The 68,467-nt window shown below is 35.3% G+C and overlaps 7 protein-coding genes and 1 pseudogene across 8 annotated transcripts; 5 read left to right on the plus strand and 3 right to left on the minus strand.

The window, feature by feature from the left end:
• Positions 1 to 8,273: 8,273 nt before the first annotated feature.
• On the plus strand, positions 8,274 to 9,665 carry LOC132188250 (acidic endochitinase-like). Its single transcript, XM_088517767.1, has 2 exons — positions 8,274 to 8,670; positions 8,859 to 9,665. The coding sequence occupies exons 1-2, from the start codon at positions 8,300 to 8,302 to the stop codon at positions 9,409 to 9,411; spliced, it is 924 nt and encodes a 307-aa protein (XP_088373893.1). The 5' UTR covers positions 8,274 to 8,299; the 3' UTR covers positions 9,412 to 9,665.
• A 10,012-nt stretch (positions 9,666 to 19,677) lies between these two features.
• LOC132188170 (acidic endochitinase-like) lies at positions 19,678 to 20,939 on the plus strand. The gene is made up of 2 exons (XM_088517756.1): positions 19,678 to 20,070; positions 20,259 to 20,939. Exons 1-2 carry the CDS (start codon positions 19,700 to 19,702, stop codon positions 20,809 to 20,811), a joined length of 924 nt encoding a protein of 307 aa, XP_088373882.1. The 5' UTR covers positions 19,678 to 19,699; the 3' UTR covers positions 20,812 to 20,939.
• Positions 20,940 to 24,586: 3,647 nt separating this feature from the next.
• Positions 24,587 to 25,365, plus strand: LOC132186998 (acidic endochitinase-like; annotated as a pseudogene).
• Positions 25,366 to 27,764: 2,399 nt separating this feature from the next.
• Positions 27,765 to 28,741, minus strand: LOC148584799 (acidic endochitinase-like). Its single transcript, XM_088517278.1, has one exon. The coding sequence runs from the start codon at positions 28,739 to 28,741 to the stop codon at positions 27,851 to 27,853; it is 891 nt and encodes a 296-aa protein (XP_088373404.1). The 3' UTR covers positions 27,765 to 27,850.
• Positions 28,742 to 34,395: 5,654 nt separating this feature from the next.
• On the minus strand, positions 34,396 to 36,263 carry LOC132188555 (acidic endochitinase). Its single transcript, XM_059603047.2, has 2 exons — positions 35,875 to 36,263; positions 34,396 to 35,065 (listed from the first exon to the last, which is right to left on the minus strand). Exons 1-2 carry the CDS (start codon positions 36,228 to 36,230, stop codon positions 34,537 to 34,539), a joined length of 885 nt encoding a protein of 294 aa, XP_059459030.2. The 5' UTR covers positions 36,231 to 36,263; the 3' UTR covers positions 34,396 to 34,536.
• A 1,790-nt stretch (positions 36,264 to 38,053) lies between these two features.
• On the plus strand, positions 38,054 to 43,424 carry BAG6 (BCL-2-associated athanogene 6). The gene is made up of 3 exons (XM_059600238.2): positions 38,054 to 38,264; positions 39,326 to 41,376; positions 41,619 to 43,424. The coding sequence occupies exons 2-3, from the start codon at positions 39,442 to 39,444 to the stop codon at positions 43,311 to 43,313; spliced, it is 3,630 nt and encodes a 1,209-aa protein (XP_059456221.2). The 5' UTR covers positions 38,054 to 38,264; positions 39,326 to 39,441; the 3' UTR covers positions 43,314 to 43,424.
• Positions 43,425 to 47,192: 3,768 nt separating this feature from the next.
• Positions 47,193 to 48,258, plus strand: LOC132188694 (Calcium-dependent lipid-binding (CaLB domain) family protein). Its single transcript, XM_059603222.2, has one exon. It carries the CDS (start codon positions 47,302 to 47,304, stop codon positions 48,139 to 48,141), a length of 840 nt encoding a protein of 279 aa, XP_059459205.1. The 5' UTR covers positions 47,193 to 47,301; the 3' UTR covers positions 48,142 to 48,258.
• Positions 48,259 to 51,986: 3,728 nt separating this feature from the next.
• On the minus strand, positions 51,987 to 55,105 carry HWS (Galactose oxidase/kelch repeat superfamily protein). Of its 2 annotated transcripts, none has more exons than XM_059603067.2 (2): positions 54,703 to 55,105; positions 51,987 to 53,419 (listed from the first exon to the last, which is right to left on the minus strand). In XM_059603067.2, exon 2 carries the CDS (start codon positions 53,391 to 53,393, stop codon positions 52,176 to 52,178), a length of 1,218 nt encoding a protein of 405 aa, XP_059459050.2. In that variant the 5' UTR covers positions 53,394 to 53,419; positions 54,703 to 55,105; the 3' UTR covers positions 51,987 to 52,175. The 2 variants fall into 2 exon arrangements, with proteins under 2 accessions (XP_059459050.2, XP_059459051.2); XM_059603068.2 differs by lacking the exon at positions 54,703 to 55,105 and adding an exon at positions 54,377 to 54,640.
• Between the last annotated feature and the right edge of the window lie 13,362 nt (positions 55,106 to 68,467).

The following is a 68,467-nucleotide window of genomic DNA, read 5'->3' on the forward strand; positions in this document are numbered from 1 at the left end:
ATTTCTGTCCTGTATACTCCCTAATTTTGTATCCACAATAGTACGCAATGATCAATCACCATGAAGTATCTTCGTGTAAAATGATTCAGCTAGGTTTGTTGAAAAAGTAGATACAACTTCTAGGTTGTTGGTTCAAGGAATTGAACTAAGGAAGATCAGACAAGAACAAAAAAGAAATATCATAAACTCATTAACAGCTGCAAATATCTCAAAAACATAATTAAAAGAGAGCAGGTTTTCATTTTATCATATTATATATGGCAACTTAATATATATAGTTGGAGATTCAAACACTGCTTTTGATTTTGGATTTGTAATTACCACTGCGGTCATCTTTCTACTTCCATTTTTTTTTTTAATTGAGTAAGGAAAAAGAGTTATAAGGAATAATTTTTCTCATTCTTATCCAAAAGTAAAAAAGAGTGGACGATCCTTATAAAACCAAAAAAGAGGTGTGCTCCCTTGTATCTCTCGACATGATTCAGATGAAAGAAACGAATATAAAAATGTAGACCCATCCACAATTGCAAGGAAGTAGACCCATCCACAATACAAAACAAAACTGGTCCTGATTACTTAAAGCCTTAAAGGCAAAAAAAGGCAAAAAAAAAAAAAAAAAAAAAAAAAAAAGGTCCTGATAATACTTCCGAAAAACATAACGTGGCCCATGATATGATACTTAAAAAAGAAAAAAAAAGAAACCGTGGTTGTGAATTGTGATAAAGAAAGGAAGTCGATCCTTCGCTGTCCATCATGTGGGTCTGTCGATCCTATTGGAAAAGAGATTGTTTAGTAGCATTTTTCTACACGTTTTTTTTTTTTTTTTTGTCAAATCTTTTCTAAATTCATTATTGAATATGTAAGGACCAAATTCAATGATAGGATAAGAGATGAGAAAAATATACAACTAATTAAAAACATTTCTCACTCAGAAATTGGGATTTGACGTTTTTTGTAAATTGGACAATTTAGTGCCCAGTGGGACTATGCTCGGGCAAGTAGCTAGCTAGGAGGATTTCTTTTAGCTAGAAGAGTATTTAGGATCCCTTTTCTCTCTCTCCCGCTTTTAATTAAAAAAAATAGAAGAGGATTTAGGATTTATATTATTAATATTATATTTTTTTTGGTTTTTTCTTATCCCGTGACTCAATGAGTAAGGTTAGGGACCAATTTTTTTATTTATTGGTGTAACTTTTAAAATTACCATTAAATTTTAAATAAATTATTATTAAATTTTGATCCAATATTAATTTTAAGAGTCTTATCAATTTAAATAATAATAATATTTTCTAACATTACTCAAGATCTGATCCCGCCATGTGATACCATGTCTCATGTGTCAATTGATTCATATATATATATATATGAATCAATTGACACATGTATATATATGTGTGTGTGTAATGTCATTATAAATTCTCCTAAAGCGACTCATCACGTTGTGCGAGTTGGCGATTTAGTTCGAGAAACAAATCTAGTGGTCAAAAACTTGCCGTGCCATTAAAAAAAAAAAATAGACAAAGTCACAAAGTATGTCTTCACATTTTTAACATGGAGCCAGAGGAAAAGATAGTGTTTTAAAAATAGGAGAAAATACAAAAAACTAAAATGCTCCTAATTAAGGCGTGTTATAACGTCACTTTTCTTAAGAAAATATTTGCTTCCCCCAGAATTAGTATGCAATAGGCAACATATAGTCCATAATCGAGGCCCGGCCAATTTCCTATTTGTCAATTGTCAAGCTGCCATAGCGTCCTATGTTTGATGGCACAATAATTAGTAATGATACTAACAAGAAAAAAGAAAAGAAAAAGGAAATAAATAACTAAATAATGGTGCAAAGGACGTGATATTCATGCCCTTCCGTTTGGTGATTATCATTCATTTCATTTGAAATTGAGAATATTCATCTCGAGGATATTATAATGTACGTTCACAGGACTACAGGCACATGGCATTTATGATCTTGAAAACGTCAAATAATTATGTATAAGAAAACTAAAATATATCCTTAAGCAGCATATATATCAAGTTCGTAAAGTAACACCATGTTAGAGCATTCCCAATGGAAGAGCTAAATGTTACTTTTATCTAAAATGACTCTTCAAATGTTTAAAAAACCCTCTACATTGGATTAGCCAAAAGAAAATGTAAAATAGATATTTGATTGGAAGAGCTAAAAAAAAGCTAAATGTAGCAGCATTTTTCAAGGGAGTTATTTTATTTTTCATTGTTTCTCTCACCTATTTTCTCTTTTTCCAAAATCTTTTCCTACTTTTCTCTGCATGTTCTCTTTTTTCCAAAACTTTTCCCATTTTTCCTTTCACATGTTCTATTTTTTCCAAAACTTTTATTGCTTTTAATAATATTTTAATAGAATAGATAGAAATATAGCTAATCGGATGTAGAGACATATAAAAATGGCTTAGCTAAACTAGATAAAAGTGAGTTTTAAGAAGCCATCTTACATAAAAATATGGCTCATCCATTGAGAATGCTCTTAAACACAACACACAGTAGTGCCCACGTTGGCAAATGTAGGCAACCCTTGCATCTTCTTATCAACAAAATTCATAGAATTACTATGAAGTTGAATTCATTTGTTTGGAATAGACATAAATTGACAAGGACTTCATTTGATAGAATGTGAATAAAGTAGGTAAATTTTTGCGATTAAGTGGTAAAATGGATTGCTCAAGTGGATAAAGTATGGGCTTTCGAAACCCAATAAGTTAATAACAACTTGTTTCAGCCAAACAGTAAATCATTGTTAGACAGATAAAAGATATTGGCTCTCTGGATGGGTGTATACCTGTGCTTTTGTGCGGATATTGTCTACTATTATATATTATATTAGCCCTTCGTATGCTAATATAATATAAAATAATCAAGAGTATTTACATTTCACTATTCCGTTTAAATATATATTTTTTAAGATTCTTTATTTTTATTTTTACTTTCTCCAAATTACATATATTTAATTAATAGTCATATTTTAAAAACTTGTTACTTTTCTAACTGTGATATTTTTCAAATTTTATCTTTCTTAACTTCTTTGTGGGTTTGGGGAGAGAGGAGAGAAAAGAAGATAACGAAAACAAATTGGAACTGGAGAGAATGATTGTTGTTGTTGTTTTTTTTTTTTTTTTTTTTTTTTTATTAAAAAGGAGTGGAAAACAAATATATCGATCATTTTAGCTCTTTAAAATATATTTTCAAATAACAAGCCGAATGAATCCCTAATTTGTTGAGTCCAATATAAATGCTTAAAAAAAAAAGAGAGAGAGAGAGAGAGAGATAACTAAAAGAAGAAAATATGATTTAATTAAAATAGAAAAGAAATTTAAAGAACATGAAGGAAACATGCTGCAAATTAAGATGATAAGATGATTCTTGAGCAAGACCCCACACGATGGAGAGCAAGGACTTCCTTTCTTTATCAATTATCACCACCACGTTTTCTGTTTTTTGTTTTTAATAACTCATTAACAGCTGCAAATTTCTCAACAACATAATTCAAACACTGCTTTTGATTTTGGATCTGTAATTACCACTGCGGTCATCTTCTTCATTACTTCTATATATGCTTAGAAGACTTATTCTTAGTAAAAGGCAAAACTTGTACGTGTAGATACCCATTAATGCCTGCAGGCTGCAGCTGCATGAGAAGAACTGGCGCGGCCTGGATAGACGAGGTTCAATATTGGTTCCATGCATCCACGTGTCGACGTACGTGTTCATAAAATTTGAGTTGATAAGGTTTTTGGCAAAAATGTTGACAGGAACGCTATGTGGAACACGTTTCTTTTTAGCGTGCCCTCTTTTTCATCATCTTATTGGTCCCCCAATGCAATTTTGGATGCCCTCACTAATTAAATTTTTGGCAACCATTTGATGCTCTGACGTGGGTCACACTCTCACTCTGACCTGCTCATTAATTAAGTTGAGTTAAGGTTTTTGGCCGCTGCCTAAATTTAGACAGCAATGCGATGTTGACAATTCATATTTTTCGATCACACAGATTTCTATTGCGATTTGGATTTCTTCAAACTATCACTTCAATGTGATTTAAATTTGAGCGTTTCTCGAGGCCAGCTGGATGGTTAGAATACTAGCAGCAGTACTATTCCTACATTCTCATCCATTTCCCAAAGTTTGAAAAGGCTCTTAACAAACATGCAACAATCTCCCTATTGTAACACTATATTAATATAAAAATACTTTTTCTTTCCTCTATTTTCTTTAGCATTTATTTGAGAGAATATTTAAATGACTTTATTTGTTCTCTGTGCTAGTGCACTTACACCAACAGATTAAGAAATGTTTTTTTTTTTTTTTTATTAATCTCTCATTCATTTCCATCCATATATATATATTTTCAAATCCACCATTGCATATATAAGATCTACATGCAAATTTATCTAATGATGAATTTGAAAAGTTGATTGATGGAAGATGGATGAGAGATGGAAGAATAGCATGTCTCTACACCACGTAAGCCATTGACTAAGGCTCCTAATTTAATTATAAAAGGAGGGACCGGTTTGTAATTTAAGACAACTATAAGAATTAGTTTTGCATTTATTCTTTTTCTTTAAAAGAAATTATTTACTGTTTCAACCAAACAGTAAATCATTATTAGACAGATCGATAAAAGATATTGGTTCTTCGGATGGGTGTATACATGTGCTTTTGTGCGGATATTGTCTCCCCTCTCGCATACTCTCCCCAAACCCACAAAGAATTAAGGAGCGCCTCACCGTTAAGAAAAAGATAAAATTTGAAAAATATTAGAGTTAGAAAAATGACAAGTTTTTAAAACATGACTATTAAGAAAAGTTAAATTTTTTAAATATATGTAATTTGGGGAAAATAAAAATAAAAATAAAGAATCTTTAAAAAAATATATATTTAAACGGAATAATGAAAAATGAATCCCTAATTTGTTGGGTCCAATATAAATACTTAAAAAAAAAAAGAAAAGAGATAACTAAAATAAGAAAATATATATGTTTTAATTAAAATAGAAAATAAATTTAAAGAACGTGAGGGAAACATGCTGCAAAGATGATAAGATGGTTCTTGAGCAAGACCCCACACCCCACATGCATGATGGAGTGCAAGGACTTCCTTTCTTTATAACGACCACGATTATTATTATTATTATTATTATGGTTTTGTTTTGTAAGTATTACTTCCTTGCAATTGTGGATGCACAGGATGGGTCTACCTAGATAGAGTAGTAGACTGTATTTGTTATTGCGATTTCGTAGATTAAAAATATAATTTTAAATCAAAATGTCGAGAGTGTATTGTTTAGAGATACATTTTTTAAAAAAATTGTGATTTGAAAGCATAGAAATATCAACATTTTCAAATCGTAGGCAAATAGATGTATTATTAAAAATATATATATATACAATTTGAAACGCTAAACAGGGATTTTATTAAACGTTTATCAGTATTTTTACAAATTGCAGTTTCAAATTACGAGTTCTGAAATCATAAATCCAAAGAGAAGCGATAAATTTGAGACCCAACGCCAGTGGAGTACTATTGGATTATGGCCATGCACGTGTACGTGTAACGTGACAGAGAAAGTTAATAAAAGATGGTGGTAGAACGTAGCATGATAGTGATATATAGAGGTGGAAAATATGGTGCACGAGAGAATATTAGCTAGCTAGCTACTAGCACTTGAGGGAATATTCTTCCACAAAACGTTTTTTGGTCTTATTTTACCATGGGCTTATTATATTGGGGCCTTAAGTTTTTATGAAAAAAAGAAATTAGGCCTAATTAAAAACAAAATGGGCCTTAAATTACAAATATATTAGGCGAGTGCCTCACTCGCCTAGTGGTTTAGTTGGCCCTGTAAGTATCACTTACTTCCAAATTATAGATGGGTTTACTTAGAGTGTGGTTGGCATTGCGATTTTTAAATTAAAAATATAATTTTAAATTAAATTGTAGAGAATATATTATTTAAAAATACTTTTTTTAAAAAAATTGTGATTCAAAAACATAGAAATATTGGCATTTTCAAATCGTTGGCAAATGAATGTATTTTTAAAACACATACGATTTTAAAAGCTAAACATCAATTTTACCAAATGTTTATATAAAATTTTAAAAATCACATTTTTAAAATTGAATGTTTTGAAATCATAAACCTAAACGGGAGCTATAAATGTAAGATCCAACTAGTGTACAATTAGATTAGACGTCCCATGTGACCGAGAAAGTTGATAAAAGAAGGTGTTAGTAGAATGATAGAGGTGGAAAATATGGTGCACGTACGAGAGATTTATTAGGACGAACTCATAAACCAATCGGCTTCAAAATAAAGGATTTATGCCTCGTTTGGTTCGTGGAATGTTTAGTTCATTGAAAAATAATTAGCTGCTACTGAGAATAGAAAAGTGTGAAATAGATTAGCTATTCATATTCCTTTGTTTGGTTGTAATGATGGAATAGACTAGCTAATCATATTCTTTCGTTTGGTATAATGCAATATGTTGGTGAATTGAATCATATTGTGATCAAATTTCTTAAAATACCCCTATAATACAAATACAATTTATATTATTAAGGACTTTCATTTTTTTTTTTTTAAACAACTTTACTATAATTTCTTTTTCTTTTTTGTTTTTAATTATGTCAGGTATGTGGCCTTTTTTTTTTTTTTGCAATTATGCTACAAAATTATTTATATAAAAAAAATATAGTTGGAGAAAACAGAATCAAACTCAATCTTGAAATAAAAAAAAATATATAGTTGGAGAATGTACAAAGAATCAAAAGAAATCAAAAAGCAAATTATACATTTGTATTTTATAAAAACCTTGCAAATTTTGTTTCTCCGTCAAAGAATAAAAAAAAAACAGAGAAAAAAGAGAAACGGAGAAACATAATAATAGTAAAAAAAAGGTACATAAAAAAAAAAAAAAAAAACAGAGAAAAGAAAATCAGAGAGAAACGGTACAGTGAATCAAAAGAAATCAAAAAACAGAATTAAAAATAAATAAATAAATAAAATTGAGAAACGGTACAGAGAAGGGAGACGACATAGAGAAAAAAAAAAAAAAAATTCGTTTGCACTTGCAGAAAAACTGTACCAGAAGAATCTGAGAGAAAATAGAAGTAGAGATAAAAAAAGAAAGAGAACGAAATATAGAGACGGAGAAAAGAGAAAATGAGATATATATATATATATATATATAGAGAGAGAGAGAGAGAGAGAGAGAGAGAGAGAACGAAATTCAATCTTACAAGTGGAGTTTTTTGTGGCAATTTACACAATTAATTTAATTCCACAGAAAATGATTAGCTAAGCTACTCACTCATTTTTGAGTGGCTTAGCTAACCCTCTGTGTATGAGGTTAGTAGTCCAATGAGAATAGACCATTCCCAAGAATAGAGTGTTACCAAACAAAGGACTAGCTATACCTAATATTAGCTAGTCTAATCTATAGGTCTATTTTGCAAACCAAACAGGGCCTTAGGCTATGTACAAGTTTTGTTCTTCATGATATGGATCGAGGATGAACTATAGGATGGGCCAAATTTCATTCTTGTTTTGGATTTTTTAAGAAACCGATGCAGATGTGTTGTTTGGTTTTCAAAGATAAACGTGATTTTTAGAACATTGGGCAAAAATTTTGAGTTTGTGAATTTGTACCAAATCTGTTTACAAAATCAAAAAATATGAATTTGAAAACAAAACAAAAAACGTGCCAAGCCAAAGAAGGTCTTAATTTGTTTCCTTTTTCTCTCTCTCTAACCGGATCAATATAATTTGTTTCAACGCAGGGAGAAAAGATCTGTGCATGGCATTTGGTCTAATGGGCATATTTAGGGTACTTGATCAAGAAAGCGAATAGTTAAAAATAGAGACCAAAAAATAGATAATTAATATATATATATAAAATGGAGAGTAAATTATTACGATAATTAAGTTGCATGTGAATAGGATTTTTTTTTTTTATTGTATTTATTTCCTTTTAAGTTGACTAGCATATTCATTTTTATTGTTGGGTACATAATGGGATTCTGGGATAGACCATTCTGTAATTAAGCACTTGAGGAAATTAAACATGTATTTTCACTAGAAATATAAATGAAGTTAGCCTATTAAACTTTATTAAGTCATTTGTCAAATTTTAGGGTTGAGATAGTAATTTCCTCTACACACAAAAAAGAATCTGATACTCTCTCCTTTTATGCCTATAAATAGATATTCCTTCACCATCGATTCTCAAGCAAAGCACCAAGTAAGCAAATTATCACACTACTAGTAATGGCTCGGCAATTACTCACCCCCCCATTAGCCTTGTTCTACGTTTTACTCATGATTGTCCTGATCAATGGCTCACAAGCCGCTGGCATAATCTCGGTGTACTGGGGCCAAAATGCAAGTGAGGGCACTTTAGCTGATGCTTGCGGTACTAGTAGCAATTATAGTATTGTGAACATAGCTTTCCTATCCAAATTTGGCGATGGCACCGCCACGCTCAACCTATCCGGCCATTGTGACGCAACCACTAATGGGTGCACCAGTTTAGGCAACGACATCAAAGCTTGTCAAAAACAAAATATCAAAGTCATGCTTTCTATTGGAGGCCACAACAGAAGTGGTAGCTACCACCTTTCCTCAGCTGCTGACGCCAGGCAAGCATTGTTAGCTAATTTTCATTATATTCTTATAGAGACATTATATTTCAAATAGGAAAATAGAAAAGTTAATTTGGGTTTTTCTGTATTTCCTTTCCTCTTTCCCTTTCCTCTTTCTTCAAGTATATATATAGGGATCGAATGAATAGTGCACGTTCATTGATATTTGGTGCATGTGCATGCAGTAGTTTTGCAACCTATTTGTGGGACCATTATCTTGGGGGCGAATCTTACTGTGACCGTCCGTTTGGTGATGCGGTCCTTGATGGCGTTGACTTCGCTATTGAAAAAGAGAGCGAGTACTGGGACGAGGTGGCAAGGAAGCTCTCAAGTTTTTACACGCAGCAGACGAAGAAGGCCTACTTATTAACTGCGGCTCCACAATGTCCTTTTCCAGACCCTCATCTAAAAGATGCAATAGACACTCGCCTGTTTGACTACATTTCGGTCCAATTTTACAACAATGAGGAGTGCGAGTTTAAGTACAATTTCGATAAAGTTAAGGCTTCTATTGAAAAATTGGTTACTCACATCAAAGATTTTAAGAGTTTATTACTTTTGGGGTTCCCTGCAGCCAAAGAAGCAGCTGATAGTGGCTACGTTGAGCCCCATGCTCTTGTAGAGCAGGAGTTAAAAGTGATTGATCATGATAATCCAAAATACGGGGGTGTTACGCTTTGGAATAGGTATTATGACAAATTGAGTAACTTTAGCTCAATTATTAAGCCCTATGTTTGAACTTTGAACTACTCCTCAGATCGATCGTGTTAACGTAAAACTACCTGCGCGCATTTGGGTGTCTACTCTGCAGCCTTTGTAATCTTTCATCATTTCCTTTGTCATCGATCTTTTTAAGTTTGTCGTTATCTTCAATAAGCAGGTAGCTAGCTAGTGAATTATAATTTGATATGTATTCTACCAAACTTGTGAGATGAGACTACTTATATCTCATTAATCAATAAAAAGATGCACCAGCTGGTGTTTCTTGTCAATGATCTTAACATGACATGTTACTTCAAAAAGTCTAATTGCATGCCCTAACCCTCGATCCCAAACTTGCAATCTCCTTTAGGTAATTATAATATTTTTGCTACTCAAAAACTATTTTTAACTTTTAAAATTGTAATATCATGGGGTTGCCCCTAAGTTGTTGAGATCCTTTACAATACTTACGATTGCAAGAGGTGCAATCTGCCAAATCATGGCTATTCATCACAACGAATTGCCCGGCCAACAGCTTCTACGTCATCAATTTAGATTAAGAGCATATTTAAGATTGTATTTGAGAAATAGAGTTTTTAAGTCAAAAAAGCCTTCTAAAAACGTTTCATTTTTAAACTTATGCCAAAAATGCGTTTTGTCATTTTTAAGAGTAAAAAAGTCAAACAAGTACTTTTAGAGTTTTTTACCAAATATGTCAGCTTTTTGTGTGACATAACTTTTTATGTTTTAAAAGTACTTTTTAAGCTCTCTAACGCAATTCGAAACAAATTTTAAATAGTGTTAAGTGCCTTTGGGGGTGTTTGGCAAATGGGATGGCCTAAACACTGTAGTTGATGTAGATTGATGTGGAAAAATGTAAGAATGTTTGGTATAAAAAAAATGAAAAAGTGGTATGAAAAAGTGAAAAAGTTTTGTTTTGTAGTGATTTTTTTATTTGAATAATAATAAAAAGTGAATGATTTGATATTAAAAGTGAAAAAGTTAGAATGTTTTGATGTTGATTTTTTTGGGAAATGGTGATAAACAGTGTTTGGGCCAACCCCATCCCCATTACCAAACAAAGCCTTTGAGTTACTTGTAATATGCCTTTTTTTTTTTTTTTTTCTAATTGAATAAGGAAAGGGCTACAGGGAAGGATCTTTTCCACTTTTGATCCGAACGGAAGAAAAAGTGAGAGATCCTGAAAACGAAAAAGGGGTGGGCTCCCCAACAATAAACCCAAAATAAACTAAAACAATACAGAAATAAAAATAAGAGGGAAGGCCACCCCAACAACAAAGCCCAAATGGTAAAATACAGTGCAAATACAAGAACAAGTACTGGATCCAGTCCAAAAGGACCAAACAGCAGGCAATGGTAATTGCCAATGATCCCAAAAGAATCATAAGCAAGCCGGGCCTATTCCAGAACCGCACAAGGCGGTGCAAATTGCAAAGAAACTCCGTGAAGAGATCTTTGCGGGCAAACCAACAACCACTGTTAAATGGCTGTTGAAAAGTAGGCACTGCAGAAAACCAAAAATGAGCCGGCATAGGACGACCACCAACATCAATCTCCTCCTCAAAATCAAACCAAGTCATGGCAGGGAGATAAAAACCCACAAAAAACAATACAAACAGCAAACTAAAACTAAATTTACAGTAAAACAGAAATAAAATTACAACAAAAACATGCACAAAGAACACCAAAAAACAAGGGCAGGGGCAGTGGTAGCCTGCCGAAGAACAGATCGGCCACCGGCAAGCAGTGGACTGATCGAGGATCGGCTGGCGGAAGAGGGAAGCTAAGAGGCCAGGGAAGATGGTGGAAGGCCTCGATTGGTGGATGGGTCGGCGAGGAAGAGTAGATCGGATTTTGAAAAAACCCGATCTAAACCCCCAAAAACCAGATCCACAACCAGGAACTTCCTCGAGGCAGTGGACGGCGACAGGGATGGACTGAACGGCGAGAGGCTGGGCGGCGAGAGGCTGGACGGCGACAGGCTGGGCAACGACAGGCTGGGCAACGACAGGCTGGGCGACGGGCGGAGCGGCGAGGACCAAAAACGAGGGACTGGACGGCACAAAGGGCTGGACAGTGGATGAACGACGACGGGAGAGAAGAGCAACGGCGGTCTTCGAATCTACACAAGAAAAAGAGAACAAAACACAAGAAATCCAAACAAAAAATACAGCAAAGAGGGAACAAAGAAGGGGAGGGGAGTGGAGGAAAAACCTTTTCCTCCACCCCGGAAAGCCCGCACAAGGCGGAGAGAAAGACCTCACTAGGAGGCGGCTGAGGAAAAAACCCTAAGGGTTTCCAGAGGTTCTCTCTCTAAACAAGAGAGAGAAAGTTTAAGACAAGACCTGGAGTACTTGTAATATGCCTTAATATCAAATGATCATCTCGATTTTGAAAAGTGCTGTAAATTGTACCTATCTTAAGCTTAAATATCAAGATGGTACTTCTATCTATAGTTTTAATGGGGAAACACATCAAACTAGTCATAAACTGTCATATGGCCCATATGGGACATGTCACGTTTTGATAGGACTATATAGGAGTTGATGACGTGGATCATTGTTAATTTTATGAACGGAATATAGATGAACGTACTATCAACGTACATTTATTGAATGTATGTGTACAAGTACCATGCATCTGTGATAATTTTGTAGAGGATTATATTTGATTTTGGGTTAAACCATATGTACCAAAAAAGTCAATTACCCCTAAAAATTAACTTGAACCCAAACATATATATTCAAAACCGTAGTTAAATATCCACATTTTTTAGGTACTTGTCTGGGAATGGACATTGTGGGTGGTGACGAGGTTAGCCACACCTTCCTCCCTCCTCAAAAACAATGGCAATATTCTCTTGGCAACAGCACCTGCACCATAATTCCAAATTCCAATATAGTAAGTTACGAAAATTACTTAACAGGGCGGTACGTATCTCCGAGTCTGCTGGGTTCTGGGCCTCTTTCGGTAGGTTTAAGACTCAAGTGACCAAGTCCCTTGCTGGGTTCGGACATAGAGATTGAGGGCTCCTGGGCTTGAGGGCTTGGGCCATGTTTCCTAAATCCGGTTGGGTCTTCTCTCGGGTATGGGCCTTATTGTTACTTAGGTGATTCATGGGCGGGCTGCCGGTCATACTTATAAGAGTTCCCCAAATCTCTTGGATATATGGTTAGTAAAACTGTAAAATCCATCTATGGGAATTTAGAGGTGTGTTTTCCTAGGCTTCAAGGTGGGCTTTAGCTCGAGCTTCATGGATATAAGGTTAGTAAAACTGTAAAATCCATCTATAACATAAGAGTTTGAAGTATTTCTCAGATCCTACAAAGAGTCTCGAATTCCCTTGACCATAAGTGAATTTGACAAATTAAGGGGTGGAATGACCTTTATATTCCCTAAACTCTTAAGTAATTATGATATTTCAAATATTTAAATGACATGACAATATATTCACCACATGATATTATGTATACAGTTAGATACATCTTATTTAAAATCTTGACCATAAAATAACTTGAAATGGAGAAGATGTTTAGGTAAAATGATACATCTTATTTTTTAATTTAATAAGTTTGCAATGTCATACTTCTCATTAAGTTTGGGGTCAAATCAGACGAAAAATGGGCAGAAGACTAGAACCACATGTCTCATTGATGATAATTATTGATTGGACTTTCTTCCTTCTTTTCCACTTGGGCTACTAATTAAGTTAGATATGGGGAAAAGAAATATCACAAACTCATTAACAGCTGCAAATTTCTCAACAACATAATTCAAACAGTACTGCTTTTGATTTTGGAATATCTGTAATATTACCACTGCGGTCATCTTCTTAATTAATTACTTCTATATATGCTTAGAAGACTAATTCTTAGTAAAAGGCAAAACTTATACGTGTAGATACCCATTAATGCCTGCGCGCAGGCTGCAGCTGCACGAGAAGAACTGGCGCGGCCTGGATCGACGAGGTTCAATATTGGTTCCATGCATCCACGTGTCGACGTACGTGTTCATAAAATTTGAGTTGATAAGGTTTTTGGCAAAAATGTTGACAAGAATGCTATGTGGAACACGTTTCTTTTTATCGCGCCCTCTTTTTCATCATCTTATTGGTCCCCCAATGCAATTTTAGATGCCCTTGTTAAATTTTTGGCAACCATTTGATGCTTCGACATGGGTCACACTCTCACTCTGACCTACTCATTAAGTTGAGTTAAGGTTTTTGGCCCCGCTTAAATTTTGACAACAATGCGATGTTGACAATTCATATTTTTGGGTCACACATGTTTCTATTGCGATTTGGATTTCTTCAAATTAAACTACCACTTCATTGCGATTTAAATTTGAGCATTTATCGAGACCAGCTGGATGGTTAGAACACTCGCAACAGTACTATTCCTACATTCTTATCCATTTCCCAAATGTTGAAAAGGCTCTTAAAGAACATGCAACAATCTCCCTATGGTAATATTATATTAATATAAAAAATACTTTTTTTTCCTCTATTTTCTATGGCATTTATTTGAGAATATTTAAATGAGTTAGCGGTCGGGAAGAAAACAAATAGGAGCAAAACAAGTTAATGAATATGAATGCTTCTCAGTTAGCCAACGAGGAAATTAAATATAAATAATTAGAAGCATGCATGATTGCATGTATACGGTGTCTTGGAATCAATGGAAGTATGGAACACCATTAAAGCTGGTCAAGTATCAGAATGAAGCATGCATGATAATTATTGATTGGACTTTCTTTCTTCTTTTCCGCTTGGGGCTACTATGCTATGGAGAGCAGAAATATCATTAACTCGCTGCAAATTTCTCAGAAACATAATTAAAAGAGAGCAAAACTTGTGTACGTGCGTAGGCACCGCACATAGCCATTGCCTGCAGTTGCATGCATGAGAAGACAGAAGACCAAGTCCATTGGTTCCATGCACGAGTTCTCAAAAATTGAGTTGATAAGGTTTTTGGAACGCGACATTGACAATCTATTTCATACTTTCTCGTGGAACTTTTTTTTTTGTTTTTTGTTTTTAATCTTGGCCCCCACCCCAGTGCAATTTTGTCGATGCTCCATTAGTCACACTGCGATCTGCTCATTAATTAAGTTGAGTTGAGGTTTTTGGCCACCGCCTAAATTTTGACAGCAACGAGATGTTGATGATCCATATTTTCCCGTTGCACATGTTTCTTGATTTCTTCAAACTACCACTTCAATGCGATTTGGATTCCTTCGGGCCAGCTGAATAGTTAGAATACTAGTAGCTAGCAGTATACATTCTTATCCATTCATGTTTTTTGATTTCTTCAAACTACCACTTCAGTGCGATTTGAATTCCTTCGGGCCAACAAGATAGTTAGAATACTAGCAGCAGTATTCCTACATTCTTATCCATTTCCTAAATGTTGAAAAGGCTCTTAAAAAACATGCAACAAACTCCATGATATTTTTTTTTTCAAATTCACCATTGCATATGTAGGATCTACATGCAAATTTAATGATAAATTTGAAAAAGAGGTTGATGGAAGATGGATGAGAGACAAAAGATTAATAGCCGTTCTCTACACCACTTAAGCCACTGACTAATTAAGGCTTCTAATTTAGTAATTGAGGACAACCATAAGAACTGATTTTTTATGTATTCATTTTTTAAAAGAAATTAAATACTTTCCATTGATTTCCGTCCTGAGAATACTCCCAAATTTTGTACCCACAATAGTACGCAATGATTGATCACCACGCCATGAAGTATCTTTGGGTAAAATGATTCAGCTAGCAGGTTCGTTGAAAAAGTAGGTACAACTTCTAGGATGTTGGTTCAAGGAATTGAGAACAAAAGAAGAAATATCATAAACTCATTAACAGCTGCAAATATCTCAAAAACATAATTAAAAGAGAGCAGGTTTTCATTTTATCATATTATATATGGCAACTTAATATATATAGTTGGAGATTCAAACACTGCTTTTGATTTTGGATTTGTAATTACCACTGCGGTCATCTTTCTACTTCCATTTTTTTTTTTAATTGAGTAAGGAAAAAGAGTTATAAGGAATAATTTTTCTCATTCTTATCCAAAAGTAAAAAAGAGTGGACGATCCTTATAAAACCAAAAAAGAGGTGTGCTCCCTTGTATCTCTCGACATGATTCAGATGAAAGAAACGAATATAAAAATGTAGACCCATCCACAATTGCAAGGAAGTAGACCCATCCACAATACAAAACAAAACTGGTCCTGATTACTTAAAGCCTTAAAGGCAAAAAAAGGCAAAAAAAAAAAAAAAAAAAAAAAAAAAAGGTCCTGATAATACTTCCGAAAAAATAACGTGGCCCATGATATGATACTTAAAAAAGAAAAAAAAAGAAACCGTGGTTGTGAATTGTGATAAAGAAAGGAAGTCGATCCTTCGCTGTCCATCATGTGGGTCTGTCGATCCTATTGGAAAAGAGATTGTTTAGTAGCATTTTTCTACACGTTTTTTTTTTTTTTTTTGTCAAATCTTTTCTAAATTCATTATTGAATATGTAAGGACCAAATTCAATGATAGGATAAGAGATGAGAAAAATATACAACTAATTAAAAACATTTCTCACTCAGAAATTGGGATTTGACGTTTTTTGTAAATTGGACAATTTAGTGCCCAGTGGGACTATGCTCGGGCAAGTAGCTAGCTAGGAGGATTTCTTTTAGCTAGAAGAGTATTTAGGATCCCTTTTCTCTCTCTCCCGCTTTTAATTAAAAAAAATAGAAGAGGATTTAGGATTTATATTATTATTATTATTATTATTATTATATATATATATATATATATATATATATATATATATATATAATTAAAATATTAATAATGTAGTCATATAGTGTATAACTATTTATAGTTAACTAGTGTATTGTGTGTATTAAACTAAGTTAACTAATTAGTTAATTGGTTTAGTTATTCTATATAGAGAGCTAATTGGTTAATATAAAAAAAATTAAAAAATTAAAAATTAAATTAAAATAAAATAAAATAAAATTGTTAGATAATTTGTATATATAATAAACGGTTTTTTTTTATCAAAGTCAATTTCATATATTAGTAATAGTAACCATGTATATTAAACATGTTTTTGCTACTATTAAGTGTTAAGAGTAAACTCTTTTTTATTTTCCTTGTATTTGTTTGCTTATAAGTGTCCCACACCAATAAAATAAAATCAAGTACACATCTCTTACAATAATAGTTAGCTTGTCTGTCTCACATGAAAAAGCAAAAAAACTTTCTCACCCAAGTAATATATAAAAATGATGCAAGCCTCTCTTACTGAGCCAAGGTTCTAGTTATCCCACATGGAATGTCTCAAAAGGAGAGGCTTGAATTACAAAGTTGCCCTCAATTTGTTGATTGGGAAGTAAAACATTTTTACTAATATATTATTATTATTATTAAATTTAATTTAATTTGTCTCATTGGTATGATGAGTCATTTAAGTTAAATTTTCATTAGCTGAACCGGCTCGGTTCGGCTCGCCCGCTTGACTTGCCTACTAGACAAGCTCGAGCTCGACTTGTACACAGAATTTTCCTTGGTGAGCCGAGCCAAGCTTAAATTTTTGAGCTCGGCATGAGCTCAGCTCGAGCTTGACCTTGTGAAATTTTTAAATGTTCCGAGCTTGGACGGCCCTGGCTCACCCAAGCTCGGCTCATTTACAGCACTACCGCCATGTGATACCATGTTTCATGTGTCAATTGATTCATATATATGTAATGTCATTGTAAATTCGCCTAAAGCGACTCATCACAACGTACAAGTTGGCAATTTAGTTCGAGGAACGAATCTAGTGGTCAAAAACTTGTCGTGCCATTGGAAAAAAAAAAAAAAAAAAAATAGACAAAGTCACAAAAGTATGTCTTCACATTTTTAACATGGATCTAGCTGTAGCGGGAGGAAAAGATAGTGTTAGAAAAATAGGAGAAAATATAGAAAACTAAAATGCTCCTAATGCATGTTACAACATCATTTTTCTTAAGAAAATATTTGCTCCCACCAGAACTGGTATGTAACAGGCAACATATAGTCCATAATCGAGGCCCGGGCAGTTTCCTATTTGTCAATTGTCAAGCTGCCATAGCGTCTTATATATGTTTGACGGGACAATAATTAGTAATGATACTAACAAGAAAAAAAAAAAAAAAGAGGAAATAAATAAATAAATAAATAATGGTGCAAAGGACGTGATATTCATGCCCGTCCGTTTGGTGATTATCATTCATTTTATTTGAAATTGAGAATATTCATCTCGAGAATATTATGATGTACGTCCACGGGACTACAGGCACATGGCATTTATGATCTTGAAAATGTCAAATCATTTGTATAAGAAAACTAAAATATATCCCTAAGCAGCATATACATCAAGTTCGTAAATTAACACCATGTTAAACACAACACACACAGTAGTGCCCACGTTGGCAAAAGTAGGCAACCCTTGCATCTTCTCTTATCAACAAAATTCATAGAATTACTATGCCAGTTGAATTCATTTGTTTGGGATAGACATAAATTGACAAGGAATTCATTTGATAGAATGTGAATAAAGTAGGTAAATTTTTGCGATTAAGTGGTAAAAGGGATTTTGCTCAATTAAGTGGAAAAAGTATGGGCTTTCGAAACCCAATAACAACTTGTTTCAGTCAAACAGTAAATCATTATTAGACAGATAAAAGATATTGGCTCTCTGGATGAGTGTATACATGAGCTTTTGTGCTGATATTGTCTTCTATTATATATTATATTAGCCGGTTGTATGCTAATATAATATAATATAATTTAAAGAAAATGAGGGAAACATGCTGCAAATTAAGATGATAAGATGATTCTTGAGCAAGACCCCACACGATGGAGAGCAAGGACTTCCTTTCTTTATCAATTATCTCCACCACGTTTTCTGTTTTTTGTTTTTAATAAGTATTATCAGGACCACTTTTATTTTTATTTTTATTTTTATTTTTATAAGCATTATATATCATGGACCACGCTCGTCCTTTTTTTTTTGGAAGTATTATCTGGACGACCAGAAGAGGTTTTTTTTTGTTTTTTTTTTTTTTGTTTTCAGGAACACGTTTTTGTTATCAGGACCACTTTTGTTTTGTAAGTATCACTTACTTCCAATTACGGATGGGTTTTCGATCTTAGAGTGTGATTGGTATTGCGATTTTTAAATTAAATTGTAGAGATTGTATTATTTAAAAATACTTTTTTTAAAAAAATTGTGATTTGAAAACATAAAAATATTGGCATTTTCAAATCGTTGGCAAATGAATGTATTTTTAAAATGCGTACGCTTTTAAAAGCTAAACAGCAATTTTACCAAATGTTTATATAAAATTTTAAAAATCATATTTTTAAATTGAATGTTTTGAAATCATAAACCTAAACGAGAGCTATAAATCTAAGACCCAACCAGTTTACAATTAGATTAGATGTCCCATGTGACCGAGAAAGTTGATAAAAGAAGGTGTTAGTAGAATAATAGAGGTGGAAAATATGGTGCACGTACGAGAGATTAATTCGGACGAACTGAACCAATCGGCTTCAAAATAAAGGATTTAGGCTATGTACAAGTTTTGTTCTTCATGATATGGATCGAGGATGAACTATAGGAGCGATATTTGTTTCCTTTTTCTCTCTCTGATCTCTCTCTAATTACCGGATCAATATAATTTGTTTCAACGCAGGGAGAAAATATCTGTGGATGGCATTTGGTCTAATGGGCATATATATCCAAATCAATACGCATTAGGGTACTTGATCATATTAGTTGATGCATCATACGCTCTTGCAATCATGAAAGTGGATAGTTAAAAATAGAGACCAAATGTAGTGGCTTTGAAAAAATAGATAATTAATATATATATATATATATATATATATATATATATATATATATAAAATGGAGAGTAAATTATTATGATAATTAAGCCGCATGTGAATAGGATTTTTTTTATTGTATTTATTCCCGTTTAAGTTGACTAGCATATTCAGTTTTATTGTTGGGTACATAATGGGATTCTGGGATAGACCATTCTGTAATTAAGCACTTGAGGAAATTAAACATGTATTTTCACTAGAAATATAAATGAAGTTAGCCTATTAAACTTTATTAAGTCATTTGTCAAATTTCAAGGTTGAGATAGTAATTTCCTCTACACACAAAAAAGAATCTGATACTCTCTCCTTGTATGCCTATAAATAGATATTCCTTCACCATCGATTGTCAAGCAAAGCACCAAGTAAGCAAATTATCACACTACTAGTAATGGCTCGGCAATTACTCACCCCCCCTTTAGCCTTGTTCTACGTTTTACTCATGATTGTCCTGATCAATGGCTCACAAGCCGCTGGCATAATCTCGGTGTACTGGGGCCAAAATGCAAGTGAGGGCACTTTAGCTGATGCTTGCGGTACTAGTAGCAATTATAGTATTGTGAACATAGCTTTCCTATCTAAATTTGGCGATGGCACCGCCACGCTCAACCTATCCGGCCATTGTGACGCAACCACTAATGGGTGCACCGGTTTAGGCAACGACATCAAAGCTTGTCAAAAACAAAATATCAAAGTCATGCTTTCTATTGGAGGCCACAACGGAAGTGGTAGCTACCACCTTTCCTCAGCTGCTGACGCCAGGCAAACATTGCTAGCTAATTTTCATTATATTCTTATTGAGACATTATATTTCAAATAGGAAAATAGAAAAGTTAATTTGGGCTTTTCTGTATTTCCTTTCCTCTTTCCCTTTCCTCTTTCTTCAAGTATATATATAGGGATTGAATGAATAGTGCACGTTCATTGATATTTGGTGCATGTGCATGCAGTAGTTTTGCAACCTATTTGTGGGACCATTATCTTGGGGGCGAATCTTACTGTGACCGTCCGTTTGGTGATGCGGTCCTTGATGGCGTTGACTTCGCTATTGAAAAAGAGAGCGAGTACTGGGACGAGGTGGCAAGGAAGCTCTCAAGTTTTTACACGCAGCAGACGAAGAAGGCCTATTTATTAACAGCGGCTCCACAATGTCCTTTTCCAGACCCTTATCTAAAAGATGCAATAGACACTCGCCTGTTTGACTACATTTCGGTCCAATTTTACAACAACGAGGAGTGCGAGTTTAAGTACAATTTCGATAAAGTTAAGGCTTCTATTGAAAAATGGGTTACTCACATCAAAGATTTTAAGAGTTTATTACTTTTGGGGTTCCCTGCAGCCAAAGAAGCAGCTGATAGTGGCTACGTGAAGCCCCATGATCTTGTAGAGCAGGAGTTAAAAGTGATTGATCATGATAATCCAAAATACGGGGGTGTTACGCTTTGGAATAGGTATTATGACAAATTGAGTAACTTTAGCTCAATTATTAAGCCCTATGTTTGAACTTTGAACTACTCCTCAGATCGATCGTGTTAACGTAAAACTACCTGCGCGCATTTGGGTGTCTACTCTGCAGCCTTTGTAATCTTTCATCATTTCCTTTGTCATCGATCTTTTTAAGTTTGTCGTTATGTTCAATAAGCAGGTAGCTAGCTAGTGAATTATAATTTGATATGTATTCTACCAAACTTGTGAGATGAGACGACTTATATATATCTCATTAATCAATAAAAAGACGCACCACCAGTAGGTGTTTCTTAATTGTCACTCTTAACATTACACATATGTTACTTCAAAAAGTCTATTTGCCCTAACCCGTACGTGTGATAGGGAAACCCTCGAGCCCAAACTTGCAATCTCCTTTAGGTAATTATTAAAATATTTTTGCTACTCAAAAGCTATTTTTAACTATTAAAATTGTAATATCATGGGGTTGCCCCTAAGTTATTGAGATCCTTTACAATACTTAGGATTGTAAGAGGTGCAATCTGCCAATAATCATGACTATTGATCACACAATGAATTGCCCGGCCAACAGCTTTTACGTCATCAATTTAGATTAATAGCATATTTGAGATTGTGTTTGAGAAATAGAACATTTAAGTTAAAAAGTGTTTTTTTTTTTTTTTTTTTTTTTTTTTTTTTTTTTGCAAAAACTTCATTTTTAAAATTCTGTCAAAAGTGCATTTTTGTTATTTTTAAGAGTAAAAAAGTCAAAGAAGTACTTTTAGAATTTTTTACCAAACATATTAGTTTTTTTTTTTTTTTTTGCACAACTTTAATTTTACGTTTTAAAAGTACTTTTTAATCTCTCTAACGCAATCTCAAACAGACTCTAAATAGAGTTAATTAAGTGCCTTTGAGTTACTTGTAATTCGCCTTAATATTAAATGATCATCTCAATTTCGAAACGTGTCATAAATTGTACCTGTCTTAAGCTTAAATATCAAGATGATACTTCTATCCATAATTTTAATGGGGGAAACACATCAAACTAGTCATAAACTGACACGCATTAATTGTGACTCATATGGGACATGTGTCATGTTTTGATAGGACTATAGGAGTTGACGTGGATCATTGTTAATTTTATGAACGGAATGTAGATGAACGTACTATCTACGTACATTTATTGGATGTAATGATGTATACAAGTACCATGCATCTGTGATAATTTTATAGAGGATTATATTTGATTTTGGGTTAAACCATATGTACCAAAAAAAGTCAATTACCCCTAAAATTAACTTGAACCCAAACATATATATATTCAAAACCGTAGTTAATTAAATATCCACATTTTTTAGGTACTTGTCTGGGAATGAACGTTGTGGGTGGTGACGAGGTTAGCCACACCTTCCTCCCTCAAAAACAATGGCAATCTACTCCTGGGAACAGCACCTGCACCGAGTCTGCTGGGTTCTGGGCCTCTTTCGGTAGGTTTAAGACTCAAGTCCCTTGCTGGGTTTGGACATAGAGATCGAGGGCCGCTGGGGTTTGAGGGCTTGGGCCATGTTTCCTAAATCCGGTTGGGTCTTCTCTCGGGTATGGGCCTTGTTGTTACTTAGGTGATTTATGGGCGGGCCGCGGGTCATATAAGAGTTCCCCAAATCTCTTGGATATATGGTTAGTAAAATCCATCTATGGGAATTTAGAGGTGTGTGTTCCTAGGCTTCAAGGTGGGCTTTAGCTCGAGCTTCATGTACTTGAAGAGTTTGAAGTATTTCTCGGATCCTACAAGAGTCTCGAATTCCCTTGACTATTAGTGAATTTGACAAATTAAGGGGTGGAATGACCTTTATATTCCCTAAACTCTGAAGTAATTATGATATTTATAATTTTTAAATGACATGGCAACATATATATATTCACTACATGATATGATGCATACAGTTAGATCTGTAAAATAAATTCTTTATTATAAAATAACTTGAAATGGAGATGATGTTTGGATAAAATGATGCATCTTATCCTCTAATTTAATAAGTTTGCAATGTCATGCTTCTTATTAGGTTTGTGGTTAAATCAGATGATAAATGGGTAAAAGACTAGAACCATGTCTCATGCATGATAATTATTGATTGGACTTTAATTTCTTCCTTCTTTTCCGCTTGGGGCTACTAATTAAGTTCGATATGGAGAAAAGAAATATCATAAACTCGTTAACAGCTGCAAATTTGTCAACAATATAATTCAAACACTGCTTTTGATTTTGGATCTGTAATTACCACTGCGGTCATCTTCTTAATTAATTACTTCTATATATGCTTAGAAGACTAATTCTTAGTAAAAGGCAAAACTTGTACGTGTAGATACCCATTAATGCCTGCAGGCTGCAGCTGCATGAGAAGAACTGGCGCGCCTGGATAGACGAGGTTCAATATTTGGTTCCATGCATCCACGTACGTGTTCTCAAAATTTGAGTTGATAAGGTTTTTGGCCAAAATGTTGACAGGAACGCTAGCTATGTGGAACACGTTTCTTTTGATGCTCAGACGTGGGTCACACTCTCACTCTGACCTGCTCATTAAGTTGAGTTAAGGGTTTTGGCCGCTGCCCTAAATTTTGACAGCAATACAATGTTGATAATTCATATTTTTTGATCGCACATGTTTCTAATGCGATTTAGATTTCTTCAAACTACCACTTCATTGCGATTTAAATTTGAGCATTTCTCGAGGTCAGCTAGATGGTTAGAACACTGGCCGCAATACTATTCCTACATTCTTATCCATTTCCCAAAGGTTGAAAAGGCTCTTAACAAACATGCAACAATCTCCCTATGGTAACATTATATTAATATAAAAAATACTTTTTCTCCCCCTCTATTTTCTATGGCATTTATTTGAGAATATTTAAATGACTTTATTTTTTCTCTCGGCTAGTGCACTTACACCAATTGATTAAGAAATGTTTTTTTTTTTTTAATCTCTCATTCATTTCCATCCATATATATATATTTTTTCAAATCCACCATTGTATATATAAGATCTACATGCAAATTTATCTAATGATGAATTTGAAAAGTTGATTGATGGAAGATGGATGAGAGACGGAAGACTAGCAGGTCTCTACACCACTTAAGCCACTGACTAAGACTCCTAATTTATAAAAGGAGGGAGCAGTTTGTAATTTAAGACAACTATAAGAATTGATTTTGCATTTATTCATTTTCTTTAAAAGAAATTATTTACTGTTTCATCCAAACAGTAAATCATTATTAGACAGATCAATAAAAGATATTGGTTCTTTGGATGGGTGCTTTTGTGCGAATATTGTCTACTATTATACATTATATTAGCACGTTATATGCTAATTATATAGTATAGTCAATAGCATTTACATCCGGCTTCTTAGTTTGTTGAAAAAATTATTTTGAGGAGCTAAAATGATAAAATGACTCCTTTTAACTTTATATTAATTTGTTTTCCAGTTTGCAAGGCGAAAATTTTGGAAAGCATAAAACATAATTTTTTTTTTTTAAAAAAAAAAAAAAAAAAAAAAATCATTCTCTCCGCTCCCAATTTTTTTTGGTTATCTTCCTTTCTCTCCTCTCTCGCATACTCTCCCCAAACCCACAAAGAATTAAGAAAATATGTTTTAATTAAAATAGAAAATAAATTTAAAGAGCGTGAGGGAAACATGCTGCAAAGATGATAAGATGATTCTTAATTGAGCAAGACCCCACACCCCCACGATCAGCCTAGCCTGCCATTGTGAGCCAGCCAATTATAATGGGTGCACCCATTTCAGCGATGAAATTAAAACTTGTCAAAAACAGGGTATCAAAGTGATGTTTTCTATTGGAGGCAACCGTACAATTGAATACAGCCTTTCCTCGGTTGAAGACGTCAGGCAAGCAAGCATTGCTTTCATTATAATCTTATTATTGATACATTATAATCTTATTTCATTATAGTGTGCATTAATTAATTAATGATACTTAATTTCAGGAATGTTGCAAACTACTTATGGAACAATTTTCTTTGGGGCCAATCAGCCTCCTGTCCATTAGGTGATGCTGTCCTAGATGGCATTGACTTTGATATTGAGGGAGACTCAAAACACTAGGACGAGCTGGCAACAGCCCTCTCAAAGCTTAGCAATGATGCGAAGAAGAAGGTCTACTTAATTGCGGCTCCATAATGTCCTTTTCCAGACGCTGCTCTAAAAGATGCACTAGCTACTGGCCTGTTTGACTATGTTTGGGTCCAATTTTACAACAACCCTGGTTGTGAGTATCCGGGCAATGCTGACAACCTTAAGAGTTCTTGGACTAATCAATGGACCACTATTGAAGCTGGTCAAATATTATTGGGGTTGCTTGCATCCAAAGACGCAGCTAATAGTGGCTACACTGAGCCCGATAAGATTAATACTCAATTGTTACCTTATATTAAGGGTTCTTCAAAATACGGGGGTGTTATGCTTTGGAATAGGTATCAAGACAAATTGAATGGCTATAGCCTTGCTATTAAGCCCCATGTTTGAACTCCTTGACGGAGTCTTAAAACTACCTACGTACCTGCATAATTGCATTACCGTTTCTGTTTGTTATCTTTTTATCATTTCCTTTAATTTGTAATATTTCAAGTTTATTGTTATCTTCAATAAGTAGGTACTGAATTTAATAAATTGACGTATTCCATGGCCAGTTTTTTTTTTGTTGTTGTTGGATGAGATACAACTCATTGAATTATAACTGAACTATAATCTTTTTTGTACTTATATTTCTAAAGGCATCCAACACCACTACAATGTGAGTCATGTGACAAACTACACACTTTTGTATTTTCTCATCAAAATACTCATAAACTTATTAAAAATAACATTTAAAATTATTAAAAAAAAAAAATTGAAAATGCCAAAAAGAGTGACTTTCGTATTAGCTTCCTTATTTTATTATTATTATTATTTTCAAATGGTTATTTTTTATATTTTTTTTAATAACTTTAAGGGTATTTTGGAGAGAAAAATGTAAAAGTATCTAATCTAACATACCGTAATAGTATGTGGGTTTTATAAAAAAAAAAAAAAAAAATAGTATGTGGGACCTCGATACAACTTTTTAAAGTTCGGAAAAGTAATTGCAAAATATATGATAATTTGGAGGGGCTAAAATATATTTTCTTTTAATTTTTTTTATTTATTAAAAAAATCCTAAATAGCATTTTTCTTCATTATTATTATTATTTTTTGTAAATTGACCTAGTAGTTGATCATTATTTACTATGTTAGTGATCATTAAATTCACATTTATTTGCCAATTCATATTGCTTAATTTTCTTCACTTAAATGCCACACGTGGTATTTATGTAGACTGAGTTTATAAGAAAACAAATAGAAAACAAATAGAAGCAAAAGAAGTTAATGAACATGAATGCTTCTCAGTTAGCCAACGAGGAAAATATAAATTTCCCCAAATAATTAGAAGCATGCAATGTATACGGTGTCTTGGAATCAATGGAACACCACACCATTAGCCTTTCTACCAAACTTTTGAGATGAGACTTCTCATTAATCAATGGTGAGACTCCATTGACGGGCGTGTGTATTGTGTTGAACGTATAATCTGTTCCTTATTTGTTATTTCTGCATTTCCAAAAAACACTGTTTATGCTACTGTACACGTGGGCGTTTGTGTTTTTAAATTCCCCTGTTTTCTACAAACTGTCGTGGTACGTGCTGCATCAAGGGGTGTAAACGAGCCGAGCTTGAGCGAGCTTCCCTTGTTCAAGCTTGGCTCGTTTAAATTTTACTCGAGCTCGAGTCGAGCTTAAGGGCGAGCCAAAAAAATCGAACTCGAGCTAATAATAAGTCGAGCCGAGCCAGCTCCCGAGCTGGCTCTTATATTTAATGTTTTTGTTTTAAAATTTTTTTTTAACTTCAAGTACTCTTAAACGGCTTAAGAAGTTAGTTTGCATATGAGTATTTGCTTAGCCTGGCTAGTCGAATATGGAGCCTGAGTCAATACAGCAAGGCATTTGATTTCAAAGAGAGAGGATATGCATCTTTTTATAGATAAGCAAACTTGGAGATTGATGTTTTCTTAACAATGTGGGACAAGTTAACAGGTTGCATTCAGACTGCATTGGGACAATGCCCCCTACAAAAAAAATATTTTTTTAACGTCTCTCTCTCAATCCCCTCACCAGTCACAACGGATCTTCCACCTGAACTCTCATTTCCCACTCTCTCATTCTCACTCACCAGACATATAGTGATAGTGTTTGGATCTGTTTGATTCATCAATAGTTTGTGCCTTTCGTAATCTCCCTCAATAGTTTCTGTTTGATTCTTCTTTCTTTCGTTTGGATCTGCTCTAATTGAATTGAGGTTTTTTTAATGATTGCTCTCTCTCTCTCTCTTTCATCACGAAGGGTCTAGAATTTTTCATTCTCTAACGCTTAAATATAAATGCAATTTTAAGGTTTTAAAAATTATGAGATTTATAATTAATTATCTATTACTTAGTTTATATATATATATATATATATATATATATATACACACACTCGAGCTTATAAGAACTGTTTACGAGCTTAGTCGAGTCGAGCCGAGCTTGCTTTGTTTAATATTCGAGCTAGGATTTGTGTTCATGAAGTGCTTCATTTAATATTCGAGTCGAGCACGAGCCGAGCTTATGCGAGCCGAGCCCGAACTTGCTCGCGAGACGCTTCGCTCACTTAACAGCCCTAGCCTGCATGCATTCCTCTTAGATATTAATATATATTATTAATTCCACTTTGGTCTTTGGAGGATGTAATAATAAAATAAAACACCATTCCCTCTTCGATATCAAGAATTTGTTCGATTTTTATTTTATGATGCTATAATTTTTACCATTTTGTCAGCTAGTGGTTGGGAAGAAAACAAATAGGAGCCATGATAATTATTGAATATTGGACTTTCTTCCTTCTTCTCCGATTGGAGAAGTAAAATATCATAAACTCGTTAACATCTTGAAAATCCCTCATAAAAACATAATTAAAAGAGCAGGTTTTTATTTATCGTATAATGATATTTATGGCAACTTGGAGACTCAAACACTGCTTTTGATTTTGGAACTGTAACCAGTCTGGAGATCTTCGTACCTATTCCAGAGCATGACACCTCCATACTTGGAAGACTTCTTAGCAAAAGGCAAAACTTGTGATATGAGAGTTTCTGAAGCCACATAGCCATTGCCTGGAGCTGCATAAGAAGCTGGAAGCCCAATAAAGAACTGGCGCGCCTGGATAGCCGAGGTCCATCGGTTCCACGAGTTCTGAAAATTGCTGGGGTTGCCAGAGCTATACTCACATTGAGGATTGTTGTAAAACTGAACCCAAACGTAATCAAAAAGACCCGTTGAAAGTGCACCATTAAGGTAGTAATCAGGAAATGGGCATTGCGGCGCGGCGGTCAAGTACACTTTCCTCCCTTGTTGGCTGTAGCTGGATAATTTCCGGGCAAGAGCAGCATAGTGTCGGTCACCTCGCTCAATATCAAAGTCTATACCATCTAATACGGCACTCCCTAGCGGTCTTGAATCAGAATGACCTCCTAGGAAGTTGTTCCATAAGTAGTCGGCGACGCTGGCAGCGTCGTCGTCGGACGACAGTGAGTAGCTCCCGGCGCCACCTCCGATGGAAAGCATGACCTTAATGCCCTGGTTCTGGCAATTTTGGATGCCCACGCTGACTCTCTGGCAAAATGCCGGGTCGCAGTGACCTGCTAAGTTGATTTCAGGCTTTTGGCCACTGCCAAATTTTGACAAGAAGGCGATGTTGACAATTCCATATTTTCCAGTGGCACATGTTTCTGTCAGCGTGCCCTCTCGTTGGTCTTGGCCCCAATAAACCACAATGCTCCCGGCATTCGATTGGAAAACCAGGGCAAGCAGCAGTATTAGGAAGAGAGCTATAGCTTGAGAACAAAGCGCGGTGCCCATGATTGCACTTAGCTTGACACCGAAAGCTCCCTCCGAAGCAACCTATTTATAATCTTCTTTTTTGTTTTTTTTGTTTTTCTTTTGTGGAATGCGGAGGACGTCGATTTATAGGGACCGCATAATAGAGATAAGGAGAACGTACATTTAATGCTATACATATGATAAATAAAATTACTCTTTTTAGACTTAGAGCTTTATTAGTTAATTTTGTGAACACGTTAGTAAGTCTGTTTTATGAGTAATAATATAAGTCTTTTTAAAATTTTTTTAGAATCATCTCAAATGTGATGTGACTTTTAAAATCACCAATATATCAAAAGTCAATAAATCACATCTCAAATTCAACGGTAATTTTAAAAATTATATTATATTTGAGAGGACCCTTAGAAAACTCTAAGAGTACTTATAACATTACTATGGTTTTACTTGGTATGGATCAAAATTAAATGCTATTATTTTTATTATACTATTAAATGGGTGGGAAGATCTTACATATCATCCAACAACAAATTAAAAAAAGATAGATTAAAAAAATAGAGGAAGGAAAAAGACGATTTAGTGCCCGGTGCGGGGGGGCTGTGCTCGGGCAAGTAGGAAGCCGGATTTCTTTCCGCTAGAAGAGAATTGTTAGCTACTTTATTAAACTCTTTCATTTGTTTTATTTTTTTATTTTTTTTCAGACGAGACTTGTTTAATATTGTGCTTTTAGTAAATAATTTTTTATTTAAATAATAATAAATAGTTATTAATGCGATATAAAAGTAAAAAGATTTTTTTACTTTTATACCAAAAACCTGCCGTGCAAATTGTGCAATTGAATTTTGGGGGATAGCCTGCAGAGAGACAAAAGTCTTGTCTTTTCCTGTACGCTAGTCAAGCTACCCGACCACAGCTAGCGTCCTACATTATTCACAATTCCATATTTTCCAGTGGCACTTGTTTTTGTCGGCGTGCCCTCTCGTACGTCGTGGCCCCAATAAACCACAATGCTCACGGCATTCGATTGGAAAACCAGGGCAAGCAGCAGAATTAGGAAGAGAAGTACTAGAGTTGAGAACAGAGCGTGGTGGCCATGGCTTGGAACCAAGTTAAGCTTTCAATTTGCTTCACACCGAGATAGAGTTCCTTTTGAAGCAACCAATTTATAATTCATAATTTTTTTTTTTTTTTTTTTTTGTGGTACAATATGGCCTCAAAAACGGAGCCAACTTTGAGTTTAGGTAGACCAAGGGCCAAAATTTTTTTTAAGAATGATCAATTGGCAAAAAAATATTTTAAATTTTTTATTTTTTATTTTTTTTATAATTTGGGGAGATCAAGACCAGTACTGGTCTTCCCTAAATCTATCCCTAGATATGGGGGCATTGGGGGTGGCGGGGAGTCGATTTATAGGGACCGTAAAAAAGAGATATGGGATATATTTTCTTGCCTAATATGTTACGGAGAACCACCTGATATAAATTTTGAGAGAGAAGAGAGAGATAAATATGATGAATAAAATTACTCTTCTTTGGACTTTTATTAGTTAATTTTGTGGACATGCTATGTTGAGTTGTCAATGAAACGCAACTAGTGGCCAAAAACCTGCCGTGCAATTGAGACAAAAGTCTTGTCTTGCTTCACGTGCCCGGAGGCAAAGACACTCCATGATAGAGGCACGGGCAGTTTCTTTTGGCCCTGTTTGCCAATGGCTCTGGGCCGGTAGTGTACCAAGGCCGGCCTCAATCTCAAAAAAAAAAAAAAAAAAATTCACTTCAAAATTAATCCCAACATCTCTACTTTTTATACCACATCAATCATTTTTTTATTATTATTCAAATAAAAAAAATCACTACAAAACAAATTTTTTATTTTTTTCCATATAAAATATAGTTTTTCACTTTTTCTCACAAAACATTTTTACTAAAACCAATCAAATACATATATTAAAAAAAAATGTTACAGTATCAACCCTAATACAATACCAGTCCAGGGCCATTGGCAAACAGGACCAAGTCTAGCTTCCCACCGCGTCGTCCTAACTCCCACGTTTGATAGCACAATAATGGTGCATACTTTTCTCTATTTGACAGCCTACTTTCTTTTGGGGTAGCTAGCTGGGAATGGCTACGTCCTGCCCCATGGGCTATATATGTGCTTATTAATGAAGAAGTGTTACCTTCCATTAAGGGTGGAATTTTGACATGGGCGATAGCCTCTGCATTAGGCATGCATTTAGGTTGGTAGTTTCATGAGTCGTGCATCGTTATCCCATAACTTTATGCTTGAGCTAGCTAGCTAGCCCACTTTACCGTGTACATTTTAGATATATGCACGTGTTAAACAAACTGTAATAACTTAGCTTATTCTTTTCTCATTCTATTTTCTGTTGTTGATTGTTTAGATAAGTTCTGATATCATGTATATAAACTGATTCTTTTCATTGTAACAGTTTAAGATCAAATATTCATTGAATACAAGTCTATGATTTTCTCTCTACTCTTTCTTCTCTTCTCCTCATTTGATCTTCATTACTCTGTTTCTCCATTGTTGCAACAAAGCTTTGCTTTGCTTGACATGGTATCAGAGCCCTTCACTTTGTGAAGTTTACTACTATTTCAATGGCACAATCTCTCATTCCTTCATCTTCCGCTCCTATAAACACTGTTTTCAATAATCAGTCCATAGATCCTTTAAGCCCTCTGTTTCTTAGCAATGGAGAAAATCCAGCACTTAATCTGATTGGTAGTGCACTTTCAAAGGATAACTACAACACATGGAGTCGATCCATGCTTGTTTCCCTGAGTGCTAAGAACAAGTTATGTGACAAGTAGTGTGTTTTGGGTCGTAACAAAAAAATTACATTTTTCTCTTCTTCCTCTTCCCTTGGCCTTCTGAGTTTTGGGTAAACATTTATGTGATAACAACTTTGAGCGTAGTTAATTTTGTGCAATACGAAATAGTACATGCATGTTGCCATTTTGCCATTCTCAATACCATGCTTCTAATTATTAATATCCGAATCAAATAAGGAAACAAATAATATAAATGAAATTATAACCTTTTTTTTCGTACCAACAATATTTTCTTTAAATTTTAAATTTTATTACTCATAATTTTTAATAATTAAACCGTGCAAATATTGCAAGGGTTTTTTTTTTTTTAATTTTAAATTTTTTTACTCATAATTTTTAATAATTGAACCGTACAAATATTGAAAGGGGTTTTTCCCTTTTTCTATTTTTTTTAATGAATTAAGTGTACGATTTTTTCTTAATTAATTCATTTTGACTTTTCTTTTTAGGGTAAAGTCCACATACTCCTCTCAAACTACCACCCAATTGACAATGTCCTTCACAAACTTTCAATTGTGACAATGTTCCCTCCAAACTACCAAAACATTGTCAATGTCCCCCCCAAAACTAGTAATAAGACAAAAATATCCCTATAGATTTCTCAATAAGACAAAAATACTCCTATAAATTCAAAAAAAAAAATTGATTTTTTTTTTTTAAAACGAAAAATTTTAATTTAAAGATAATATTTAAAAAAAAAACAATTTATTTTTAACAAAAATTTTTAATTTTTTTTTTTTAAAAACAGAAATTTTTATTTTTATTTTTAAAAAAAAAAATATATTTTTTTTAAAAAAAATTTCATTTTATTAAACGAAAATTTTATTTTTTTAAAACGTAAATTTTTATTTAAATAAAATTATAAAATAAAAATAAAATAAAAGGAAAATTTTCAATTTTTATAAATAAAAAAAAAAATCGATATTTTTTTCTTATAAAATTGATTTAAAAAAAAAAAATTGGCCATCATTTGGATTTTTTTTTTTTTGTTAGTTTTAGGTTTTTTTAGAAGTTTTAGTTTTTTTTTTTTTTAAAAAAAAAAAATTTACTAAGGGTAATTTCGTTATTGGGAGGAACATTGACAATTTTTTGTAGTTTGGGGGGGAACATTGTCAGAATTGAAAGTTTGGAGGGGACATTGTCAATTGAGTGGTAGTTTGAAGGGGTTATGTGGACTTTCTCCTTCTTTTTATTAACTCACGTTTATCTCTCTCACCCTAAATCACGATTTTTTTTTTTAATAAATTAAGTGTCTTAATGCATTAATATTTCTCTCTTTATTAAAACACAATTTTTTCTTAATTAATTCCTTTTGACCTTTCGTTTTATAAACTCACATTTATCTCTCTCACCCTAAATCACGTCGGTCTCTCTTACTCTAAATTCACCCTCTTCTTCTACCGCAACAACGTTTCAAAACACTTTCCTATCAATTCCCATAAATTTAACCAATATTCTTGGGTAGCTACGGAATGCATGTGTAGGAAACCAAAAGTGGTTTCCTATACATTATTTTAATATGAACATTTCTCTTTCCTCTCTCATCTTCCATCTTTTTGTCTTTCATTGATGATTGTGTTGAATTTTGTAAAAAATGTGAGTATAGGTAGAAAACTTATATTTTGTAAAAAAAATAATATTTTAATTGTATAAAGAAATGTAAAGAAAGTTATTATAAAATATATTTTGATAGGGAAACAAAAAATAAATTTATTCCTTAAACTTAGAAAAAAATCAAAATGAAGCTACTCTAAGTCTTCTTTAACGATATGCAATTAATTCTTTAAAAGAAATTAAGGCATCTTTCTGCTTTAGAATATAACTCGTGGAAATCTTTATTATCTTTATTCTCTTTCTCTTTGTCTTTGTCTTTTTCTTTTTTCCCTTTGGCTTTCTCTTTCTCTTTCTCTTTCTTTTTCTTTAAAAGAAAGTAGGATGGAAGAAAAGATATAAAATAAATTATATTAATACTTTGATAATCAAAATTCATGTTTTCTTAGGATTCTATGCATATTTTCATATTTAGATTGATCTAGTTTTCAATCGAGATCGCAATATATATGGTATTTATTGACCTTGTTTCTTTTAAAAATACGACCCTATTTTCTATTAAAGCTTAATAAGGACGTTTTGGCCGACAAGTTATGCAATGCTGCTTATTCTTACATTTCAATAAGAAATTTCCTAGAGGTAAATTTTCTTCGATTTTTCCTAGAATTCTTGATTTTGTAAAAGAATTGTAACTAGCTTGTGTAATTGTTTAAACTGTGAACCATTATACCACACTGCATCATTACGGTTATTGAAATCAGACATGAACAGAGTTTTAAATACTCGTTGGAGCTGATGGCAGGCTAGAGTTTAAGGTTCAGTTACAACATTGCTGAACTTTAAGCAGAACGACTGTAATTTAGACGTGCTTCGAGTATTATAAGTAATTTTATAGAATTTAAATTGTAACTTTGATTAATTTTTTTTGGAATATGATATAGATGTGACAAGTAGTGCGTTTTGGGTCGTAACAAAAAAATTACATTTTTCTCTTCTTCCTTTTCCCTTCTGAGTTTTGGGTAAACATTTCTGCGATAACAACTTTGAGCGTAGTTAATTTTGTGCAATACGAAATAGTACATGCATGTTGCCATTTTGCCATTCTCAATACTATGCTTCTAATTTTTTGGGAAAATTTATATTTTCCATATTGGCTAACTGAGAAGCATTCATATTCATTAATTTCTTTTGCTCCTATTTGTTTTCTTCCCAAGCACTAACTCACAATGTGGTAAAATATATATATATATAAATCGAACAAATTATAGATAAAAACCGGCTAACCGGCTAATCTTTCTGCTCCATGTTTTATTACGTAGATATGCTTTGTTTTATTATTACATCTCATATATAAAGTGAAACATGTAAAATGAAACTGTTTAGTAATTAGGAGCTAGCTAGCAAAGTAGTTTAAACATTAGACTTAATAGCTGAGCTATAGCCATTGTCAAAACTCCTCGACCAAAGCATAACACCCCCGTATTTCGAAGAACTCTTAATAGAAGGTAACACGTCATTGATAAGCACGTCGGACGGTATGTAGCCACTCCCAGCTGCCGCTGAGGCTGCAGGTAGCCCCAAAAATATTTGACCAGCTTGAATTGTGCTCCATTGATTGTTCCAATAGCTCTTAAGGTTGTCGGCATTGCCAGAATATTCACACGGGGCATTGTTGTAAAATTGGATCCAAACGTAGTCAAATAGGCCTGTGTTTATTGCAGCTCCTAGCCAAGCGTCTGGGAAAGGACACTGTGGAGCCGCCGTTAAGTAGACCTTCTTCTGTTGGCTAAACTCTGATAGGGCCTTTGCGAGCTCGTCCCAATGCTGGCTCGTGCCTCCCTCAATGTCAAAGTCAATGCCATCTAGGACTGCATCACCTAATGGACGAGAGTCTGATTGGCCCCCAAGAAAATTGTTCCACAAGTAGTTTGCAACACTCCTGCACATTATCAATGAACACTGTTAATCCCCTAGCCTTCACTCACGAGCCACGTACGACCCACAAATCTAACGTAAAATTAGTAGTTTGAGGTTAAGAAGTCTGATTTGTATAATCAAAATAGGTCAGGTTATGATTGACTTGTATATATAATCTTATACACATGTTTCGACATAATTTGAATCCGACACAAGACATAACGGATGACAATTTTTCAAATAATCCGTGAATCAGATACGAACCAAACATGAAATTAGTAGATTATGGTTGAGGGGTCTGAACCGTTTAATTAAATTGGCCGGATTATGGTTGATTTAATAGTCTTATACTCATTTGTCGACAACGATCCAAATTACTTAACACACGAACACGAAAAGCATGTATATATATATATAAAGTAATGCTAGAACACATTATTATCTTATAACTATTTTGCATACGATCCATAAACACTATCCCTTAGCTTTCACTCAGTGACAAACCATTAAAATATGTGTACTATATATACTTTAAAAATGAAAAGAAAGACAGATAAACCGAAACTTTTTGGAATTTCATATTTGAAATAGAGAAATAATAAAATTCATTCTTTGGACCATCTTTCAACCATCCCCATGTAGTGAATAGATGAATTTATCATTAAATTTTTGTAAAACCCACATGAGTTCATAAATCTAATGATTGACCTATTGAATTTTCAGAAAGAGTTGATTGTGTAATAAGCCTCTTTGAAATATAATGTCATTTTAAAAATAAGATCGAAGTAGAACGTCAACAAAATTACAATGACATTAAGCATTAATACTTGCCTGGCGTCGTCAGCCGAGGAAAGGCTATAGCTACCAGCACCGCCTCCAATAGAAAGAATGACTTTGATACCCTGGTTTTGGCAAGTTTTGATGTCGTTGCTTAAACCGGTGCACCCATTACTGGTTGGATCACAATGGCCGGCAAGGTTGATCAAGGGGGTTTGACTATTGCCAAACGTGGATAGGAAAGCTATGTTCACAATGCCATAATTGCCTGTGGCGCAAGCATCAGCCAAGCTGCCCTCATTTACATCCTGGCCCCAGTACACCGTGATTACGCCCGCTTGGGAGCCATTGATCAGGACAACGAGTAAAAGGTAGAACAAGGCTAATGGGTTTTGTAGTTGCCGAGTCATTACTGCGCTTTGCTTAATTAGTTGCTGCTTGGCCTGAGAATCAATGGTGAAGGAGGATCTATTTATAGGCATATGTGGGAAAGACCAAAATACTACTTAATTAAGCCCCAGTCAATACGTTTTGTGGCAGAAGATTCCCGCAAAATGGCCGAACTTTCGCGTTGATTTTTCTTGCTGTATACGTTGAAGACTTGAAGTTCATGTAGGGAAAGTTAATGTGAACTATATTCAATAGTCAAAAAACCACATTAAAGTAGTTGAAAAAGAAGCAAACTTAAGAGTTAAGACCCTATGGGCTCAACTGTCTAGATTTTCTATTCCTCCGCGCTCCAAGTACCTAGAATTTGGAAGGTGGCTGCCGTGTGGAAAAAAGTCTTTATTGCCGGATGCAATACGTCAAGACAAACCCAAACTGATTGTGCATTTAGTAATCACCTTATCACCGTAACATTTAAGGAAACGTATAAAATAAGCAAAGTGCGCAAAATGACTATTCTATTGAGAAAGATATTAGCTATAAGAAGAATGAAAGAAATTGAAATGAAATAATTATTTATGTCGTTATTATTTCTATTAATTTGTTTGGTACAATGCAATACGATGTGAATGGAATCATATTTTAATAAAATATTTTAAAACATCATTATAATACAATTCAAATTTACATTTTTTTAAGGCAATTTTGTTTTTGTTTTTGTTTTTTAATTAAAAAAAATGGTAAAGTCCATTTTACCCCCCTCAAATTACCACCCCAATGACAATCTATACCCCAAACTTTCAATTGCAACAATTTATTCTCCAAACTACCAAAACAATGACAATTTACCCCCAATTTTAACAAAATGACAAAATTACCCTTACTAAAATAAATACTAAAATACTAATTTTTTTTTTTTGTCAAAATTTTAAGGGTATTTTTATCTTATTGAAAATTCTATAGGGGTAATTTCGTCAGTTTGCTAGCATTTAGGGGTACATTGTCATTGTTTTGGTAGTTTATGAGGTAAATTGTCGCAATTGATAGTTCGAGGGGTAGATTGTCATTGAAGTAGCAGTTTGAGAGGGTTAAGTGGACTTTACCTTAAAAAAAAAACACTAAGCAAATGATGGAATAGTAATTTCATTAGAGGGTTCTATTCCGCATACCAAGCATGCCCTAAGAAATATTTCTTATCTCTTTGCTGAATATACCGAATGATTGTTAGCTACTTAAACCACGAAGTTCAACCGTATTATAAAATAATTGAAAGATAAAAATGTAATCTATAACATTACTCTTATATATGATTGCTTCTAATGAAATTGATGCATTCCAAAGATTCATCATCTCCTTAGCAAAGGGAGCAGACAGGTTGGGGGAGATGAGAGGAGAGCATTTCAGAGAGCCACACCTTAGAAGAGAGGATATCTTCAGCCGCTCATGCAGGTGAATCTTCCACAAAAATTTCCAAAGATTGGGCCGAAGAGGACTGTGGACTACAGCCACTGATTGGAGAGTAACCGGCAGGCTGACTTGATGGTGAAGGCCCACGATGGGTCGTAGACCCAAATTAATCTATGTGGGATGGGCCTGAATCAGATTCCCCTGCAATCAAGCTTTTCTACAACCCTTGCACTCCCATGCAATAGCCCACTTATAGACTGCCACGCAATGGACTACTCCTAACTTTGTTGACTTTCCGAACCTTTTTGTGACATTATCAAAGTACACACACGTGGCAAGAAAGGTCCAGAGACTCTAGCAGTTCGCCAGATGGAGACGCGCGAAAGATCTGGAAGAGGAAAGATCTTTCTCTTTCTCGAACTCCTTCTGTGCCGTAATCAGTATAAAAGGCTATTGTCCAGGTCACTTTGATCTCGGAAAAAACAAAGCACTGATCGCGAGTAAGAGAGACAGAGAGCTACAAGAATCTGAATCGCAGTTTGCTGGGTTGGTGGACGGATTTCGCGCCGATAACCGAGTCATTCGGATTGTGGGGAACCGTTGTGGTGGAGCTCCTGCGTTTTCTCTTCTTTCCGTCGAGGAAAGAGAACGTAAGTCATTGATTTCTCTTCTCTTTTGAAGTATGTTCTGTTTGGTTGCTGATGAGAGAGTAGGAAGGGTAGCGGAATTCAGGCAGTGGATGTTAGAATGCTCTGTTTGTTTGTTGGGAAAAATGTATGAAATTTAAATTTTCTAGCTTATATTGGCCGTTTTGAAGTAGTGCTCTGTTTGGTGGGTATGGGAATGTGGGAAAGTAAGATGAAATGGAAATGGATTTGGAAATTGACACGACACCGAGTAGTTCTGAGTCTTTTCATTTGTATATTATTTCGAACGTCAATTGGTTTCTGCCAACTCTCTGGTTCAATTCTATGTGGTAAAGCAAGATAAGAGTTTAGAACTTGGGAGCTTACATGTTTTTCTCTGATGTTTCTATTTGGTCGTGTTTATTCAGTTGTTACAACTCTGTCCTTCAACTTTTATCATTGTTTTAACTGTATGTTTTCATCCCTATTCATGCTGAAAGAGTGGCGCCGTGAAACAGTAATGAAAATTGGACGACCAAAAGTGTAAATTCAAAATATTTGTGTGACATGCAATTTACTAATGGCATAATCTTTCAGCTCTTATCAGTTTTATAGTATGGTTAAATTCCCTCTTCTACGTGCATTTTTAGGACTATTTCTTTGAAAACTTTTTGAGTTTTTGCTTTTTGGTCTATGTGGATGGTGTATATATGGTACCTTTGTAATTTTCTTTGAATATGTTCACCAGATTTTTGACAAGTAATTGTTATATAGTCATTGAATCTTATTAAACCAGTTGATAGCATATGGAGATTTTTTTCTTCTTGTGCTTTGAATTAAGTAGTTTTGGTTTTGGATTGCTCATGTAGCTGTATGTACTGCTGGAGATTATTTCTTGCATAAAAAGTAGCTTTCTTCATGAAATTCTTCCTTCTTTCGTTCTAATTGTTTGTAACAATGGACAATATGGTCATTATTCCGTCCATGTGATTTTTCTTCGGTGCTAAATCTTTTGGTTTCCGTTGATTTTCCCTCTCAATCACTTCTGTGATTCTGGACTAAGTTGTCCTCTCTTTGCCCATCAGATCTTGTGTTCGCTTTTTGTTATAAACTGCCAGAACCCGTGGTAGTTTACTGAGCAAGGGATTGCAACTTTTTCCCAGCGCTTCAAAGTGATTCTACCTTTAAGAATCTGGGGAAAATGATGCCTGTTTACAGATGCATGGACTCGTACCCCCACCAGAAAACCCAAATGCCTTTCACTCAGTATTATCATCCAGGCTTCGAAGTGGTTCCACCTCATATGAGGATTGATCCCACCAAGCCTTATCTTGCATATGAATCTTGGCCTTGTGGTGGCAACTATAATTACCCAATGCCGTGGAATTCCTTCTGTAATCATAACAGCTTCTCTGGTTATTATAATTTTAGACCTCTTTATCCACATATTCCACCATTGTCACCAATGCATTGTTGTGGGGGTCATCCTGCATATCATGAAGCGTACCACCCTGTTCATGATGTACCTCCTCCGCACTACTCGATGGATCTGCCTAGATACGAGTATGACAAGAATATGCCCAGAAACTATCATTGCTGTGGTTGTCCTAATCACACTCACAACCAGAAGGAAGATAAAGGTGCGAAGATCCAGGAGAAGGAGCCAGATGTCGAAAGGAAAGGGAGTAATTCTGTGGTTCCTGTTCAGATGAAAAATTATCCATATCCAATTGTGTGGATTCCGCAAGAGTACATGAATAACGAGGAAGATGGAGAGCCATGCGAATCAAAGGCTGTAGAGGCCGACAAGGTTCTGTGTGCAATGAAGCCTCCTGAGAGTTTGAAATCTAATGAATGTGAGCCAAGAGTCTGGAATGGATTGCTCCCTTTCGACATGAACAAAAATGATTCTTTGATGCAGGGTGGAGATGGGAAGAGAACTCAGAATCAGCAAAATGAGGACAAGACGAGGCAATTCCCATTTCCCATTATCTGGATGCCATACCATGATAAGCAGGAGGAAGCTGGAAAGGAGGACACGAAGGAGATGGATCCTAAGCCAGAATCTGCCATAGAGCCACCTTATATTTATAATTCCATCGCGGTAAATCCTCCTCGAAGTGATGATTTCACAAATTCACCTAAAGCAAATGAAAAGAAATTTGAGAACCAGGGTGGTTCACCGACTATGGAGGAAAAAATTGCCAATCAGAAAAGCATTCCGGTGGAGGAAAAAACTACTAATCAGAAAAATATTCCAGTGAAGAAAATGGAATCGCATAAGGAGGAAAGTTCTGAGGAAACTCATAGCAGAGGAAGATCTGTTAATACAACGGACAAGGCTTCTGGTACCAGCAGTAAAAGGCAATACTCATCCCCACCAAAGACGCCCAAGTTATCTCCTGTTTGTTTGAGAGTTGATCCTTTGCCAAGGAAGAAAAATGGATATGGCAATTTGCGATCTCTTAGTCCTCCTCATCTCAAAGGACATTCAAATGACGCTTTCAGGGCCACCACGTCATCAGCCTTGAATGAGAACCCTCATCAAGATTCAAGATCTCAGAATAGTATTTTAAACAGCGGCAAGGAGATGGAGACATACGGAAAGGAGAAGGTTATTGAGGTGATGGAAGGGAAAACCAGTAAAGACAATGATGGAGAGCAGGGAGGCCAATCTCAAACTCAGATTCCTGTTAACTTGCCAAAGGGTTCTCAAGAGGAGGTATCAGTGAAGCAAACTGTAGAGGAAACTGGAAAAGATGGTGAAGAATGTAAGATTCAAGAGGATAAAGGAGTGAGAAGGGCAGGAGATATCACAACTGAGGAACCAAATGAAGCAAAGAAAGTGAACGATTCTGCTAAGTTAGCTGGCGATGAAGGTAAACTTGAGAAAAAGACCCTGCCTGATGAAGAAGCTGCAATGCGTATTCAGTCTGCCTACCGTGGTTATGAGGTGAGGAAACGGGAGCCATTGAAGAAACTGAAGCAAATAGCTGAAGTTCGTCATCAGATGCTTGATGTTCGAAATCGTATTCAAATTCTAGAGTCGTCTTCTGATCTCCAAATAGACAACAAGCAAATTGCAGTAATTGGAGAAACCATAATGCGGCTTCTGCTAAAACTGGATACAATTCAGGTTTGTATTTTAAATCCTTACTTCTTGTTTTTTCTTGTACCTTGTTACATCATAAATGAAATTAAGAACAACGATCATGTTTTTGTTTCTGTTTTTGCTAGGCTATTTGTCTTGTTTATTAGTGTCCTGTTCCTGAAATACTTGTTGCCCCCCCAAAAAAAAAAGAAGAGCAGGGAAAATGGTCATTGTTTCTGAATATTGAATTTTATGTTATACTTACTTGTTTCTTACCATGTGATCAGGGCTTGCACCCAACCGTTAGAGATATTAGAAAATCCTTGGCGAAGGAGCTTGTAACCCTACATGAGAAGCTGGATTCTCTGATGATTAAGTTGTCTGAAGAAGCTATCGAGGAGGCATCGACCTCGGAGCATATGGAACAGCATCCTGTTGAGACCCACAGTGGTTCTTGCATGCAAGAGGAGGGAACAGAGGCAGCAGCAGAACCTGGGGAAAGCACTTTTGATAAAAACTGCAATAGTAATCAAGAATTGATGGAGTCACATGAAAGTTTGCTTCTTGACACGACCACTTTGTCCAGCTCCCAAATGGAGAAAAATTTGGGATCTCCATTTGCCAACAAGGAGGGGAATGAGAAATCTGAAGTTGAAAATAGAAGTCTACCGGTGGCAAGTGGTGTCCTACCCAAAGAGGCTGGGCTACAGAAAAATATGGAGCAAATTGATGAGGTGGTTAATGTTGAGCTTGATATTAGTCAAGTGGAGCTGAAAAATATAGAAAAGGAGAATACCCTATATTCTGAGCTTGAACAGTCCACTGAACTTCCTTTGTTTGGAGAAGACAAGTTTAAATCTGAGGCACGGATTATGGGAACATCATCTGATGTTGATTGTCCCTTACATGGTATTCCTGTACAGGAGATGGAAGAGCTGCTGCACGGTGTAACTGATGAGAAGCCTACTGTTTTTGAGTCTGAGAAGGATGAACAAGTCAGATTGGTGACTAATGAAGTCCAAGAGAGTGGAGTGGAATCCAATGTGTCTAGTGATGTCGCTTTGTCAGCCAAAGTTGATGATCTGATGACAACTAATGAAGGACCAGAGGCTGATCAGTTAGAAGAATTACCAGAGAGAGTAATTGAAGAAGGCCCTGCAGTTTCCGATTTCAAGAAGCATGAACAAGTTGAAGTTGATGGAGGGAGGAAATGCGATGTGGCACTTAATGTGACTTCCCCAAATGATGAAACTCAAGTTCTAACTCAATTTGAGCAGCAGGCACTCGAAGTCCCTCAGGAGGAGCAGATTATTGTTGAATCTCCAGATTCAACTCTTGAAGTAGCAGTGGAGCCACCGTCAGAGTGCTCGGTTGTCTCTGAGTCGGCAGAACCCCAGCCTATCATCTCAGTAGTTGAGACAGAAGGCCGCGGTGAAGTGCCTGGAGATTTATTTGGAGGAGTAAATGATGTTAACTATACTTGCTCCCCTGTACTGGCAGATACAGGGGTTACTACAGAGACAGAAGTGCCAAATTTTGAAAATAAAGATGATCATGACGAGCAGCCTGTGGCAATCGGAGAGGAGAATAAAGCGGCACCAGAGGCAGGAGAAGAAAGCCAGGATGAAGTTGAGATTGACCAGACTAATGGATCTGAAACTGTCAAGGAGGATGAGGCTCCACTGCATGTGGAGAAGGTTGAAGTGGAAAAGGTATGTGTTGATGAACACGACTTAGGTTTGGGAAGTGATAAAAGGCTTGTTGAAGAGAATGAGAAATTGAAGGAGATAATGGAGAGGTTGATGGAAGCAGGAAAAGAGCAGCTGACTGTTATATCCAACCTGAATGCAAGAGTGAAAGACTTGGAGAAAAAGTTGTCTAGGAGGAAAAAACTGAGGACAAGACAGTATGGACCATCTAGATTTTGTGTCAAACCTGTAAATAAACCCCTGAAGGAGAGGGGTGTTGGTGTTGCAATGTAAACCAATTGTGCATGGTTGAGTTATATTGTATCCTAAACCTGTCATGTTTTTATATTTGTTAGTGGTGTATCATATTTTCCCATCATAATTTGTTGGTTTTATGATATTTAACTCTGCTCTTGCACTAGACTTGCCAAAGAGATAATGTTGTTTATTATATTTTACTAAATTAGACAATTTGAAACGCCTTCTGCTTATGGCAAATTTGCATTTAGAACTAATAACACTTGCCTTTATACACTGGAAAAAAGTTACCTTTGTTATGGCGTTTATCTAGCTGATCCCATTGTGTACAGTAAGAGTAGACATAACAGCAGGTGATTTCAGAAAGTCTTGGATAGGATTTATAGGAAAATAAAAATAAAAATAGAGATTAGAAACTGGATCACAGGATAGATTGGTAATTTAAGAAGCGTAAGTTCTTATCAAACTAAAATCGTTTGCAAGGGTTGGGCCTCTACAAATATAGCTTATTTATAGGGGCAAAACAAGCCCAATATAGAAACCAAACAAAATCAAGAGGAATCGGGAAGCAAATCAGGGGATTATTCGAGAATATATCCTATCATTCCTCTGCCCTGAATTAAAACAATCTTATCCTCAAGATTGATTATTGAAACATTTTCCATAGATAATTTAGCCTTCTCCATTGTGGGTCTTCTTACAATTACTGTATTTCGCCTTGAGAGTCATTTCCATCCTGTTCCAATAAACTTCAACATAAATTTGATACTCAATTTAGTCGTTCACTTTAGGGCACATACATTGGTACTGTAGGACCCTCCTATCTGCAAGTTTTACCTCAAATGGTGTACAAGATTCCACATGGAGTGAGAGAAACCCAACCCCCTACGTACCCTTTTTTAAAAAAAATAATAAAAAATAAAACTTCTTCGAGTCCAACTAGAACCAGGACACAAGGATGTATTTTTTTTCCCCATGCACCCATCAAAGTATTTATTGCAAAACCTTCTATCGATATTGAAACTCGATCGAAACCGGTGGAGTACTTCTATTAAACTTATAAAATCTGCTGCCTTTTCCTTAATTTCCTAAGGATTTTCCATGGCAATTTCCAATTCCATGAGCGGAAAATTCAGACTTTTGGAAGTCAGGATTAAATCCGCTCGTCTGAAGACTATGAGCAATGTAAAGACCTATGCGAATGCATATATCCGCCCAGAAACGAAGCTCCAAACAAAGGTTAATTCCACCGGAGGGTCAACACCCGTATGGGATGACAAGTTTGTTTTTTCAATCTCCGACAACTCTTGTGTGTGCAGGTTCGAGGTTTTCCGGGCACGTAGGTTGCTTCGAGACTCGCTGATAGGGACGGCCGAGTGCGACCTAACCTCACTATTTAAGCGCGCCGAGATTGAAGGGAAAAGAGATGAAGAAGCGTGCGAATACGATACTGATCACAACAGCTCCTCGGACGATGATGAGGATCCGAGGTATGATAACATGTATGACACCAACAAGGATACTACTACTGATGATGATGATGACGACGACGATGATGATGGGGCATCGACTTGGGTTAATGTGTACAAGGGCTCCAAAATTAAGGGAATGTTGGAGGTGGAGTTGGGTGTTAAGGAATACATATCATGCGTTGGGGATTCTACGTCGCCGAATATGGCAATGGAATATGATGAATTCATGGGATATCAAAGTGGGAGTAGGAGCGCCAATAAGCGCAAGAAACATCTGTACTCCTTCTTGTGCTTAAGCGCCTGTGATAGCAGCCCATAATCTTGTTTCTTGCATGTACGTACGTACAATATAATAAACTTCTTTTTTCTCTTTCTTTTAATTTGTGAACGATGCCTACGCTCATGGTAATACTAATTAAGCAAATTAACGCCATTGATTGTTTTGTTGTCTTCCGGCCTCCTCTATTTCTTGTTTCACTAAATAGTTTTTAGGGTTGAAGGCTTTAAGTAGCTAGCTAGTCATGATCATATGCTAATTCAGTTCTATTAATGGGCATTAAACTCATAGTTCAGTTTTTAATTGCTTACAATTTGAGTATAAAATTATTTTATGTTATAATAAGGCCATATCTAGAGGTGGAGTTTGGTGTGCATCGATTTTCTACTTATCATTAGGTGACACTAAGTTAGTACGAGTAATTTTATAAGTTTTTCTTGTATTATTTTTGTGTTCTTCCAAAAATAAAGTGACTTTTAAAATTACAATTTAATCAAAATTTAATAACGCTCAATCATGAATGTTGATAATGGCTCAAATTGTCAACAAGTGCGAAGATAATTGCTGGAAAATATCAATATTTAAGTTTGTGGGTTTAAGTCATATTTATTTATAAGAGGATAAGGTTAGTTTTAAAAGGAGTCCAAGAACAACTTAGAATTGGATTTTTAGAGAAAATGTGTGTGGATAAATATGGGGCTGCAATGCTTATCTTCATCATAGAAAAAACTTTGTATCCATGATGGTTTCGTTTTCCAGCAGTAATTGGATTATAATTGTTTCTCCTCTTTTTTCGTGATTAAGCCTCTATAAAAGGACATGCAGTCCTTGGGGATCTGAAAAATCCAAATTGGTGAGAACACTTTGTGGCATTTATAAAGTGTAGAGAGTTTTTCTTTACCGGGTATTTGAGAGGGACAGTTGAGTGGGATGTATAAAGGATTAAGGGTTTAAGTTTGAAATATTAAACTTGAGCGGTTCAGGCTTGTACTATTGTACTCAATATTTCTCAATAGTAAAGAAGGAAACTGGATCACGCCTTGTGAACGTAGGCAAACTTGTCTTTCGCACAAAGAGCTGATGAGAAATTGGTTGCCAATTAATTATCAATTTTCCTAACAATGAACTACATCATCCTTGAAAGAATACATGCAAGAGTAACACGAGAAAGAGACTTCTAACATTATTCAAGTAACTCTCCTGCACTCGCTCTCTATTTCACTCTTATACTCTTTAATTGAATTTTAAAATGACTATTAAATTTAAGATAGATAAGTATTAAAATTTTGATTTAACATGGATTTTAAAACTCAGTCACGTCATCAAAAAGTGTAAGAGTCAAAATATGTTAACTGAAAATCAACGAATGAGCTATATACGTACGCCCCTTCTCGTCTCCCTCCTTTGCCTTTCTATAAGCTAATGCACTTTTGTAGCTCCTATTGTGATTTCCACGTCTCTTTGTTGTTGCTACAGGCGTCTCACCAAGTTGTCCATTCTTATGACTGCTTCAAATACTGCTATATATATGTGAGCCAACAAGTTATTGGACCGAGTCAATTTTTTAATGTACTCTATTGTACTGGGTGATCGTTGGAGCTTCCATTCCCTCCTTCTGTATCTATTTTTATTTGTTTAATGTTATAAGGGAAACTACATTTACTCCATCTAAATTTGTAATGTACTCTCTTCAAGCTTTAAAAAAATTATAATTGACTCTCTAAACTATTAACCTATTTCACTTGGTGTCCTGGTCGATAGAATCTCGGTCGATTTGAATTTCTTGATAACTTAAACAGCAAATGTGTAAAATGTTCATTATAACTTCGGTCTGATATGTGAAATTATCGTGAGTCTCTAGACTCTGGACGATGATTTTTTTTTATAATCTAACATGATTATTATTATTATTTTGAGTTATGTGCTAAACCGCGAGGGCTAATAGTTTAAGGGATCAATTACAATTTTTTAAATAATAAGAAAATTAGTTACAATCAATTCCAATTTCTAAAGTGTACAAGCCATATATATGTTAAGGGGAAAGATGTTAATTCACAGTCCACGCGCCACTGCGTGACTCACTCACCTTCTTGAAATCTCTTGAGCGTACACTCTTTTGTAAACTCTTATCTTTCTCCCTCTCCGCGTCATGTTACACAGCGACTTCGTTTCTTGAATCCGATCAAGAACCGTTTTTGGTTCTTCTTTCTTGATCGGATCGGGACTATCTCTAGTCTTTCTTTATCGATTCACAGCTGTGGATTCTGCCGGAACAATGAGGAGAGCAGATAGGGTTTCGGGGCGAGAGAGAGAGCCCATGCTTGCCTTGGAGATCAACTTGATCTCAGCGCAGAATCTCAAACCCCCCTCCGCCAATCTACGCCGAATGCAAACCTACGCACTCGTCTGGGTAGACCCTAGCCACAAGGTCAGGACCCGAACCGACCGGATCGGCGGCGAGAACCCGACCTGGAACGACAGGTTCTTCTTCAAAGTCAGCCCGGAGTTCCTCTCCAGTGAGACCTCAGCCGTCTCCATCGAGATCTACGCCGTCGGTTGCCTCCGCCACCATCGGATCGGTACCGTCCGATTCCTTACCGGCAACTTCCCGCCCGCCGTCCGATCCGGCTCGAGGATCCCAGCCTTCACCGCCGTCCAGATCCGCCGCCCCTCCGGAAGATTCCAAGGTGTCTTGAACATCGCAGCAGCGGCGTTCGTCGGCTCCGATTTCCCAGCATTGGACGGAAGGTCCGCCATCGGATACCGCGAGCAAGTGGGAGAGTCCGAGCGGCGCCGGCGCCGGAGAGAGTCGTGGGCTTACGGCGATGGACTTTCCGTCGCGTCTTGCGAGAATTCTTGTGCAGAGTCGGGGGATATTTCGGACGGTGGTGAGTCTTCGACGTCGTCCTCGTCGTCGGCATCAACTGTGCTGAAAGACTGGAATGGGGTTAGAGAATTGGCGGGAACGAAGGGTTTGCGTGCATCGGACGGTGCTGGATTGCTGTGCGGCTTGTTGATGCATAGGAAATTTGATTTTAGCCCGTCGGATGAAACAGGGTGTCTTGGGTGGGTCCCAGGACATGGAAAGGTGAACGACGGTCCTGATTCGTTTTGATTCTCATTTGCTGATGAACGGTGGAGATCATCTTGAGAATCTGTGAGTATGGTACGTGTGTTCAACCATCTTTAGTGTACATGGTTGAATACTAATTCTTTTCTTTGTTAAAAGATGGTTCAGATTTTCAGTGAAAATAATTTGAAAGCCTTTGCGTCCACTCTGGCATTGTTTTTACATAATTGATTGATATTATATGACACAAATGTTTAGGGAAACTATAATTCAAGAATCAAAATCTGTGTATTTATTAATGTCTTCCATAATTATTGGGGGCCCAAATCAGGCAATAGGCTAGGATGGGCATTTCAATCCATTGAATCCAAGAATGAGTTATGTTAATGCACTGTCTAAACGGGGCAAATATAGTTTTGAATAGTTTGCTTAATGGGCCAGGCCTCTACAAATGCTAAGCAAAAATTTCATCACTTCATACCTCCCTTGAGTTGAGGCTAAGGATTTACTTAAATGAAATTCATTAACCTAATCTTCCTGATCTATTGGACCGGATTCAAACAGCTTGTTATTTTACTAAGCTAGGATAAGAGTTTTGAATATTTGAATTGAAAGCCCAACAAAATTGGTCCATCCATTGTCCGAATCCCTCCTCCTTCCCTCTTGTGCAAACACATCCAGTTGAATCCCTTTTTTCCTTTTTCTAATCAAATTGGGAAATGGTTACAAAATGATCAAACACTAAAAAGAAAGTGAGTCTCAACAACAAACCCAAAACAATAACAATGCAAGAGTACAATTAAAAAGTAAAAAATCGATCAAATAAGTGATCTGATCATCTTTAAAAGACCGCATAAAAGGGTTATTGATGCAAAATGGTATTATCTCCGGTACTACGAGCCTCCACTTCAAGAATAAACCACAATGGCACAAGAAGACTAAAACCCACAAAACCTAAGGAACAAAACAGTAAATACAGCAATAAACAAAAATACAAATACAACAAAACAAGTTTACAAAAGAAAAAACAAAAAAGCAAAAAAAAAAAGTCCCAACAAACAGTAGCATCATCAATGGAAAGGGCCGATGCAAGGCATTGGAAAGGCTCTGGCCAGTGCATGATACTCATTACTCACATGTGGGTGCGTGAGCGGTAGAAGGATAATCGGTGGACCGCAGTAGAAGGATATTAATGGCTTTGAGAATTAATGTAGTTTTGAAGGGGTAAATGTGCTTTTTCAAAAATAATTATTTAAATAATATATAGAAAAGAAAAAAAAATAATCAAACAAAGAGTGCATTTGAAAAGCCAATAACTAAAATAAATAAAGTAAGTTTTAAATAACTATTTATAGACAGAAATAGAATAAGGCACTAGGATGGATGCTCATGGTGACAACAGAGCATCAACCCAAAGCTGCAATCCCCATTGCACTCCTTAAATTAATAAAGTAGCAAAATTTCATGCGTATTGTCGCATAATGTGGTAAGCAATATCTTTTCTCTTAATTTTTTTTTTTTAAAAAAAAAACTGTCCAACTCTTAATTTAAATCTCTTAATAACTAACGTAGAACTTATTATGTCAGTCATTAAATAATTAAATTTACATGTCAAATTTTACTACTTAATTTTTTATTTTTTTTTACCCATATGACACCATCTGAATTTCTAAAAAAAGTTGTTGTAAAAAATGTAGTACCCCAAATATTTTTCATTCATTTGTATCTTTCCCTTTTTTAATAATCTTAGATAATTTTTTTCTTTTTTTTAAAAAATAAAAATAAAAAATAAAAAATAAAAAAAAATAAAAAAGAGAGAGAGAGAGAGAGAATAATGCAAGATGGTCAACTTTGATGGGCTGTTGAAATCACTATAGATTTACAAAATGGTACTTAAGTAACTCCAAAACTCCACATACAACTGGCAAGTATTATTAGCCTATGATCTTCTTCTTTACTTTTTATTTGTTTATTTTATTTTTAAAATTCTTTTTGTTCATAAGAGGTCACTTTCTTGGAGATACGATTCTAGACTTCCAACTTTTTAATTAATGTTTGAGAAGATAAAACTTGCAAAATAAATAAACACAGAAGAATTATTGAGTATTGAATAGCCGCTGTCAATTTAAGACAATCCTCCATTTGTCTAGAAAACCAGTAGCAGCAGCTTGGGTCACTTTCTGAGCTGTAAACCTCCTGCTAGACTAACTTTTCCAGTGCCTTGGAAGCTACCAATAGGGGTTTGAGGTCGGCCATTCGTTTGAGCCTTTCTAGTTACAGAAAATGGCAATTCAACTTTAAGATGCCAAGTAAAAATGGAATATTGTTAACCAAAGGAAATCCATCTTACACTTCTCCCTCCACCAACTCCCAAAAGCTCTCCTTTCTTGAAAGGGTATTAATAATATTTAAAATGGGTGAACAAATTGCATATCTTGCCCTAGTTATGCTAGGGATAAAATTACAAATTCAACATAAAATTAATAGATTATGATTAAAGAATATGACTCGTTTAATTAAATAAGTTAGATTAAAAGTAACTTATATAATCTTATATTAATAACTCAATCTTACAAGTTGCCACTCCTAATTCCGTGTGAATGGAACAAATATGGCTTATTTAATTAAATAAATCGAATTAAAACTAACTTATATAATCTTATATTAATAATTTAATCTTACGAGTTGCCATTCCTAGTTCTGGAACAAAAACTACTTTACAATATATATATATATATATATGCCATTTTAAAAGACATATATACCTATGAGTATCTAGCTTTGTTGTTTGTTACAGTACTTTAAAAAAAAAAAAAAAAAATTAGCACCAGCAAGTGGATTCTTAGAACAATGGCATATGCCACTTGGTGATCTCTCACTGTCTAGACAGCTAACAAGTACAAACTATGTTAGGGGTTTTGCCGGCACATATTATTCCTAACTTGGCAACCAGTCTTGCATTGTGAGGTTGCTTATGCTTTGTTGTGTGCCTTTTTTGGTCGGTTTGGGTTGTTTTGGGTGATGTCGAGACGGGTTTCGGATATACTCGCCTGTTGGTGGTCTTCGAGGAGGAGGGAGAGTGCAGCGGTTTTTATGGATTTGAGGATTTTGAGGAGACATTGGAAGATGGATCTGATGGTGCCTACTTGCTTCTTTTGGTATTTATGGAGGGAAAGAAATAATAGATGCTTTGAGGATTTTGAGGAGACATTAGAAGACATCTTAGCTTCTTACTTTCATACTTTGTATCTTTGATCCATTGCGCATGTCTTTCCGGTGTCGTTTAGTTATGATGATTTTCTTGCTCGATTTTTTCCTTCTAATTAGGTGATCCTGTTGTATACTCCTAGTGTACTCCGGAGCGCCTTTACGCTTTTTAATAAAACTTTTTATTACTTATAAAAAAAAAAAAAAAAAAAAAGTCTTGAAAAATAGTTATGAAGTCACTTGGCATGGGAGACCATCTCAAAATTTGTAACTTGGGATTGCAGGAAATCCCGTGTCTGGGAAAGAGGGAATAAAAAAAGGTCCCAATCTCAAGATTTTGACCTGGGGATGGAAGAATTACCAAATCTGAAAAAGAAGAAGAGAACCCCCATCCCCAAATTTTCCCTTGGGGATGGAAGGAGATCCCCAGCCCTAGGACTATCAGATATGGGATATGTAAAAGACAAACATTTGGACTTAGACATGCAACTGAATGAGGGGATAAAGCCATTGTTTAACAATCAAACGTGAAGTTCAGTTCTGTACATTTGTTAAAGCATTAAACAGAAAGGGAACCCTGAAGGAAAAAGTGGTAGCAATGGTTCTTAAACTTACTTATAGGAAGTCACGTACACAGAACCATACCAGTAGGGAGTCTAAAACTCGTATTAACCCATGCGGTGTTTCTGAATGCAAAGAATGATATTCCCCATAATCATGAATAAGCAGTTTTATCTGCATTTACATTGTGTATAACTTTTCCGAATACAAATTTCATAATAACTGAATATAAATGCAAATGAAAACAAAAGAAAACCATGGGAATCTAAGACATTCATGAATAACACCACATAAACCTAGAGTGAAACAAATTAGGGAGCAATTTCAAGCCTGGGTTCAAAGCAAAAACCAGTAAAGAGCTGAAGTGGGAACCTCTTTGTCACAGGGCACTTTTGTGACCATTTCCATTGCTTCTGGTTCATATCATAGATAAGAAGTGCTGGAGCTCCATAGCTCTGGATGTATATGAGATCATCAGTACCACTGCTAGCAAAAACATCATCAAATTCCCCAAATCCTTGGAAAAACTTATGAGGCATACGTGCAATCTCTTGCCACTCCCTCCCATTTAGAACCCAGATGCCAATCCCCTTAATAATGTCAGCCCTATCTTGTTTCCCAATTCCTCCAACCATCACCAGCTTCCCCTTTAGGCTCATTAGACGGCCGCATGTAAGAGGGCAAGGTACTGGAATAAAACTCCTTTTCAACAAACCATGGGAAGAACGGCTGGAAAGATTATATGCAATTAGGCCATGACGATTTTCCGGTCCACCACTCCCAGTTGAATAAATCAGAAAGTATAAAACCCCATCACAGATCACACTTTCATCACCACCTCTCCACCCTGCTAAAACCTCTGTCAAAGAGGTTGTCCACATAATTGTTTCGGAATCATAAATATGAATTGAGATGTCCCACTGGAAAAAATTTCCAGGGACTTCCTTAGATTTCACTACTGTTATATTATAACCATGTGATATCCTGTTCACTGAGATAGCAAGCGCACTGTAATCAGGAAATTTCAAACCTGGGGGCTCCTCAAGCTTCTTCCAGCATTTGGTAATAGGGTTGCAGACATATAGCTCGCTTCTACTGTCAGTGTCCATGAAGCCAACCAATCCACATGACGAAGCAATGGACCAATCGGGTGCCCTGATTTGGGGGAGTTCAATACCATACCACTTCCGAAGGATGGGATCATAAGCATAACCAGTTGGTTCTTCAGAGCTTGTAAACATAAAATACCATGGTTTTTGTGACAAGACATTCGAAAAGTTCCAAAAAAACTTATTCGAACTAACAATCTCATGCCACCTTTTACACACACAACCTGCTCTGAAAATGCTTGCAACGGGAAGACAGGCTAGGATCCGTTCCAACAGATCATCAGGCAGCATCAACTCCAGAGAAACTCCAGTAGCTTCTTGATTGCCATCATCATTCAGCTCTGAGAATGAATCAAACTCTCCAATCTCTCTTTTCATGTCATCAAAACTATGGTTGATCCATGATGATTCTCCCTCCATGACCAAGAGGGGTTAAAGCCAATAACCTGAGCATAAGAACATTAAAATAAAATTATGTTACACAGGAAAAGAGATCAGAAACTTTGGATGCTCAACAAGAAACAAATCACAAGATTACTATCACCTTTACATTAGATCGCAAAAAATATAGAACCCTAGGCCTGGAGCTTTGGGCCAACATAAACAAGAGCATCCAACAATATATCAAAAGTAAAGTAATTGAAAAGGCATGGGAACTAAAAAATAAAACACAGATTCAATATGCTAACAAAAAGACAATCCAGCAAATAATTCATATCAGATTTAGAAATCCACAACTGAGTTTCCTACTTTCCTGTTGCAAAAAAAAAAGGAAAGACGGTATGAATTCATCGATGAGTTTGTTAATAAAAAGAGGAATCAACCTTCGGACTAAATTGTCAAAAAAGAAACAATTATACCACCCAACAAAAATATCAAAACTTTAAAACTGAAAGCACTAGGATTTGAAACCAAATTCTATCCACCTTCCCTGTTTTGGGGTTACAGGGTCTCCAATGACAAGGGATTTGTAACTACGCTATTGGAGCTATGGATTCCCCTTGTATATGAGATAAAAACCCCACGTCTCTAATATCGTGAAATGAGAGAGAATTCAACATTACAGAACCTATTTTTCAGATATACTGAGGTAATATCCATGACCAAAAGGAATTAATGTCATATTCAGATAAATAATCGATCACATATGAAATTACATACATACAAATAAAAGATTAACTAAATAAATAATAACAAACTGAAACAACATGCAGCCACAAATGAAATCATATACATACTCAAGAAGAGAAAATATCATTATAAAGGAAATTAAGCAAGACATATGTCTGCTAACTAAAAACTACATTTAACTCCTCTAGGAACAACAACAGAAAATGCAAATCGCTTAAGGAAAAGCATGAAAATGCAAAGCAACAAATTGATATAAAATGGAAACTTCTCACCATAATGGGTCTCCAGTCCAAGAACAAGTTGTGGTTTTTTCTGACAGTACTCTTAACATCAAACCCTAAGAGAGATTTTCGATTTAATTTTTTTTTTAAAAAAATACTTTCAAGTAGACAAAGATTGGACCACGGAGAGCTGTCAATCAAACATCAAAACCCCACATAACTGAAAAGCGACAACATCAATAACTAAGCCAATAACACAGCTAAAAGACAGAGAGATCAGCAAAAACACAGAAAACAATTTCAAAAGGCAAGAACAGAAAAAAATAATAATAATAATAAAAAAAAAATTTCCAGAATAAAACCCATCATGAACACACCTCGTTTGAGAACCTCTCTTCTGTCACTGACCAAAAGGGTCTCCCTAGATTTGGCCAAAGCCTCCAGATTTAACGCCCGTGAATGCTAAATCAAGGAAAAGAAAATTTCTTCATATTTCACACGGAGTATCCCACTACCTTCCACAAAGCATTAAAGCACATATAGGAAAGGAAATGGACTATATAGGAAAATCCCCTTCAAATGACATAGAAATGAGAAATGGGTTGCTTAGATTTGGCCGATAAACCCGCCTAGGCAACCCCAATAGAGAGAGAGAGAGAGAGAGAGTGAGTGTGTATGTGTGCGAGTGTCGTTCCCTTGGCTTTTTTTTTTTGATATAACAAAAACGACGGGCAGAGAGTGAAGTGAGGAGGGCGGTTTTCCAACAGAAGTTGTGTGGCTTTTACTTTAGAGAGAGAGAAAGAGAGACGCGTGTAAACGAGCGTTTGGTTGCGTACAAGGGATGTGCGAGAGAGAGAGAGGGGTTGAGGGGTTATTTAAGCAATTTGATGGGATTTTAATGAAAGCAGAAAAAACAAAAAACCCTTGGGAATTTTTTCCACCAACCAAAAATAAAAAGATATACATTCCCAAAAATATTATTATGCCGCCCCTCTTTGCCCACCACTCCCCCCTTTTTTATTTCTCTATTTCTATTTTATTTTTTATTTCCATATTTTTTTCTCCTCTTTTTGTTTTGGACATATTCATTTTTCATTTCCCTTTCTCAAATCAAGGGATATACTTTACCCATCGTTGCCCTTGCCCACATGGGTATCCTCCTTTTCTTCTCCCAATTTGCTTTTGAATAGTGAAAGAAACCAACCACCCCCCCCCCCCCCCTGGACCTCGGTTTCCTTTCGGCTAGTCAGAGATGCACTGTGCCTTTGGGCCTCCTTTACCTAACTGAAACGTGACTCAGTTTTAATGCATTAATTATTTGAAATTGCATTTTGGAATTTAAAAAATGCTTTTAATACATCCACAGCAAAGTTTGTGTTCTTCTGTAAAAGTTTTCACTCATTAAAAATAAATAAATAAAAAAATAGAAAATCCCAAATGGGGCTCTTAGTCTCAACACCATTGGTAAAAATAGCCTTATGTTTTTACCTTTCCAAATAGGCTTAGATTGTCCGATGCATTAAAAGATTTAGTAATATAACAATTATAAATAGCAAGCAATGATTGATTAAAGAGTTCATTCTCTACCGTCACCTTTCTTTACACGCAAGATCTTCCAAAACTTGCTCAAACGCGTGTAGCATAGTTAGTGGCTTACGTTGGTTGCCGCATGAGATCTTGTATAATCTAGTTAATACAATCTTCAAAATAAAATAAAATAAAAACCAAAAGCATAGTTGCTTAGCATTGATTCCTATTAATTAACATAGATAATAACCTTATAAGGATGATTTAATTAGGTCATATGCATGAATTTGCACATAATTATGCAAAATCTTTAATTAACAAAACAATCTAATGTGCTTATTCTTATAGCATTCACATCTTGCTCAACATACTTTATCTCTATTTTAGTTAAAAAATTATTTTTAAATTTTATTTTATTAAGTAATTAAATTTACCTTTACATACTAGTTTAAGCTTTTAGGATAACTGTACTTTAACATGATATCAGAGCCAAAGGTCCTGGGATTGAACATTGACTCAATTAATTCATCCCTCATTTAATTAAATATTCCACGTGTTGAGCCTCACCTATTAAAAGAGAGTTTGAACCCACACGTGAGGGGAAATGTTAAGTGATTAAATTTACCTCTTCCTACTATCTTAACATTTTAGGATAACTGATAATTTAATATATTTTAACTACCCAAATTTTCAAAACACCTATATCTCACTCTTTATTTTGACCATGTACATTCACTATTATATTTAACTTTTTTTTTTTTTTTTAAGAACTTCTTTATTGAGAGGAGAAAATGTTAGATTTCTTTTTTATTTTTTTTTATTTTTTTAGAACAATGTGCAGCAAATTTGGTGATGTATCATCTCACCAAAATTTTCTTCAAATTGTTGAATTGTATGCAGCTCCGACTAGCCAAATAAGAACGCGTTTAGCATTATGATTTCATAGACAAAAAGTGCAATTTTAAACCAAATCACAAAAAATGAATTGTTTAGAATTGTGTTTTTAAAAAATAACGATTTGAAAAACGTAGAAAATTTATATTTTCAAATTGCAGATAATGATGTACTTTTTAAAAAATGTATAATTTTAAATGCTAAATTGCGATTTTCAAAGTCAAAATGTGATTTTACCAAATGCTTAACTGTGTTTTTAAAAATCACAATTTTAAATCGCAAACCGACCCTGAAAATACTCTTACAAGCTAGAAGACAAACATCTAATTACTAGTTATAGAAGATAAACATGAACTTTGAAGAGGTTTGCTTCTGTTCTTTCGTCTCGTCAATCTCTTTCTCTACCTAAAGGAAGGCACTGAGGGATAAAGCAAGTAAAGGAATAGAAGAAGCACTATGTAAGATACGCGATCTCCAATTTCATTCCAAAAAAAAACAAGCAGTGCAAACACGATGGAATGTTGTTATTTTCTCCAATGCTATCAATATTTTCACAATAAAAACAAAATTGGGATTACTGTAAATAATTTGTATTTTTATCGCTAATGCGCATGTACGTGGAGTGGAGCCTCATCAGCACATTGATCATCCATCTCTCTACCCCCATATATATATATAAAAGAAGAAATTAAAGGAAAATTCAGCAGGCGGCTCATTAGGCAACCCAAAGAACATGTCACAGGCCATGTGGGCATTGACCTTCAAACAATTCAATCAGATACTGCTTGTACGATATACAGAGATGTGAAAAAAACAAGAAAAAAGAAAAGTTGGTATATAGTGGCAACACCACCATAAACTCCTCTTTCCAGCCAACCCACCTTCTGGTCATTAAGTCATGCCTCACTTCAAATAGTTTATTCACCTTTCTTTCCCATACAATTTCCTAATGTGCATGGTTTTGTCTTGATAGCTTTAGAATCCGTTGAGGAAAAGCAACCAGATACATTTCAAAACATCGAGACATGGGATGAAAGAGAAATTGTAACCAGAATCTGAAAGTGATGTTTCAAACAGAACTCAACCATAATAATATATGTTAATCCAAGTTATTATTATTATTTAGTAATGATATTAATAATAAATACTGAGTTGCCCCTTTCCTTCATCCTAATCAGGTTAACACCAGCGAAAAATAATTTAGAGAACTCCGACATTAAAAAAAATAAAAATAAATAAATAAATAGAGAGGCTTTTTATCTATAAGCTATATTGGCTATGGATTTCAATATAGAAGACGAATTTAATTAAATTATAAAAATATAGCATGTGGGCAACATTTAATTTCCTCTCTATAGAGTAATTTGGTGAAGAGTTGACCCTACTTAGAACAAAGGCTTGGCTTTCAATACCTAATGCATGATAGAAAAAGGTACAATTTATAGGGAGTTAGTGGAGCTGGTGATGAAGGAAAAGGGACAACACATGGTTCAATATCTAAAAGAGAATTATTGCGGCTTTATTGGTCATGCAAATGGGCTGAGAACAATGAGTGAAGCTCCTAGGAACATGTCAAACCAAAAGTACCTCAAAATGCTCATAGTCTTGTGAGGAATTGTGGATGGGAGGGAATTCAATCCGGAATGTGGAAGAAAATCAGTTTATGTGATCATCATTTGTCCCAATCCATGTCAAACCATGTGGTCCAAAAGATCGGTGGCAATTGGTGATTGCAATCTGTGGGGTCTTTCAATAAGCATGTATGTCTTATCTAATTATATCTTTTTTCATCTTATAACCAATGGGTTTCTAATGTGGCGTGTGTTGGTTCCATTGCTTCTTTTTTTTTTTTGATGTGTCCCACCTTTTTCTCCATTTTTTTTTAAGAATTAATACTCAATTTACACTTTTTACTCATTAAATATCTTTAATCCAAGACATTTTTCGTGTATTAAAATATATGAGGCTTTTTTTTTTCCTTTCTAAGCAAATTTGTGAAGTTTTATCAGTCCCAATTAATAAAATCTTAGTCCATTAATGTAAGCAATCTTATATGTACATTGTACACGTACAAGAAAGGTAACCCCAAAGCATGTTAACTTTTTTTGTAGTGTGCCACTCAAAATGTCACATTAGATTACTGATTAAATTGAGTATTTTCATCACTTTGGATTCTTGAGATAAATAGCGAGCAATTTATCATGCTATTAGATAGTGTAATTAAGCCATACGTGAAAAGAAGTGTTACACTAATTAAATACACCGTTTTTTATCGGCTTAAATTCATAAAATATATTAGAAGAAAAGAAATACAATTTTGATTGATTAGATTAATTGGGTTCCTCTCCTGCAGATTACCCTCCATTTCTTTTTCAGTCCATGCTTTGACTCACCAAATGACAACCTCTACCAAGAGAGTGTAGGGCTTTTGGATTTTACTATCTATTTTGCTAATTATTAGGTTGGTGAATGCAAAAGTAGTTGGTTGTAGTTAGTGTTAAGCTGGTCGATTATGAGCATAATTACGAGAATATATCCATCCAAATCGAAGGAGGAGGATTGCCATAGAAATTTGAGCTACATGATTTGCATTATTTGGAAGTTTGAAGAAGAATAAAAATCTATGAGCTCATTAATTAGTTGGGACAAAAGCGTGATAATTGAAATATATCATATTAGTGGCAATTAGAAAGATAGAGACAATTGTTCCCCCCCAAAAAAAAAAAAGAGAGAGAGAAGAAAGAAAGATAGGGACAAAAGAGCTTTTAATGGATATATATATATATATATATAATAGGCTATGTAAGTTTTGGTGAAATGAAACGCTCATGAAAATGACCCTAGATTAATTATTAAAGGTATAATCAGGTATTTTATAAGCATGATGTTGACCAAACTTCCATATATCAAATGCTACTAGGAAACAAGTTGGATTCAACTAAAGTAGTGAAAGGGGATTTTTCTTTCTTCTCTCTTCCTTTTTTATGTAAAACATAAGTTCTCCCCCCACTCCTCTAGGAAGAGATTTGTTACTTCCAAGAGACAACTCATTTCTTTTATGAATGCATGGAAAAAAGGTTAAAAAAGCTTCGCGTCAATCCCCCAATTCCCTTTTATTTTTTATTTTTTATTAACCTCTCTTTTGTTTTATGTTTTGGCTCCACATTCGTCTACACGCTGCCCCACCACCTCCATCAGCTTCCACTCCACCCCAAAGCAGGCCAAACCCCTTGTATGGACTTAGGTTTCTGTATGCAGAGACAAGCACCCACACTTGCTTCCTACCGCAGCAGCTCCAGTTTTAGCTCCTCACTCAATCTTCCTTCAAATGGTTGGTGAACGAAAGAAAGTGCTTTAATTTGATGATCAACTCTAAGAGAAATAAGCAAACAGAAGCTCCAACAAAGATGAAGCTAATCAACAATATGAAACCCTTTAAAAGCTTAGGCCTAGTTTCCAATCAACCAAAGACATCCTTATCTAGAAAAATGATGAAAAACCCTAACTATATATGCATTGCAAATGAAAAACTCTTTGAACGTATGCGGATCTTCGAACAGTGTCATGATGCTTTAGTAGTTATGTCAGAATGCCTCTCAGGTGTCATAAAAATTTTTCTCTCTGAAAAACCCCATCTCTGAAGAAAACTCTCCTCCGTCTGCCATGGGAAGTACTTCTTGCTTCCCACCTCCTCCTCCTCACCCTCCCATCTCTCTCCCCTCCTCCCCACTTTCCTACCCCCCTCTTTTTCAGCCTCTTTGGAGGCCCAAAGCCAGCTAGAGTTCTCTTTAGCTCCCCTAGTCTCTTTTGAGGCTCTATCCATCTCTACGGAGGCTTTATCTCAAGGATCTAAACCCTCCTCACTGTCAACTCCGACCTCCCTCTATTACAACCCTAGATCTATTAGTTAGCCTCTATCTATTTCTCTTTTATTGACTATGAGTATTTTAATCCCTTGTAAGTGTCGTATCTTTTATTTCCTTATTAGGAGTCCTAGTCCAAGTTAGAGTTGTAAGAGGTTTCTTGGTAAGGCCCCTCACATCTCCTAGCACAAGTCAGAATAGGTTTACTAGTTTCAACCTAAGTCTAAGTCGGTTGTAACTTTATTTAAGCAGTTTTTTTCAATAAAGTTGGCAGAGAATATTTCAGCAAATCAACACTCTGTGTTGTGAGGTCTAGGGTCTCTCTAACGATCCCTACTTATCAGCATTCATAGGAAGGAAACGTTGGACTCGTCCTGTTTTCCTACACACCCAAGGTCCAGTTATGAGGTCTCTTACTCAGGCTCGTAACAACTTGGTATCAGAGCTTACAATGTCTTCCGCATCATCTTCACCTGCTGAGGAACGGCTGGAACATTTGGAGACTATTGTGGCAAACATGAGCTCTAAATTTGATCAATTGTTGGAGGATCGACACACAAACACTGAGACTAGGTCTTATAATCATAACGGAGGCCCACAGATAATTCGGACAGGTTCATGTAGCAAGGGATCGACAATCCCTAAGGTGGCGAAGTTGGATTTTCCATGATATTGTGGCGAGGAGGATCCGACTAGTTGGATTTGTCGGGTCGAGCAATTCTTCGAATTTCATGGAATGAGCAAGGACGAGAGATTACCCTAGCAGCCTACCATTTGGACGATGATGCCCAGCTGTGGTATCAAATTTTTCGTGGGGTAGAACTAGAGGAGATAACGTGGGACACCTTGAAAGAGGGTCTCAGCGCCAGGTATGGACCAACCCTCTATAAGGATTTTTTTGGTGACCTATCTAAATTGAAACAGGTTGTGATTGTGTGAGACTATCAATTTCAATTTGAGCCACTCCTAAGTCGAGTGGGTAAACTATCTCTTGAGCATCAATTGGGGTGTTTTGTCTGTTGTAATCTCTTTGTTGAGGTACTTATATAAAAAATAAAATATAAAAAAAATAAAGGTGTCATGACGCCTAGCTAACAAACCTCTCGAGTAGGTTCTTGGAATGCATCACATTAGGACTTCCCATATGACATCTGTATTGATGACACGTTGTAAGTCTTCATAATCTTAATGCCAAACCTTGTTCCTTATTCCCTTAAGTCATAATTAATGATTTATTAAGCCTAGCTTAGCTTACAAATTTGCGACTGAAATCTTTACGAAATAAATGTTTCCAGAAATGTTATTTTTATGTTTTTAGTAAAATGATAAACATTTACGAAAGAAATGATTTTAGTAAAGAGCATCTTTTCGTATTAAGTGACTGGGTGACCATCTTCTTCATCAATGACGGTCCTCACGCGACCACTATTTTCTTTATTTTTAAAATCAATAATGTTTTTTTTTTTTTTTTAAGAACAAGCAAGTCCTATGCTTGTGAAAGTTAAATATTAACAAAGATTCTATATTTCGAGTGATTTATTTATAATTTAAGAAAATTGTCCTTTTGTAGATGAAATCAGAAAACACTGAGATGGGCGAGGCTTCTGAAATTACATCCTTAGGTACATCGTACGCCGGAGGTTCAGCGTAGCAATGTAGAAAACTCGGCGCAAAATCCGGAGATCGTAATCAGAGACGGGCAAGTCCAGAGCCGTTGGCGTCAAATACGTATCGGTTCTAATTCCTCTGAAATCTGAATATATGCACCGATTTGCCAAGATCGTACGTCGTTCTCCTATTGGTTGTTTGGATTATTTATATGCTTTTAATTGATTCTCCGTCAATCAATCACGTGGTGCTCTGTGCTGCTTCGTGCCGCAGGCTAGTGGGCTACCCCAAATTCCCAGCAATGCATACAAACCACACATTGATGGGAGGTGCTTATCGTGTGCTAGTGTCCTTGTTTTTTTTTTTTTTAGCGCGTCTCATGTTTTCCCTCTCATTGGATGTGGGGAATACAACAAAGATTCTGATCAAATCTTGGTAGGAATAAGGTTCTTCGTGAACACTAAACTTTTGTCCTTATACTGATTTATATTTGCCAACATTTTACCTTTGTTAAAGTTATTGTTTTATGTTTTTTTTTTTTTTTTTTCCAAAACAAAAATATTAAAAATTAATTCAAACACAAAATACTGCTAAAAATACAAAAGTAATTTTTATATTTATATCATTTCAGAGTTTTTTTTAAAAAAAAAAAAAACTAAAAACAAAAAATATCTCAAAAAATTCATTATCAAATAGAACCATGATCTTATGCCCCCATGCTTGGATTGATTATGTTCCATTTGTGATCCCAATCAAGAAGAAACTCAAGCTCTTTTATCGGTTGTCTAAGAAGTTGAAAAAAAAAAATGGGACAAACTATTGGAAGATCAGAAATTCGTGGGGGAAGAAGTGCTATGGTAGGGTTGCCAGGCCTTTCAATCTGATATGGTATATTTCTTTGTTTTGAGGGGAAATTGACGAATGTTTTGTAACAGCCATAAATTAGGGATGGAAGGAGTAGAAACTGACGTATGTTATTCATTTCATCTTTTTTGTAATTAGGTTATGCAATATGTTTTAACTTTTACTCTTGTGCTATCAAAAAGCAGACTTCAAAGTAGTTTGAATTTAAAATGTGAACTTTATTAAAGGAGCTTTGTGTGTTTAAGTTTGACAACTTAATTTGTTTGAGATCCACAACAAAGGACCTGTTCTTTTCACCGCTAACGAGGTTATGTTTTAAAAGTCTTTGAAACAAAATGAGCCATACGATACAAACTTTTGAAGTACAAATCTTAAATAAGTGGTTTTTTCTTAATTAAATATGTTGACTTTTGTTATAATTAAATTATTGGAAAATGTCTTTTTCTATTTATGTTTTAATTAATTAAAGTTTAATTTTTCATTTAACTGATTTTGTGGAATATGTGATCTTGGGTTCCATAGATATGTTAAAAAAATTTTGGTTTACCTCCAATATATAAGTCAAATTACTAGATATATTTTCTTAGTCCAGTCCTGGGGAAATATGCTACTTGCCGAATAATCTAATTTAGTACCACTCAAATTACTTAAGCCTACTTTTATTATCTTAGCTTTTTTGGAGTGAAATAACATTTTGCATTGAAATCATATATTGAACAATGTGAATATTTTTTTAGGCTAATAAGAACCTGTTATGCTAGATGTATTTTGTCTTGAATATGCTAGAGGAAAAACTTGAATGGTATTTTGCAGATATACTTAATTACAATACTTGATTGTATTTGTACCATACTTGGATTTTCTTGATTTTTGGTTAGGTGTATCTCTTGTATTAACTCATTTGTGAAAGAATTGTACTATTCGAACTAGATAATGAAACATTGACTTGCGTTGTATCTGGTTTTCATAGGATGTTTATGGCCCTCATGTGTTTGAGAGTACCAATGACCCATCATCTTTTCAATTATAGGTTTTAGGAGAAAGTAGGAGATGTGTTTGGGGTTGTGCCTCTTTTATGCAATGTGAGTATGGGTGTAAACGAGCCGAGTTTGAGCGAGCTTCCCTTGTTCAAGCTTGGCTCGTTTAAATTTTACTCGAGCTCAAGGACGAGCCAAAAAAATCGAGCTCGAGCTAATAATTAGTCGAGCCGAGCTAGCTCGCGAGCTGGCTCTTATATTTAATGTTTTTGTTTTAAAATTTTTTTTTAACTTCAAGTACTCTTAAACGGCTTAAGAAATTAATTTGCATATGAGTATTTGCTTAGCCTGGCTAGTCGAGTATGGAGCCTGAATCAATACAGCAAGGCATTTGGTTTCAAAGAAAAAGGATATGCATCCTTTTATAGATAAGCAAACTTGGAGATTGATGTTTTCTTAATAACGTGGGACAAGTTAACAAGTTGCATTCAGATTGCATTGGGACAACGCCCCTACAAAAAAAAATATTTTTTTAATGTCTCTCTATTAATCCCCCTCACCAGTCACAACGAATCTTCCACCTGAACTCTCATTTCCCACTATCTCACTCTCGCTCACTAGACAGGTATTGATAGTGTTTGGGTTTGTTTGATTCTTCAATAGTTTATGCCTTTCACAATCTCTCTCAATAGTTTTTACTTGATTTTTCTTCCTTTCGTTTGGGTCTGCTCTAATTGAATCGAGGTCTTTTTAATGATTGCTCTCTCTCTCTCTCTTTGATCACGAAGGGTCTAGAATTTTTCATTCTCTAACGCTTAAAAATAAATGCAATTTTAAGGTTTTAATAATTATGAAATTTATAATTAATTATGTATTAATTATGTATTACTTAGTATATATATATATATACGAGCTGTTCACGAGCTTAGCCGAGTCGAGCCGAGCTTGCTTCGTTTAATATTCGAGCCAGGATTTGTGTTCATGAAGTGCTTCATTTAATATTCGAGTCGAGCACGAGCCGAGCTTATGCGAGCCGATCCCGAGCTTGCTCGCGAGACGCTTCGCTCACTTAACAGCCCTAAATGTGAGGCAGAATCAGATTCTAACCAAGGCTCTGTTTATTTTGATGAAAAATAATTTTCGTATTTTTGGATGTTTGTTGCAACGGAAATTAATTGTAAAAAAAATGTATTTACACATTTATTTAATCACTGCTCCGAATTCAAGTGGTCCAGTTGCTTTTCATTCGAAAGTTTGTATTATGCTGCAGTTGCTTGAATCTATTTAGGATTTTCAAAAATGATGTTAGTTTCAATTTTAAATAATTACTTTTGGTGATAGTTCCTTGGATTTCATGATTTTGGGGTTCGTTTAGTTCGTGGAATGCGTATTCCATTAGAAAAGGGAATAGTTATTATTGAGAATAAAAGAGGATGTAATGAAATAACTATTTATATTCCTTAGTTTGGTAACAACACATATGCTTTAATTGAAATTTAATCGAAATTATTAAAAACCCATGCTATTTTGTTTTTGTTTTTTTTTTTTTTTCAACTCATTAAAAAAAAAAAAAAAAACATTAAAACAAAAGAAAATAAAGTGAGGCATATGAGGAGGGCCACCCACAAAAACGGTCGGGGTGGCCCAGATAAGTTCTAGGGTGGCTGCGCGGCCGCCCCATAGGCAAATCTGGGGTGGCCAGGCCACCCCCGATAAGCAATGTAGGTGGCTGCGACCACTCCAGAGGACCCACGGGGGTGGCCGCAACCACCCCGAAACTCCCGAAATGACCTCAAGGGTGGCCACACCACCCCCGGACACCTTGGGGGACCACCTTCAAGGCGACAGGGGGTGGTGAGGCTACTCCCGGCCTCTTCTATGGGTGGTCAACCACCCATAGTGGTGGTCGGCTACCCACTTTATTTTTTATGTTATTTTAGTTTTTATTTTTTATTTTTAAAGTTTAAAATAAAAAATAATAATAATAATAATAAGGGGGTTTTTTAGAAAATTTATTCATATGTGTATAGGATTAGTCATTCTCATAGGAATAATTATTCTAAAGAATAGACTCATGCCAAACAAAATAATGATTATTCTATAGAAATAACCATTTCATTGTAAGAATTTATTTTGCAAACTAAATGGGCCTTTAGATTTAGATGCCAATTGAAGCATATTGGGCCTGTTTGAGGATTGGGCAATGTTGGGCCTATTTGGGGATTGGGCCATGTTTTGAATTGCATAGGGCTGGCTCTATATATTAGCCTATAATATCTTAGAATAAAAAGTTTGTTCATTTTCTATCAAATATGGAGTTCCCTCTTATCGTATCTGCTTGTTGCACGCTTCATGACACCAAGCCCACAGCCCACCTCAAGCTTATTGAAAAACTCTTCTTTTTTATAAGTGGGGGTCTACAACATGGGGGGTAGACCTCGGTCTTCTTTTATTTGGAGGGTTTTAGTGTGAACGAAAGCGTCAAGCATAGTTTATATATATATATATATATAAGAAATATTGGGAAACAGGCCATGGCCTCCCTTGGTTTACTAATAGTTCTATCGCTGCTTATTAAGGTGACAATAAAAGTATATTACAAAAATAAAAAGGTGACAATAAAAGTTAGAGTAACATTATTTAGTAGACTCTATTACGATTGTCATACAACTATGATACTATGGTAATGAAAATTAAACTTTGGATCAATAAGGGCTTGTAGAAATAAAAATGAATAATTGATATTCACTGTCACATCATCATAGTTGTATGATAGTTGCATGAAAGCCCACTAATTTTGAATGAACTACGTACCATTCTCTTTCATTTATTATTTTGTTCACGTTGCGTGTGTCTCAAAAAAAAAACCTTGAAGGGCTCCAATCATGGAAGGAGCCCTTGTTGTCCACGTAGAATCTTACAGGTGGAAATTAAGCATGCATGACACAAGCTTTATGGGCATGAAATGGATTATATGAGGATCGAAGATTATCGTGTATAGAATGTACCGGGCTCAACAAGGTATGCGAGTTTTCGTATAAATATCTTTGATGATAAATGTTAGAAGTTATTCTTGTGTTTTTTTTTTTTTTTTTGTCACTCTAAGAATAATGTATTAAGCTTGTGATTGATTATTATTAAATTTTAAACAAATAATAATTTTAAAAGTTATCGATAAAAAAAAAACTTCTAAAATTACTCTATTTTTACTAAGTGAGTGAGGCACAGCCGCCATGAAATTAAATAAATATCAGGGTGTAGTGCTACGTGCAAGATTTAAAAAAAAAAATTAAAAAATTAAAAAGAAAAGAAAAGAAAGAGGGTGGTAGACAGACGTAAAAGGCCTAATGATTGTGTTTGGGGAAGAGAGAGTTGTCGAAAGCAATGGCGTGGACCACAGTCAATCAAAAAAAGCCGAACCCACATAAATCAGTGTGAAGTGGTCCAACTCCAAGAAGGGTGCGTTTCTTTCGTAATGAAGGTTAGTTGGGCATCGATTGGTTGAGAATTGATGGATAAATGGGCCCAGTATCGTAGGAATTGTTTGGATAATCAGCCCACGTGGGTATCCTAATGGACCACAAGTTAAGTCTGCTTCACACCTCTGTTCTGACAGATGTTTTTGTGTTGGACCACCTTTCAATATATGCAAACTTGTCAGCTTCATCAGCTCATCAGCTGTGGACCACATTATTGGGGTTGGTCGATGGTGCACACTGCACAGGTTGAGGTTGTCTTCCGAGCCTTGACTCCGTACCGTCGGTTTGGGTGCGAGCCATCCCATAATTGCCATAATCCGCATGCATGCTTAAAGCTTAAAAGTTAAACATCGACCCCTTTCCATCTCTTAGCATCTTTTAAGCGCTTTATATGGTTTAGCTATAATTTTAAGCACGCCATATACAATAAACTCGTGAACTTGCCAGACGGTTTTTAAAGATGAATTCTACTTGTGATTTTTATTATTTAGTATTATATTCAAACACTACGTTATGATTCAAGTCACAAAAGGAATGGCTTATAGAATATATTACACTGCCGTAAACGTCAACTGCAAAGTGTAAGATCTTAAGTGCCACACATGATTTAAGTACAATTTTAAACATGTGTATATAAACTTTTGAAAATCTTCTCATCATAAGTAAGTTTTTAATAATGATTTTTTTTTTAATTTATTTATTTTTATAACGATGAACTCCTTTAAAACATGGTCATTTCGTGTACCCACCATTGTTAGGTAAATCTCGGACCCGTATAAAGCATATCTTCTACACAGATCGGATAATACTTTAGATTCACCAGCGGGCTGGTCCCAATGAATTGTTTGCACCCAGAAGATTCGAAGGTTAGACTTCATGGACTACCACAAAGACCAAAGCTCTTACTACTAGGACTTATATTACAACCTT

The sequence above is a fragment of the Corylus avellana genome, chromosome 6 (genome assembly GCF_965113065.1).
Source record: "Corylus avellana chromosome 6, dhCorAvel1.hap1.2, whole genome shotgun sequence".
NCBI classification, from domain to species: domain Eukaryota; kingdom Viridiplantae; phylum Streptophyta; class Magnoliopsida; order Fagales; family Betulaceae; genus Corylus; species Corylus avellana.

What these genes read in the sequence shown, in the direction of transcription:
- LOC148584799 (XM_088517278.1), bottom strand. Translation starts at nt 28,741, where the DNA reads ATGGGCACCGCGCTTTGTTCTCAAGCTATAGCTCTCTTCCTAATACTG.
- HWS (XM_059603067.2), bottom strand. Translation starts at nt 53,393, where the DNA reads ATGGAGGGAGAATCATCATGGATCAACCATAGTTTTGATGACATGAAA.
- LOC132188170 (XM_088517756.1), top strand. Translation starts at nt 19,700, where the DNA reads ATGGCTCGGCAATTACTCACCCCCCCTTTAGCCTTGTTCTACGTTTTA. An exon ending in TCCTCAGCTGCTGACGCCAG is followed by an intron (nt 20,071 to 20,258) that starts GCAAACATTGCT and finishes ATGTGCATGCAG; the next exon opens with TAGTTTTGCAACCTATTTGT.
- BAG6 (XM_059600238.2), top strand. Translation starts at nt 39,442, where the DNA reads ATGATGCCTGTTTACAGATGCATGGACTCGTACCCCCACCAGAAAACC. An exon ending in TAAAACTGGATACAATTCAG is followed by an intron (nt 41,377 to 41,618) that starts GTTTGTATTTTA and finishes CCATGTGATCAG; the next exon opens with GGCTTGCACCCAACCGTTAG.
- LOC132188694 (XM_059603222.2), top strand. Translation starts at nt 47,302, where the DNA reads ATGAGGAGAGCAGATAGGGTTTCGGGGCGAGAGAGAGAGCCCATGCTT.
- LOC132188555 (XM_059603047.2), bottom strand. Translation starts at nt 36,230, where the DNA reads ATGACTCGGCAACTACAAAACCCATTAGCCTTGTTCTACCTTTTACTC. An exon ending in TCCTCGGCTGACGACGCCAG is followed by an intron (nt 35,066 to 35,874) that starts GCAAGTATTAAT and finishes GATAATGTGCAG; the next exon opens with GAGTGTTGCAAACTACTTGT.
- LOC132188250 (XM_088517767.1), top strand. Translation starts at nt 8,300, where the DNA reads ATGGCTCGGCAATTACTCACCCCCCCATTAGCCTTGTTCTACGTTTTA. An exon ending in TCCTCAGCTGCTGACGCCAG is followed by an intron (nt 8,671 to 8,858) that starts GCAAGCATTGTT and finishes ATGTGCATGCAG; the next exon opens with TAGTTTTGCAACCTATTTGT.